General features: G+C 43.0%; 1 protein-coding gene across 1 annotated transcript; it reads right to left on the minus strand.

The window, feature by feature from the left end:
• Nucleotides 1-17262: 17262 nt before the first annotated feature.
• anos1 (anosmin 1) lies at nucleotides 17263-60204 on the minus strand. Its single transcript, XM_084083830.1, has 14 exons — nucleotides 59930-60204; nucleotides 52883-52930; nucleotides 36395-36457; nucleotides 35882-36104; nucleotides 31594-31778; nucleotides 30853-30982; nucleotides 26397-26602; nucleotides 24229-24373; nucleotides 23917-24063; nucleotides 21566-21654; nucleotides 20255-20426; nucleotides 19866-20080; nucleotides 19029-19170; nucleotides 17263-18488 (listed from the first exon to the last, which is right to left on the minus strand). Exons 1-14 carry the CDS (start codon nucleotides 60131-60133, stop codon nucleotides 18430-18432), a joined length of 2028 nt encoding a protein of 675 aa, XP_083939956.1. The 5' UTR covers nucleotides 60134-60204; the 3' UTR covers nucleotides 17263-18429.
• Nucleotides 60205-66213: the final 6009 nt, after the last annotated feature.

Below are 66213 nucleotides of genomic sequence, written 5' to 3' on the forward strand. Positions count from 1 at the left end.
GTCGCTATACCAGCCTGATTTACATTTACAGTACATCCCAAAATAGGCCATGCCCATTTCTGCCGTAACAGATTTTCCACAATTTAGCATTATCTGCAAAACACACTTTTTGCTACTCCACCTACAGATTTTCCAAAACTCACACTTGCTAAAAAAATAATCTATAGTAGAGTCATGTGATAAACATCATACAGATATTTGATATTCCATACCAGTTGGCTATATTGGCTTTGTGAGAGTGGCCTATTTTACAAAAATTGCATAAATCATGCGATCAACCTTAAATTTGAATAATTTATTGCGGGGCCTCTAAACAATGCAGAGCCAAAAGATTTCACTTAGACTGATAGGGGTTCCATAAATGCGACAAAGTTTGTTGCAGAAACATGCTTTTCTTTACCAATCTTCACGGAATTAGGCGCACATGATCTCAGGGGTTATGTGACAATGAGTGTTTTGATATTCCATAATGTTTGCCTGTACTTGTCTTCCAAAATTATTCAGAGAGGACAAGGCTTGCCACAGATCGAAAAATATTGCACATAAATAAAACTAATATACAAATTCCAATCTGGCTTCAGAACATCTCATTGCACTGACACCTGCCTTCTCTATTTTAGGTCATGTTGGCCCTCCAGAAGGCATTCGACACTGTAAATCCCTCTATACTGCTCGATATGTTGAAGGCAATCGGTTTTGATCCATGAACTGTATGAAATCCTATCTGGAGGGAAGAGAACAGGTGGTGTATGTGAACGGAACCCTGTCCTCCCCCCTCTCAGTGAGCTGCGGCGTTCCTCAAGGAAGCATACTAGGGCCTTTACTGTTACTAATTAATGTTAACGACATGACATCAGCATGTGACTGCAATTAGTTCTTGTTCGCGGATGACTCGGCTTTCCAGGTCTCGGACAAGAACAAATTGCAGGTTGAAAAAGCCCTTAGCCTCAAGCTCTGTAAAATCTGCACATGGATTGCTGATAAACTGTTATTACACCTAGGTAAAACTGAATCCATTCTTTTACCAAAATTAACCTCAGTAAGGCCACAGACTTTATGATCAGAGTGGGTGACAATGTTATCACAAGGAGAGATTACCTATTAGCTGGACACTAGCTGGAGCACTCATCCAATGTCATTTTGACTATGCATGTACCTCATGGTACTCTAGGACCTCAAAGGCACTAAAATCAAAACTACAGACCTCTCAAAACAAACTAATCAGACTACTACTAGACCCCACACCTAGGACTCACATAACCCCTGCTCGTTATGCTAGGGTGGGATGGCTCAGGGTAGAGGACAGAGTACAGCAACTTGCAATGGGCCTGGTTTTCAAGATACTCAAGGGACCAGTGCCCGTACCTACTTCAAAAGAGTGAGAAATGCCCACGGGCACAACACCAGAGGGAGCTCCACTAATCTCATTTCCCCCAGATTCGGCACAGACATGGGGATGAATTCATTCAACTATTATGCCACCCAAATGTGGAATGCCCTACCCCCAGCCATCAAAAAGTACGACTCCCTACCCTCCTTCAAAACCGCCATAAAAGAGTCCTGTTTGCAACTGGACCTAGAAGTCTTCTAGCTTGCCAAAATAAATTACCCCCACTGTTTTTCTGTAAGTGCTTTTACTGCTCCTAGTATTGATGATTTCTTGTATAGTATTGAATGTCTTTATATGTTTTTATGAATTGAATACATAGTACCACAATGGAAAGTAGGCAGTGAAGCACACCTTTACTCCGCCCACTCACTCAAATGAACGGGCGCTATTTATACACTGCCAGAACTACCCAGAAACCTCTATGCTTTTCTCTTCACGTACACACGCTAGCATGTACCTGTCATTCCACCACCCCTTTCACCTCCACAGTTTGCTCTTTTACCCCACTCCTCTCTCTCTCTCTCTCTCTCTCTCTGCCTCTCTCTCTCTGTCTCTCTCTCTCCCTACTTTTGATTTTCATCAAACTTACTTAAACTTTCTTAAAGGTGTGGTTCTTGATTTGTGAATTATACAACTGTAGCTCTGTACTTTTTGCAAACTGTTAATAAAGTATTCAATCAATCAATGAATCAAACAGTGTGTCCATGCAGAGAATCCATGAGCTGAAAAGGCTGTCCGGCATACAGTGTCGTGGTGGGCTTGGAGAGAGGAGATGCTGTAAGAACTCTGAAGAAGATCCTCTCTGCCCTGGTGTAGCTGTGTGATGGCCACATGTGATGGCCACACCAGCAGCCACACTAAGTTGTTAAAACATGGTGGACACTTGTCTTTTTTGGTTTATTAATTTAGTTTAATATTTGTTTTCAGCACTACATACTACATACATAAAGGACTACACACAACCGGTAACTGTTTATTGCAAGTTTGATGATAAAGTTACAGACTGGAGTGTACAGTACATCCATTGAGTTCTTTTGTTAGGGTCAAGTTGTTTTATCAGGAGTCATTTCATTTGTATTTAAGTTTATTCGTTTTTTTGTTGAGTTATCAGTTCGGATGAGTGCTGGAGTTTAGATGGCTGGCCAAAGAAAGGACCAGCTGTTTCACATGTGCTTATAAGGAGCTGATTGAGTAATTGGACTGCACCATGTCCCCTGTGCATATGGGAGGGGCAGGGGTTTATGAGTTTGAATTCATTAAGATTTTGAAGAACTGTATTTTGATATTTCAGTGTCATGGTATTTTCTTTAGTTAATATGAGTTAGTGCTGTAGTGGATTATGTTGTAGTTATTTGTGGTCTGTTTAAATGTTATTCTTTGTCTATTCCCTTTTGTGTCAACAATGGACTGATGACCCACTATATAATTTATGTTCCCCACATGTCCCATTTTGGTTAGGTCAGTCGTGCTGTCAAGTTCAGTTTTGTTTGTCCTAATTTGTTTGGGCCTAGTATGATTAATTGTCATGTTTTTATAAAAAAAAAAAAATGTAAAGAAACTTCACACGTGTCCTGGTGTCTCTCTTGCCGACCAACTCAATCCCTGACAAGCTGCTTTGGGCCAAGAGTGATCCACCAGACTCTGCATGTGATGCCTGGCTTGTGTAGCATAGATTTAGAATGTATTCTATGCATGGTTTTCGCCACACCTGTTTTCACTGAGACTGCCATAGCTTTTTCTACACACTAAAGAAAGGATCTTGATCTGCTCGTGTCATACACCATTGTGGAAGGGGCCATGGGAAGGGTGAAAGCAATGAGGAACTAGAAAAAGTGCTCCTCAGATCACAGGTCTCTGCCAGGTCAGGTAGGTTATTGTGGGCCAGCAATATTCGGAATTCAGTCATTTTAGAGGTGAGTGGAATCTGTAGAAGTTGAGGGATTAATGTTGATGAAGTTATTGCACAGATATGCAAACTTAGCCAATCTTAGCCAATAAGGATGGAATATCAACAATCGGACAGATCCGTCTTCACATTACTATAAAGATAATGTGTACCGATTTGCATGATGTTTGGACACAGTCTGTAAGAGTATAGCCAAAAATGTGTTTTGCTGGTGGCGCTATAACATGCCGATGTGAAACATTTGGGCAACTGGTTCTGCTCTGACCTCCAGGGAGTGTGCATGCACAGTTTCGCGCGGATCAGTCCAACGGTGCTGGAGATGAGCTGTTAACAAACGGACAGACGGACGGACGAACATGCGCATACACGCATGGACACACGGCCGAAAACATAGTCACTGATACTGATACAATGATACTGACCATGATACTGAAGGCACTGTGTGACAGGGATGCAGGCCATGGCAACATGACAGGGCCTGTGACAGGGCCATGACAGCCATGCCATTCAGTGCTGTGAGAGGGGCCTGATGTGACGGGGCCTAATCACAATCAAATGTTATATTTGGAAATCGAAGGAAAGTTTTCTAAATTATATTAGCAATGCAATACACCATCATAAAAATAAAACTTGCATTTTAATTGGGTGTGGGGGCGGTAAGGGACCTGGATATTGGATAGCTTGTAAGTTGTACTGTAGTTGTACCGTAACAAAGAGATTTGCCAAGAAATATTTTTTTTCTACATGCATATTAGGGCTGGCCTCAAACGTCTGATCATTATATTGGCATTAGGATCTCAATTTCAAGGTTCGAACATTAGTTTTGTTTCTTTTATTGCAAAATAGTTTACATTTAGTCACAATATCACTATATCATAGATAATGTCTGTTTGCAATTTATGACGATAGGTTAGATTGACCACATATTGTAAAGGGTAAAAAAAGCTCTCAGTAGCATACCTGCACCCAGCACATACAGAGGTCACACAGTGAGACACTAGAGAGGGACCAGAGAGGGACTGGAGGGAGTCATTTCACCAGCTAGGCCCTCTGTTTGACATCATGTTTTCTTAATGAAAGCCAGCTGTCCACAACATCACTATTCAACTTCATACCGGTAAAAAAAAAACATAAAAGTTAGTGCTTTAAACTTGTCCAGATTCCATTGTGCGCCACGGGCAGAACTTGCCTGCTCGTCAGCATTACAATCAATGGTGCCTGTGATCATCAGGGTGGAAATGAGCTCTTAGGACAGGAGTGCACCCCACACACACACACACACACACACACACACACACACACACACACACACTGTGAGATGAGACTACATACTGGACATTAATTTATAAACATTGTGGTTTGCTAGATCCATGTGTTTGCTTGGCCTGTAATGTATTTAGAATCAACTGTCTTAGTGCAATATAAAATACATCATATTACACTTGTGTCTTTTTTTTTTTACTAGTGGAGTCAATCGCCTGAATCCTGCTCTTTCCCATGTTTTCTGGGTTTAATAGTTTTTGCTTCTGTGGCCAATGTTTGGACATTTAAGCTGTTCTTTTACAGTGTAATCAATTTCATGCACCCTTTTCAACTCATGCCTGTGTTGGTTTACTCAATACAGCAAATGGCTTTAACAGAAGTAACACAAATCCTCAAAAAAAGAAAGAAAGAAAAAAAACTGGAAGAAAAAATACATGGCCCAATGGATGTTTTATGATTAATAATGACCCCCAATGCCATCTTATTACTCATAAACAAATAGCTACATTTATTAGTCTGGGTATAAACCAGATGTGAAGTGATCCCTTGCAGGCCTCCCATATGGAGAATACTGCAGACAGATGGATAAGCCATCTGATAGACAGATTTATGGATAGTGTATATATGTATGTGTATACAGTATATATATATATATACACGCACACGCGCACACACACACACACACACACACACACACACACACACACACACACACACACACACACACACACACACACACACACACACACACACACACACACACACACACACACACACACACACACACACACACACACACACACACAGTATACGCAAACATGCATGCATACATACATACATACAGTATAAACCAGCTACATATTGATGTAGTAATTTTGTACTGTAAAAGCAGGGAAATAGTGGATATATCATGTTCTTTAAGTAATCTTCCAAACATTGTTTTCCTTGCAACACTTTTTCAAAGAGGATGTTATTTGACATCTATCCTGCCGTGGAAGCATTGGTGCTGAAGCATACTGTTTACACATTAAATCATTCCTGCCATAATTCACTTGGATGACATAGTTTGGATGACATCTGTAGAACTTTATTAACACCCTCTAATTAGAATTTACGGTAGATCTGAGTTTTGGAGGCATTTCAGGTGGACATGGTAGGAAACTTTGTTCTCCCTTGACAGAAACTGGTTCAACATCCTCTGTGTGGATTCCGGCTGAACCCAACCCCTGACCTCTTCCTTGTCCCTGAGCCCAGGTCCTGCCCTCCCACTGTAGCCCATCCTCTTGGGTGCAGGCTGACCTTTGAACTTTGCCCCGCCTCTGAGGCTAAGCTACCGTCCGGCTCCCTGACCCCGCACACTGACTTCACAGGAGAAAAAAGAACACGAGACGTAAAGTTGCCCCTCGCCACTAGTCACGCCTGGGGATGTGTGGAATAGTTAAGAGGTGACACCAGTCAACAGTCCCAGAGGTGCACAGATGATGAAACGATTAGAAAAGTCAACTTTGTGTGATCTACCTATCAGGCGAAATCAATAGAAAACAGCCATGTCACAACCTTGGACTGACCACTCTGAATGGATGATGACATCATTCCAAGATCGTGGGTAGAAGACCTTCCTAACTTCATTAATTATGACTGGGTCACTTAGGTCAATATTTGTTTATTCTCAGGAAGGAGCATTAAGGGGATTAGCACTAATCAGAGAGGATTATAAGTGGCTATTATCCAGCTGGATGGTACTTCTTGGCACAATCTACTCACTTTGTACGCCTGTAGAGAAGGATGTTTGGTTAGGAAAGAGGGATGTGGATAATGATTTCTCAAGGGAGGCTTTCTTTGCAAACACAAACATAAACAGGGCTCTCGTGGACCTCGTGTTTACCTTTGACCCAACCTCAAGCGATGGCAGGTCCTCCTAACTGAGTGCCCAACAACTCAAAACCAGGCTGACCAAATGTATGGCAAATATTTCATTGGTAAATGGATGGTGAGGATTTGTACAATGAAAATAAAATGTAAATTTAACACATATAGTGTAAGAATGGCTCAGAGTTATATTAACAGTATTAGCAGTATAGGGTGGAAGTAAAGCCGTGAAAAAAAGATAGACCTTTCATTCCTGTAAACTCAGGTGTCATACGTATCAGCATCGAAGTAAGCATGAAACATGATAAATGTACAATCTAATACCAGTAATATCGGCCATGAGTGGGTATATAGTATGTACGGACTATCGACTATGGCTGTGATGTGAGGCTGATATATGGTATGTACAGTGTCAGCAAGCTACACAGTGGCAATATGGATAAATATGTACAGTCACTCTACAATGAATATAAATGGTGCTTGGCGAAAACTTTAAATACAATTTAGCTGATGCTCTTATCCAGAGCAAGTTACAAAGAGGTATCTTCAGGTTGTGTGCCTGAATTTTCCTCTTTGCAGGATTGTACATATTCAGCTGCTGCTATTCCCCACATGACGCAAGATGTCCTCTGTGTCAATCTAAATAGATGAAAACTAAACCTCTCCAATCAGGGAGAATAAAAAACAACATGCACATGCTGAGCCACAAAGGCCAATAGAACAACAGAAAAAAACAAAAGACAAAGAAAACAATATCACTTTATCGGTCTATCCTTGGACATGACAATATTTATACATCAGTGTCCATGCTGTGTTGCAGTCTATCATTTTTCTTTTAATCTCAGCACAAAAACACGCTTATCTACCTTTTCACTTATCCACCTTATGAAATTCTGTGGTACACTATCCTTCTCCAGCCGATGACTTGTAGCTCTAGTAGTTGTATAATGTGTAACATGCATGTTCTCAGGTCTATCCATGTGATCTGGTCTTCATTAGACTTTAGACTGAACATCCTTGCGGCCTGACAGAGAGAGCCTTTCATGTGTCCCTTGCCTGGTCCCACTCACCAGAGTCTAACCAGAAACACGCCACAGCCCAGGGCGAGGTCAGAGTTCTCACCACACCGCAGCATTAGAGCAACATTGCCTTTCCTAATGGAGAGGGAAACACTCGGGTTATTTCTCATCAATCTCACATACAATATATCCCATCTCATCATGTCTAAAGAGTACCAGCACAAATGGACTGGACCCAGGTGGTAGTGATCTACAGAGAATGCTTGGCTCAGCCTGCTGACCCGAAACTCACATGGGAGTAAAATTGAGAGTTTTCAAATTGTTCAGGTTACAATCTATGTCATAAGAACAGTAACGAGAAAGTTAAAGTCCATCTTTTTTTTTCTTCCACCATACATCAAAGATGAAGCAGGATTGTACCTATCATCAAAACCTAAACTCTGCTGATCCTTACTGGGGTAACGTTACAGTTGTTCTTTCAACTATGTGCAGGTTGACCCACAAAATATGGGGTTGCGAGATTTGATAAATAGTGAAGCATGCCTCATTGCAATGTTAATCTGCAGAACGGGTGAAAACGGGTCAGAGGAACTGTGTGGGAGAAACAGGCTATCTTTGTTGGTCTCCACTGAATAGAGCCAGTGTTTTATTCTCTATTGTAATAAAAACAAAATAAGACTAATGTCAACCAGCAGTAAGGGTAAATATTTAACTGACAGATATTATTCAAGGAGCCAAATGAATAATATTGTTTCCATAAATATCTGTTTGAATTTGAAAGCAATATCCCCCGACTTTCACAATGGGGATGTAATGACATGCAAAGTGAATAAGCCCTCTCTGGTTTTGTACCATCTGAGACAAAGCTTTTGTCCTGATGACCAGCCTTTTATTTAGTTGTTGCAGCTTTTTCTTCTTCCCTTTTATGTCCTCGGAGACTTGGGTTTCCTGCACCGTGCCTCGAAAGAAGGCTGGAGGCCTTTTGTTTGGAGGTTTTCACACTTGAGGGCCGTGGTATTTGGTGTGTGTAAAGAGGGACTGTGACAGCCTGAAAAGGGAGAGGGGTGGGGCTGGCACACACAGAAAGGAGCCTTGGCTAAACACTGGCCTGGCTCCTGGAAAAGAGAGGAGGATTAGCGTGCACAGAGTGAGAGGAACTAATCTTCTGTGACATAATAGAACTGTACATAAACAACAACCCTGAGAAGTGACTGACTGAGAGGGGCTGAGAGTGTGTGAGAAGCGGGGTCCAGAATAATCAAGCCTGATTTATACTTAGTTGTATCTGTTAGTTTTGTCGCGGGACACCGCTGTACCATGGAGTATAAATTAGCAGCCTGTTTGCCAGAGAAAACGTTGGTATTGTACGTTTCTGCAAAACACGTTGCATATCAATGTTTCTAGATGCAGCCCATGTTGCCAAGTCGGGTATTAAGACAAGTGCAATTGATTAACTGATTCCCCTCTCCCTCTGAATGCAACACGAACGGTGCTGAGTCGGCAGTGTGGCCATTGCACCGCGCGGTGTGGGCATTTGTTTGGCGTGGGCACTCACTTGATGCTCAGTGAGCTTCTTGCTCGGGCATGCCTCGGGGCTCAAGCTTGCTTCTGCCGCCGCACCTGCCTTAAAACGTTGAGATTCACCTTATTAACTTTAAAAAAAATATTTGATATGTGCATTGAGTAATGCCATATATCAGAAACTTTTAACAGGAACTTTTAGTTTTTTTTGGAAGTGAGCTGTTGAAATTCCAAATGCTGTTTAAACAGTTGTCAATTGCACTCTCCATCTTCTTTCTTATTTTGCAATTTCCATCTTGTTTACATTTTCAGTTTAGCTTTATTTACTCTTTCGCATCTTATTTGTTTTGCACTTTTCATCTTCTTGTGTAGGCTACATTTGCTGTCACATCTTGAACGCATAGAACTAGGAGTTCTCTACAAATGTTGGCAGTTAGAGTGTCCATGTTAAACTCATTGAAAACCCACATCCCTGGTACTGGTGACAGATATCATCCTTCTAATGAATGAGGAGACCATCATTTTTCGATTAGTTATTCCATGCATTGACTTCATGGATTCCATGACTTACAGGACTCCTTGATGCAACATTACATTACAGAAAAATATTAATATAATGAAATAACTAATGCATTAGAAGGACAACATCAGTCACCAGAAGCAGGGGCTTGTGATTTCAATTAGTTTTAAGTTGAATGGGCTTAATATAGGAGGGGGCGTGTTCGATCAAATGAATATAAAATATTTAAATATTGAATAAAACAACTTAAAAACTGTCTGAGGTGCACACAAAAGCATGAGTGTGTTAACGTGAAATTCCCTTTTAATGAAAGTGCTGGAAAACTCTGCACTGTTCTTTGAAGAGAATCTGCTAGGACACGTCATATCCATCTCCCTCTGAACAAATAATATACACACACACACACACACACACACACACACACACACACACACACACACACACACACACACACACACACACACACACACACACACACACACACACACACACACACACACACACACACACAATAAAAGTCTGATAATTGATGTAATGTAGGCATTGTTGAGGAAGTTACTTTCAAAATGTAATATATTACTTTGTTTTTCAATTAACTTTAACAAGTTTTGTTACATTATGTGCCAAGTAATACTGTGTTAATTAACTTTTGCATTCATTTCACAAAATAATGAAGTGCAAAAAGACTAAGCATAATATTAAATGGAAGAGGGGTGGCTAATGGAATGGAGAATGCCACAATACTGTTATTTGTATTAAAATGCAATTTTTGCCTAAGTCATGATGAAACACAAACCATTTTAGATGCAACACCTGCTTTCAGTGCAGGGTATATATCTTGACAAATTGAATAAATATCTGTATAGCGAATAGTCACACTGCATTGTCATTAGTGTGCATGATTTTGTCAGCGTAAAAGCTTCTTAAACAGTTATGTAACCTCTAACATTACTACATTAGACAAGAAAAACTGGCCTTAACCAGTGCTGTACCCATGTGGACAGAACGTTTGACATTTGGCAGCTTGGTATAGCTAATCGTCTGTCTGTTCATATTCAAGGCGAGCCAGGATTTCGGTCTGAAACAGGAGTATGTTGTTACAGCATTAGTCTTAACCAGGAGCCAACATCTCTTCGGTTGTCCAAAACTCCATGCCAGGACGTCCAGCACTAACACACTAAACCAGACCACCCACTGTTCCAGGCGGAAACATAACGGGGTATATCACATACAAATACATTACAATCAGAATATCACAATGCAGCGCACGGGTGGCGCAGTGGTAAAGTCCCTGCCCTCCACCACGGAGGTTGTGAACTTGTGAAACCACCGTGGTACATCCGGCTTTGTGGAGCGTCTCACCCGTGTTCGGGAGAGGGCAGCCGGGCAGGGAGGGTGAGTTGTCCCTGCTTATATATCTACGGGCTGGGGCAGCACCTGTCAGCAGGGAGTGTTGGGCGGGAGGAGTAGTACGAAGGCCCTACCTACGTCCTCCCGGTGGGGGCTCTCATCCTCAATGGCAGGTGAGTCAGTAGGATACATACATACTGCATTGTGATTTATTTATAAATGTTTTCTAAAATTTTGAACAGCCAATTATTTGTTACCCTTTTTCTCCTGCGCAAGTGCTGATTTTTTCTAGCCTGATTATCATACTGAAGCTGCGTGGAGCTTCAGTCTGACATTGGCTGCAGTGTAGGCGATTACAAGGGGGAGGGGATTCGAATTTCCCTAAACCAATCACAAGAGATCCACTGATTCCACCTACATCTGATGTCATCGCACAGCTTCTTTTAGCAGATATTCGCTGATTGGCGTGTTGTTAGACCCACCCCCACCTCCGACTCTCATTGGACGGTACTTTTAGTACCAAATAAATCCTAGGTTTTCTATTACAACACCAGACCAAGAGGGGCAGTTCCCTCAGAGACTGGGCGGGGTCTATGGTCTGGAACCAGGCTAATTTTGCCCCTGTCCGTCAGTCCGTGCGTGTGTCCGTCCGTCTGTGTACAGCGAATCTGAACTGTGGCTATTATAGCACCACCAGGAGGTCGATTTTTGCAAAAGTTTTTTTTTATATTAACCTACTCCTGCAGATTTTGTCCAAACATCACGCAAATTCACGGCTATGTGCAAATTCAGATCAATTGCTCCAGCCACTGAGGAGAACCGGGCAGAACAATTTTGGCCTCACCATGACACCATGACTACAGAGCATTGTCAAATTATAGGAGGATAGTAGAGATGGACAGGAAACAGGGAGAGAGAGACGGGGAGAGACGGGGAGAGATATTGGATAGTAGAGCAAAAATCGTCGGGAACGGGACTCGAACCTGCGATGCCCAGACTAAACTTATTTTTTGCTATTACCCCTACAGATTTTGTAACAACTGTAGATCCACATCAGTCTTCAAATGAACATTTGGAATTGATGTCTGTTATGTCAGAGCCAAAAAACTCACACACAAAACAATTGAAGTGACCAAGAAGAGTTATAGAACTCACTATCTTCATTCACATCAGTCTTCAAATCCATTTAATCCAGAGCCAGAAAAAGTCACTGACTGAAAATAGAGCAACAGCTTGAATTGCATTAGTACACAGAATACAACACAATATGACAACAATAGAACAACAGCTTGAATTGCATTTGTATACACAGCATACAACACAAGCTGCAGCTCAGCAAGAACTAAGAAGGTTCCCATCAAGAAAGAAAGAAAGAAAGGAATGAATGAATAATGGTCATGAGGAATAGGCCTACATAGGTTTTTTTTACCACCAAGCCATGTGAACCAATACAGCCACCACTGTCACAACTCACAACATTCAATATCAGCCACAACACAGACACACTGTACATCCACATCAGTCTTAAATTCCAAATGAACATTTGGAATCGATGGCTGTTATGTCAAAGCCCAGAACCTCTAGCTTGAACTTAATAGGAAATTGCAAACTCACACATAGGATAATTGAAGGGACCAAGAGCCACATACACATATACTGTTCCCTGTTACAACTCACTACCTTCTACCTTCAACGGCAGACACAACACAGCATTCAAAATGTCGATTCACATCAGCGTTCAATTCCAGAACCAGAAACAGCCACTGAACTTGTTTCATTGCCACCTAGTCATTGGGTCCCAAAATGACAGCAATAGTAGAACAGCTTCACATTAGTATACACACAGCATACAACACAAGCAGCAGCAAAGAAAAACAAAACGAAAAACAATGTTCCTACCTTGAGCTGTCTTCTACTTGAATCAGAATCAGCTTTATTGTCACATCACAGGTTTACAGAAGTAAAGTGGGTGAAATCTGTTTTCGTGCATAGTTCCCATCGTATTGTTATTTCCATAGAAGAAAGAAAGGGAAGAAGAAGGGGGGGGGCAAGGGGGGAGAGGAGATCAAACAAGAAAAAACAAAAAACAAATTATCTACATATTTCCACATGGTACCTGGGATAAGATAAAAAGGTGCGTGAGCATAGCAGCAGATGTATACTGTGCATACTGTGTATGGACATTAGTTAAGGTGCTTGAAAAAGAAAAACTTCATCAGTTGTGTAAGTGATGGCCAGGGTCAAACTTTGGAACCCATGGCTAAAGAGCTAGAGCCCCCCTCTCTAGTTCATCCCCTCCAGTGGTGTCTCCAGTCATCTCGGCAGGGGTCATCAATATGTCCGTACACTGACAAATATGTCCGTGGCAATACTTGTCCATGGCAAATTTTTTATTTTATTTTTACACACCATTTATAATGTTCTTATTTTGATCATAAAACCCAATTACTGAATGTCAATCTCCAGGTTCTCTTCAGAATATGTATGACACTGATTTACTATGCATATGGCACATTTGGAGTCCACTAGGACAGTGGTTCTCATACGCTTTATTTTCAAGGACACCCATAACTCCTGAGAGTTTACAAATGTAACCAAATGTACCCGTACATTTGTACACTCTCAGAGTTACAGACCTGTAATGGTCATTTAGGGCTAGCTCTTTATATGTTATGTACAGTCATTTTGTATGTCCATGGCAAAAACAGAATTTTGAATTTTGAAAATGTCCACTACAAGCCAGCATGGCAATGACGCCTGCAACAAATGCTTGTTGGTAACATGTTCATCCTGGTTGACATTTAGTATTGCCTTAGCATTCCGGTGTAACACAGTGGCCAGGGACTGCTGTAGGGCATGCTTCAGGGTCCAGCATTCACAGCTGTATAGGAGAACGGACTCTACAGGACTGAGAAGAAGCTTGATATGGTGGGGGGTTGGACTTCCACACACTGGCCATGCAATTCAGAACCCTCAAAGCAACCCCTGCAACACCCCTGCCAGGATGTCACTCACTGTTGGCTCTGGTACCTGTGTAAATGGCTCCTATGGTCCGAAGTAGGTTGGGATGGACACCAAATGCCTTGAGTGTCAGTCAGTCAGTCAGTCAGTCTGTACTGTGACAGTCACTGTTCTGACCCATGGCCTATCAATGGTGCACAATTGTTATGTTGTGTGGACAAACAGAAACATCAAAATATACTTCAAGGTTCTTTATTCAAACACTAACAAACAAATTATTCATCTCTCTCACCGTGGCTCTTCACTGGATACTAAAACAGTCAAGATGGTAGCCTAGCCTGGTTCCATACCATAGACCCCGCTCACTCTCTGAGTGGACTGTCTCTTGTCTGGAGTTGTAAATGTGAACTAGGCTAGCCTGGGCAGCGTTCCTTTTCGGGTATATGATCCGGTCGGGAGCGACCGGATCGCGACAAACCGGAAAGACGTCTCACCCCAAAATAGGTCCGTCCTAATAAAATCCTAATAAAACCTAATAAAAATATTTTTTAAATATAAATGTGAGTGTACTTTCCGGAGACTATTTAGCGTCTGTATTATCCATATTATCCCACGGGGAAATTCTATTCAATTTACATAGTGATTGGGGAACCAAAACAAAGCGGCAAAACCGGATCGCGACAATCCGGAAAGAGGATTCTTTTTTCTTTTTTTTTTTCCTAGACCGGATCATATGGGTCTTTAGTAACGCGGACCAGGCTTTCCTCCGAGGTGGAAAGACTGGTGACGCGAGGTTAATGTGAACCGAAGACTTCTCCGGCACAAAATGCGTTGTCCAATGAGAGGCGGAGGTGGGCGTGGGGATCCCTTAGGATTGGTTTAGGACATTTCTAATCCCTGACACTATGGAGACAATTTTAGACTGAAGCTCCACGCAGCTTCAGTCTGATAATCAGGCTATGAAGATTGGGTTCAATTCAATGTATAGGTTTGTCAGGTGACACACCTGCAACCACTGATCGGGCCAATTTGGGCCAAACCATTTTGTCTGAGGACAAGGCTTTGTATCTGTCTAGAGGTTTTCAATGTGTTAAAGAGGAACACTTGACATCACACTGGACATTGAAAAGCAAAGATCCACAAGCCTAAATGAAATGTACATAATGTATTTTGTCCGTTTATGCCTAGTGAACGGAAGTGACAGTATTATGAATACCCCCTAATTATTTGGTCTGTCTGGTGGGAGGGGCCATGTGGCTATATGGGGTGAGCTGTTCATTACTTGTCAGTTTGCTGTCAGAGTCTCAGGAGTTCTCCAGTCTCTATCATTTGCTGTATTTTATAATAATGCTTAGCTTTGGTTTACACTCGATCATTTGAGGTTATTTGGTTTTTGAATTTTTCATTTCTATTTACAGACATCTGGTCAGTCTCCTTTGTTTTTGCCATTGTTCTGACACTTGGGGGAAATAAAACTGTGTTAAAACTTGCCTATCTGCGTGCCTTGCCTTGACATGTAGATACATATATTGATATACATGACTTGTCAAGTGACACGGAAGGTATGTAACAATCATGCTTCTTCCAACTCAGAAGCATTGCTAAAATCAAGTCCTTCATTTTGTCATCATTTGCAGACCTTGAAAAAGTCGTTCATGCTTTCATCTCACCAAACAAATAAATAGTATAATAGTAAACAATAACATGTTTCTCTTCCCTGCAAATATTGATTTATGTTGTCCTCACCATCTGGTGGCATTACAATCAAACAGCTCAACACAACAATATATTCACTTCACATCACACAACAGTGCTTTATCCTGACTAGTTTTGGTTTTACTAAGTAAAATAATTATAGTAATTGTATGGAAATCTTAAAGGTAGGGTGAGTGATTTTCTTTGGTTATTTTCTTTTGGTACAAAGTATTAAATAGCTCTATATTCTGATAGTACTTATTGCTATAGAGTGTTTGTTTAGTAACAGGAGTCCCCATGTCTCTCCAGCTCTAAATTAAACAGAAAATGCATTTTCAGGTCGGGATACCAATTTTATCGGATCAGGATAGAGAACTCAGTCAGGATACATGATAAACAAGTGAAATTAGAAGTGATGACACAAAGCAATGAGCAGACACAATTGGAACTGGAACACTATAATAATGAAGCTGATAAATGGGTACTCACCTACCTGAAAATATGTTTTCTGTTTATTAAAGAGCTAGAGAGATTGGGGGGACCCCTGTTATTGAACAAACATTCTATGAGTACTATCAGAATATAGTGCTTTAACCTTTTAACAAAAAAACGGTTTGTTTTGACCAAAAAATGTTTTACCCTACCTTAATGCTAAGCAGCTAATTGGAAACAAAACTCCCAATGCAGTTTGTCATGAACTTCATGAAGATAATTAACTTACTCTTTCAACTGTCACACACGACTCAGCCGTTTTAACTCCCACTACACTGACAACTCTACTCTACTTCAATGAGGAGTGTTATAAGGTTGTTTATTGCACTTTGTTTACTTCTTAACATCATGGAGCTTTGTGAAACACGTCAGTCTGTCTGTTTGCACTGCAGCAGGTGTATTGAGAGGGGGTGGGGAAACCGAAGGATTTTAAAGGGACTGCTTAGGGAGTGTCTACCAATAACCTGCCGTCACAGAGTGGCAGGTGTGTCCGTGAGGAGCTAATCTCCGGCACCATTGAAGCTATCAGTGCGAAACTGCATGCACACTCCCTGGAAGCCAGAGCAGAACCTCTGGCCCAAAGTTTTCACATCGGCCTTTTATAGTGCCAATAGAATTACACGCATAAGTTTAATTTGATAAGTTTAATATAAAAAATAAAGTCTATAATGAATTGGTAACTTAATTACCATTATTAGATACTTGAGGACATTACATTGTTAGATTGAGCAAATAGTTTGCTTTTTACCCTTCTCATTGAATGCAACAAAAAGTCACATTACACTATGATACTCTCTCTACACAAACATTCAATGCCCCTCCCTGCAATAAGATGGTCTATTTAAGCTGTCAAATGTACTTGTTCATTACACTGCTCACTGCTGCTACAGGTATTGCTGCCACCCCAGCATCCACCTGTAGGCACTCACCTACTATCTCTTCAGTTTAGAGCCTAGATGTCAAAATAAATTCTGTATCATTCAATTTAAATAAATCTGTTTCACGCCTGGTCTTCTTGGCTAAAGGTTTGTGCAGCCGACCTTTGTTATGGTACGTTCACTCTTGCTTGTAAGTTAGATGGCCTGTTTATTTGGACTGGTGGAGTGTATGTCTCAGGCTCCGGGACCCATCAGTGAATATGCTGTGTTGGGAGTCTGGCATTCTGTTACTTAAGCCAAAATAAGCAACAGCATCTGCCAAGTAGTCCAATGCTGGGAAGAGAAGCATGTCTATTGACTGCTCACAGTACTCTCAATTAAACAACATTGCAAAGGGAATAGGTTAAGGATTATTTTATTACTTAGCAGTTTGTACAGTTTCTACCATGGAAAAATAACATGTAACATAAGACTGTATTTACAATTCCATTTTTACAAAATGTCTTTACAAGATTTTTTGCCAGTTCAAAAAATTCTAGACTAAAACACACAAAACATACACATTCACACACATCCAAATCAAACATTGTAATACACACATAAATAAATATAGACATTCACTGACTGTTCCACGACAAATATTTCTACAGCCAAGAACATATACAATTCATCTTTCCACACAAGTTATAATTTCATTAATAAACATTACATATTATTCCCCATATAGTTCTTTGTTAATCTGTTAATGAAATATTGGTAACATATTCAAAAGAGGTAACACAGACATTATTTCATGCCAACAGAACGCTAACGTTGTCATGCAAAACCATTACAAGCATTCAATTTGAAGCTAGTAATTCATTTACAGTTCAAAAATCAAATGTACTTCTACATGCAACATACTATGAGAAATATTCTGGGTGACTACAATTTTTTTAGTTACATTATTCAGTCAGTACATACTGTATGCCTAAGCGCCTTTTTAACAGATAAATCAAAAATAAATAGATGAATTTCGAAATTCCTTTTTTGATGAAAAAAAGAAGATTGTTTTACAATTCTATGGCATTTCCCTCCATTTATGTTCAAGTGTCTTCAATCAAGTTGCAAAAAAAAAAAAAAAAAAAAAAATCATGTCCTCAATCAATTGAAAAGCTGATGCATGTTGTGTTCAAATCCAACCGGAATTGCTAATGTCCTGTTGCCATGTAGACCATTGAATTGTTGTGGACCACAACAGTATATCGTGTTTGACCTGACAATTCAGAACTGTTGATGAATTGGTGAAGTACGTACAAAACTAGCACAGAAAATGAGTCCTACAGTTTGCATTTGACTATTCAAACCAGCAACCAATCTGATGACCTTGGTCAAGAGAAGGGCTAAGAAATAAAAGCATTATGTGCTCTGGAGACCGGAGAAGAAGGTCCCATATAGGGGGGGGGGGGGGGGGGGGGGTCAGTTCATGGTCTGTTGTGCAGTGTATTCCATTTATTTCCACACTGTATTCCTTCCCTGGTAGACAGGAGAAAGGAGCCATTGGCTGGGCTCCCCATGGGGTCTGCTCAGTGTCTCTCTACCGACGACTTCTGATGATGAGAGTGGTGCTGCCTGAGTCTAGGTCCTGCATCAAACACAAGAGCAAACAACAACCATTGAAACCATGTTAACACTACACAGATCCATCGTATTTAGCCATTTGATTGGTTCGGTGGCAATCACGTGGGCACAGCTTGCAGCTAGTTCAGGTTAGGTACTGTTATAGTTAAGATTAGGCATCGGTTTGGTGTAGTTTAATACATTTTTGTTAAGGTTAGGCACTGTTAATAATCGTAACGTTTAGACATGGGTTAATAAGGTTAGGTACTGTTAGAATGGTTACATTTAGGCATGGGTTTGGTTTTGATTGATACATTGAATACTTTCAAAAACAGTACAGCACTTACTATTATGCAAGCAATGCTAAAAGGATAACACAAAAAGCCTTGTTTCCATTAAGGTAAGGTTAATGTTGGATAGTGATTCCTTTACTAATTCGGTCCGACAACAGAATATCCACTAAGAATGAACCCAGTCAAGTGAAAACTATTGAGTACATTCCAAGAGATATGGACCGCAGTAACTGTGACGACAGCAGACAATGATGGCTTGGCTTGGTACTTACGATGCTGAAGTACAGGTAGGACGCTAGGAGTCTGGAAGGTCTTAACAGTTGCAGGACCCTCCCCTCCACTTGTTATGACCTGCACCTCCAGTCTATAGTAGGTGGCGGGCCGCAGGTTGGACACCACAAGCAAGTTATGATCCTAGAAGAGAACAGCAGGCAATCAGCAATCAGCACAAGACAATGTGATTCAGAATTTGACTGATTTTGAATGAGCCCTGCTACATAAACCTGGGGAGTGTGAGCTTACAAAGTTCTCTCTTTGCACAAACCATAGACAAAAACAAAGATTTTTTTTTTGGGTCTACTCTTTTTCTTTTTTGCTGCCAGTCTGGTAAAGTGTGCAGTGGGTGGTTTTATTTATAGATGAGCTCGGCAGGCTGGGAGGTGCAGACAGCCGGAACGTGTTGTTGATAGAGCAGATTATGTAGAATAGGGGGCTTATTTATTTTTTATTTTTTTGAGAGAGCTCGCTCAGGATGAAAGAGGAAGGAGGAGAGAGAGATTAAAAGGTAGAAGGAGGAGAACTTCTTTCGGGACACAACGCCCCTCCATCAGATCTATCTGTCTGTCTGTCCACGCGCCACTGCTTATCACAAGATTCATGTAAAGAGGCTACACCAGTAATACCCTCACCACTGACAGATCCTGCATAATGAAAGGCTTAAGATAGCACCTCTCTTCCTCCAGTACAGGGCAGCATTCACCTCTCAGTTCAAAAAGTGGAAGCCTAAGCTATTTCCACTGTACTACGTCCAAAAGCATACAAGCTGCAACATTCTGATATAGCCAATAGAGCACAGTGATTACAGAAATGGGAATTTAAACTAAACTTACTGGGGGCAGGATTTGGGACTGGGAGATTATGCTGTTGGGCAAGCTATTTTGCCGGCTCTCGGTGGTCACCTCAGCCCATGTAACCTGAAATCCTGTGATTCGCTGGTGGGGAGCCACCCTGGACACGCGCCATAGGAAGTTACCAGTGATGTTCCCCTCGCTGATGGAGAATGAAGCAGTCAGATTCTCTGGCTTGGCCAGCACCTTAGGAAGCCCTGAGGAGAAAGGTGTGCAGGGGAGAACTAATTCATCATTCATATACAACAGCATGGTGTGTGAAGGCATTGAAGGTCAAACGCAGTGAATACATTTATTTACCATCCCTATGTGAGCTCAGTCAAGGTGTTCGCTACGAGGCTAAGGTATGGTGACTGAATGCCAACACTCACCTCCCTCCCCTGGGCAGGGGATGTGTTTGTGAGTCTTGCTACGGATGGTAGCGCAGGACGGTGTGAGGAAGGTGGTGCTCTCGTCCTTGGAGCGTCTCTTGGACTTGAGCATGTGAACGGTGACTTTGTACTTGCAGGAAAACAGCAGGCCGGCGAGGTTGATGTAGTTCTCCTGAGCCAAGAAACACATTATTCAGCCCTGATGACTTTGACATGTCACCCAGGTCAGGTCCCATGGAGCTTCAGAGATAATTAAATACACAGAGCCAGGGAGGCTCACATTCCCTCTTAGGCCTAAGGAACATGCCCCACATTACAGGGCCACTTTGAACACCCACATGGTAGGGGTTAAGCCACTATTCTTCCATTCAAACTGCAATACAAATGATGATTTCTTTTTTATGGCTTCCAAATGTAGCACAAACACAAGAGGAACTTAATAAAGATGATGGAACCAAAGTGGATTCATGTGTAATAATTTTAAATGAGATTGCCATGGAAATCCATGTTAATGAATTCTGTGGAGCGTTCTAATACTCATTTCAGACTTTAATCATCTATTGATCTAAACAAAAATGCCTTTCTCATCTCTTTTCTAGGAAACAAAAAAAATCCTGCTGAGTGGTGGATTTAGATCTTGCATTTGTAATAAAGCGGTTCAAAATTAATGGGCCATCCCAAGAGAAGGGGTGTGTGTGTATATTCTCTGATATGAAACAGCTCTGATTAAAAGTGAATGAGGCGCCATGCTCTCACACAGGGGTCTACAAGCAAAGGGCTGGAATGCTTCCCAGTGATCTATAGAAAAAGGATGTATATTTCCTAGCAACCGGAGAGCTGGTCCCTTAAGAATGCATTGATTGCCAGGCCTCTGCCATCCTGTATCAGACTGAGCCCAACCAGCCAAACCTCCCCAACCCCCTGAACCTCTCCCAACCCCCAAACCTAAAAAAAGCCCCTGTGCAAGCAGCATGGCTGGGGCTGTTGGAGGTGAATGGTCGCCCATTCCCGGAAACATTGTTTAAGTAAATGCGTTTTATTGGCCAACACACCACATGTCTGACCACACGACTGAGTCATAATATCCAAAACAACAGCCAGCGATTTGCCCCGTGCAAAACCAACACGATGGGGATTCAGACTCACAACTGGACATGTTTTCTTTAGAGGAGCTGCTCTCTAAGCATTAGACAAAAGGTTAGGCACGTGCTTTGCATAGCACTAAGCTTGCACACCGAGCTTTGGGTCTCAGCACTGTGCTCTGTGAGGTGTCTCTCAACTGGACAGTCTGAAGCATTGTTAGGGACTAACCTGTGTGACAGATTTCTCAGGTCCCCGTGTCTCATTGTGGCTGCAGTACTCTGGCATCCATTGGACATGGTAGCGACTCACCAGGGGATCTGAGGCAAGGGGGGAGGAAGAGAGAAAAGAGAATGTCATTCAAAAGGAACCGCATGGCCGAAACATACTACAAAGCGCCCATTGAACATAAATCAGATATCATATAAAACTCTGCCTAGATGAAAAATGCATGATGGTATCTTGCGAATCACAACACCGCTCTGCGTGAGATCTGTTCATTTCATCGCTTTCATCGCAGATGATCCGGATAACTTATCTGCCTCCAAAAACATGACTGCATTTCCTTCTCGCAGTGGTTCTTCTTAATCCAAGCATTAGACTATCAGCTGCAGTATGACTTTCCTTTTCCCTAACGTTTTCTGTCTTTTATCAACTGAGGGGCCATTACACAGCCAAAACATTCCTCGCCACAACTGCTTAGGGCTTTCACAACCTCATCAGTGGAGCGCCCATGATAGCCTTGCCGGGATGCCAGGTTCAAGCCCTGGTCTGTAGCTGCAGCTTTCATTTCATTAGCGTACAGTAGCGCCTCATTGGCTAATCAGCTGTGTGTATATCCTCCCCTCACCCACATCTCATTCTACTGGATTTATTATTCATTCTCCTGTGTCACATGGATGTGCAACGCCTCTCCGATTAATAATTGAGTTATGCTGCGTTAGCCCCTTGGCGTGGGCCCGGGTTTGCGGTGGGGAGATAAAAGGGGTCCTTTGAAGGCTTAGACACAGATCTGGCACTCAGAGCCCCTGAGCTTTTTGGAAGCAGAAGAGAGGAATTACAGGGAAGCGGGAAATTGGAGAAAAATAAACAAGATATGCGTGGCTGGGTCTGACAGGGGGTGGGTGGGGGGGGGTGCTATGTAAAACAAGGATCGGTACATGGAAATCAGGTAGAGAACAGAGTCCCGGCAATGGTCGATAAATCATGACTGGGAGCTGGCTTTAGAAGTGCCGCCACTGCCGGACTGCTGTCTATTGTCTTGCGTGCAAGATAGACAGTGATATATCATCTATGTCAGTGTATAGTAAAGCTCTCCTACATCTGGCGCAGGCACTCAGACAAACCAGGTCCTGGTCCAGATCTGCTTGGAGCCACGCTGTTCTGATCAGTACCAAATAAGACAATGAGTAAAGGAATTTAAATGCGGCTTGGTTAAACGGTTCCTTTTCTACGCTGCAGAAACATGCAGGGATTTCTATATTCCACTCCATCTGTGTGTGTGTGTGTGTGTGTGTGTGTGTGTGTGTGTGTGTGTGTGTGTGTGTGTGTGTGTGTGTGTGTGTGTGTGTGTGTGTGTGTGTGTGTGCGTGTGCGCGCTAAAAGGCAGGGTCTTCCATCAGCCCAGCGAGAAGCAGCATCTATACCGCCCGTTGGGGGTCTACAAACAAGCCACAGCAAAAGGAGCTGGACCAGGATTAACTCCACTCTACAACTCCGCGGTTCTGCTTGACCCAGTCACCATCACTCAGCTCTCCGAGTCCTGGCCAGGTCTGCTCACGGTTCTCGGCCAACATACCGAAGTCTCACTCATACTCTTTCTCATTCACCTCCTTCTATTTCTCACTCCCTCTCTGTCTCTCTTTCTCTATATCTCTCTCTCCTTCGGTGTGATTCAGCAGTGGGTCTCTCCAGCTCCAGCACCAGGCCTCTCTCCTTTAGCCAGCCCTCTGCATTCTTGACTCTGGGATGTGGAGCTTGGCTTGGGCGATGACATATATTAGTAACATAACATAGACCAGTGAATGGAACTTGACAGGTTACCCTTGGAGCGCGCCTTTCAAGGTTTCCATATTTCCACTCTGGTATTAACGGAGAGGCTGGGGAATGGATGCTGCTGGGACAGACATTCCTATAGGCTTTAACCCCTCTTGGGCGCTACCCGTGACTGTTTCTGGGCTGGTGACGTCAGGTCTTGTAAAACAAAGTGGACTGTTTCAAACAGCAACGCGAGGGTGAGGATCTATTAAATACAGCTGTCAATAAATCCCATCACACGGCTGCTGGCTCCCTGTGTTTATTGTTCTTTACTAAACAAGAGGCTCGGCTCTAACAGCCCATGTGCAGGTTTACGCTCACTTGCCCAGCACTCACATTACCCAGTTCCCACAAAGACACATTGTTTCATTTAGGTCTTCTATGCCATCCAGTACCAGCTTCACAAAATCAACCTTTCACTGTTTAAGAAACTGAGAATCCCTCCTATCACAGAATTGATTAGGGCATTGAAGAGTCAAAGTGATTGATCGGCATAATTAGTTACTAATTGCAGTCTAATTAAACCCATACAGTACAATGCATACCTCCGCGGTTCTTCCAGTAGACGCGGACCTGCAGTTGGCCATCCTGGTAGAAGGGTGTGCCCACCTCAAGCGGTCCAGAGGGGCGTTTAGCCAAGGTGGAACTAATAGGATTAATCTCCTCCTTCTTTGACTTGCTCAGTGATTTGACTGCAAAAGAGAAAGGGGAGATGTTTACTGTTGTAGCTAGCATGTTAACAGAAGCACACAGTGATCTCTTTCTGTGTTAGAACTCATTCTCATTTCAGAAATGTGAATATTATAATATTGCAAAGTCAGAGACTGATGGATCAAACATTAACCGCCTGTCTTCACCTGAATCGTTACTTTGAGCCGTACTGAATTGGAGAGCAGCCTTGGAACTCTTCAGGCGCACCTGTCCCCAGTAGGCCACTGCCTGCAGCTCCACAGTGTACGTGCTGTTTGCTTGCAGCCCTTCCAGATCCACCCAGCTCTGAGCCTGAGGCAAGAAAAAACACACACGTCTTACACAATGACAGCGGGAACGGCGCACTGTCACGACCATCGCTCAGAGCCCAGTCGCTGTCCCGTTGGTAAGCCTAGTTCGACCCAGCCCGGCCCGCGCCGGGTCCGGGCCTGTGGGAAAGCCCGGTTATTGGAAACACATGTGGAGCTGAGGAAAGCATCATGGTGAGGAGATAGCCTTCAGGGCCTCCTCACTGTGTGTTTGACTTCTAGCATTCCTCCATCAGCATGAGCTTGATGAGTCCTACTTATTGACTGTGGTTGTTTTGACATTCCGCTGCCAGCGGGCTGCTTTCAAAGCCCCGAGGTGCCAAAGTGGAAACCAGTAGTACATGTGTCAATAGGTGTTTGGTGTCTCCCACCTCTATGTCCGCCGTGCCACATCTGCTACGGATTTCAATAAGCTAATTCAGAGAAGACTCTGTAGACTTTACCGTCTAGACAATAGACCTTTCTGCTCAGGTTTAATGAAATGCTCTTCACAGAGATACACAGAGGAGTCTGGTACCAGTTAGCACCTCTCTGCATGTAATTATAATCAGTCAGTATTTTCTCAAATTGAGGTATTTTGACACGTGCACTACTTTCATCAGCAACTACACTACTACAGTATGTTCCCAGTAATAGTGGGAAGACAGCATGTGTTTTATAGGATACATTAATTTTTGCTATGTGTGTGCCAGTTTCATTTAATGGGGAATCCTACTCAATTTGACCAATTTAAGCACCCAAATTGTATGTGTTTCCCCTATTGTGGGAGAATCCAATCAATATGCATCTGGGTAGGATTTTGTTGAAAGCCATCAGCCAGACCACTGAGACTTTAATTTATGGTACCATCAAAATGCAAACGCCGAGCGTTGCTACACTGGAAATCAAACAGAGATGAAAATGCTACTAAAATGTGGTCTTTTTTATGTGCTCTCTATGTGCCATCCCAGATACTGCAAATGAAGCATTATGCAACCTTGCAAAATAATCTCTAGGAAGGATATGAAAGTTTCTACTGTCAATCAATATCAGCAGCATCAATATTAGCATCATTCATGGCAATGGATTCGTGTGACAAAGAAATGAGAACAATAGAAATGTAGTTGCTCAACCGATTACCATTAGTGAAGTGGATTTAGGATTTTTTAAAGATGTGTTGCCTATATTCATCACTTTTTTGATGTTTAGTTGCTGAACACTGATCACTTCACACTGCTACTCAATATACTCCATAGCTCATGATAGAGCCATATAGTTAGTGTCTTTATCTGACACACTGAATATTCTTGTCCATCTATGGGAACACAACTTACAAACAGAATTTTCATGCTATTAGGGACTGGATTATATTTATGCATGAAGATACGGTATTCATGTTTCATGGGCATGAATAACGAGTACACTTTGAAGCTATTCAGATCTATGTCTAATATGCTTATGCCTTAATTAGAATATTCCAGCCTGGTCCCAGGAGACTTGTACCCCAGTTTGGGAATAGCCATATTACACAAGCAGAAACAGTGAGAAAGTCTCTGGAATACTTCCTAGCTGTTTGGCTAGCACGTATCTAAATAATACGAATTCTGACAATAAACTTTTAGATATCCAAATAACACAGGGCCATGATTAGATCTGTATCACTGTAAATGAGCCTCAAATTATGTTGTGTTTTCTTTCAAAGTTAACCATGCGCTACACTGGGATTTTAATCAGTTGTTTGAGGAAATACAGCAATGAATAGGGCATTGTGTGCTGTGGACCTTCACATGAGTGATAGCCCTATACGTTTATGTAATCAAATGCAACTGCCTTTCCATGTTTATGTTTTTTCTCATCGTGAGCCTGTGGTACTTATTTACTCTGATGTGTTGAAGTTGTGTGTAAGAGGGTGGGTGGTTGATGAGATGGGCTTGGACAAGCCCCAGTGTTCCTAGAGAGAGAGAGAGAGAGAGAGAGAGAAAGAGAGAAAGAAGCACATGGCTCAGGGCCACAGGGGAGAAGATCACCTCGTTGGTGGTCTTCCTCCTCTTCTTCTTGGACGGCACCATAGACTTGCCGGGCACCGTCCAGCTCCAGAACACTTTGTAGTGATGAATGGGGATGTCGGGCTCCCCCGGCAGTGTCCAGTTGAGACGGACCGTCACCAGGCCTTCGTCGCCCAGCGTCATGTTGGTGACACGTAGGCTGACAGGACTGGGCGGGGCCGACGGATCTGAGGACATAGCAACATGCAACAACAGTCAACACACAACACACTCGGTCATCATCACAGATTTGGAAACAGCTGTGGCCCTTTTGGGCGCTGTAAGCAGAACTGAAGGCATGGAGACAGGCTGTCTCTTGTGGCATGACAAATACTATTAGGACCCTGGCTGGATTTGCAAGTCAAATGTGAGTTTGAATGCATCAGAAGCCTGTGCAGTGTGCACCTTCCATTGCTTTGCACTGCAGCTGTATGTGTGTGACTCTCTCTCTCTGTGTGTGTGTGTGTGTGTGTGTGTGTGTGTGTGTGTGTGTGTGTGTGTGTGTGTGTGTGTGTGTGTGTGTGTGTGTGTGTGTGTGTGTGTGTGTGTGTGTGTGTGTGTGTGTGTGTGTGTGTGTGTGCGTGCGTGCGTGCGTGCGTGCGTGTGTTGGGAGGGGACTTATGATGATGGTGTGTAAAGTAATTAGTCCTCCATTGACAATGTGTCATGAGGTGTTATGACAGGTGTCATGTCACGTCTATGACAGCGTTTGGCAGCGCAGAGAGAACAGGTCAGAGGTTAACAAACACATGCTGCTCACTTCAGCTCCACATTCACATTCCATTACTCTCTAGTACTCATACTACTAACTTGTACAATGAGTGCGTGCGTGTGTATGTGCATATATGTGTGTGTGTGTGTGTGTGTGTGTGTGTGTGTGTGTGTGTGTGTGTGTGTGTGTGTGTGTGTGTGTGTGTGTGTGTGTGTGTGTGTGTGTGTGTGTGTGTGTGTGTGTGTGTGTGTGTGTGTGTGTGTGCGCGCGTGCATGTGTATAAAGTAGGTTGTGAACCCATCCAGATGGACTGTCACCCAGCCTGCAGCGGGCTGCCAGGTACAGTGCTGATGTCAGCCTGGTGTGTGAAGGGAGGCAGAGCCACATGCCAGACCCGGGGGAATAGACCCCCTAATGACAAAATTGCCTAATTTATACTCCTTCCTTCATATGATGGTGTCCTATAAAAAAACAGCAGATCTACAAGTACAAACCACCTAAGCCGCAGCCTAGTTAGCTGCTCTGTCTCTCGTGCCTTCTCCCACCTGTAACACATTTAATCTGGTCCAAAAACACAATTGGACGTGGTCGGTTCACCGTCCCAGCTGATGCTGGCAGCGCAAGATAAATAAGCGGACAATTTTTTTGTAAATTGCCCTGACAAAGTTCGGTGCTGGCGCAAAATTGCTATCAGATGATACGTCTGTGCTATGTAAATAACGATGGCATGGCTGACTGGTGACGAGCTCATCAAACCCGTGACAGCTCCCATCAATCTATCAACATTGTGCCACTGATTGGACTGATTGGGGATCGGTTTCACTCCCTGAAGCAGAATCCTTTTCCACCTGGTGTCTGGCGATGTCAGACAGCCCTCCAGAACACTCAGGGGAACACATGTAGGACTTCAGATTGACAGGGTAGGTCGCCGACGTGCACACCAAATGTGCAGATGCTTTTTTTAGGCTTCACATTTGGTACTTACTGGCATGTGCTACAAATATATCCGCTTTGTTGAATCTATCAAGACACTAACCCTGAGTGTTGATTTAATAACCTTAGAAATTGATCCAGAAGAGACTGAAGTAACAATCTGCCGTGGATTCTGCCGTGTGAACGTGCATTAAATGTTACAATACAAAGAAAACACACTGGAGTGTTGATACCAGAAGCAGCAACAATAAGAACTCCTTTCTTAAAAAAATGTACTATTGAAACTTTAGATGTATCTCTCTACTCCTATCTATAACTGACCTGACCTTTCCTATTGCGGTTCTGCTACGACAAATGAATGTCCCTCACGGGATCAATAAAGGTCTGTCTGTTTATCTATTTTTCTAACAATAAATGCGCAGAATTTCTCTGTGCGTGTCTGCGTGTGCAAGTCTCTGTGTGTGGCAGTTGTCAGAAATATCTATAAATCCATAAACTCTGTATCTGTCTGTCTGTCTATCTGCCTTTTATGCCCATATATGGAGATCCCTGATGTCATCAATATGGTATATCCTAGTACTGACGTAGACTGGCCACCAAGTAGTATGATAATGGTTACTGTCCCTCTTCCAACGGGTACTGCATACCGAGGGACATGCGTTCGCAACGGGCATCGGCCTAGTGCTTGTCTATCTAATCAGACAAACACCAAAAGCCTGATTTGTATTACCTTGTACCAAACTACAATCTCGAGGCGATGTGAGCGTTTGACACCGCTGTACGACCAAGTATATAAATGAAGCATACATTTAGGGAGGCATTGTTATGGCTAATTTATATTTATTTGCGCGAGCTCACAATGTGTCGCGCTGCGATGCGTTGTGAGCTTGTAGATCGTCTATTTTCGGTGCAAGACACGATGTGCAACCAAGTATAAATCAGGCTTGAGCCATTTCATCTCAATGCAAGTGAACTGGTAGGCACACGGCTCTGCCTCCACTTGTCAAACAAACACACATTATCTGATCTGGATCCGTCGGAAATCTAGACGCAATATTACATTCATAAACCTGTAATCCCTGGGAACCACACTGCAATCAGCCAGAGCTTTAACGAATGCCATCTGTGGCTAGCTGTGCTACGCAAGCTATTTAGTGTCATTCAACGTGGAACATGGAGGGCAGTCGAGGAGTTCGAGTAGCGACGCGCACTGCCATCAGAGCTCAGCTCGGTACCGCTAATCTGCGGCAAAGATCTGAAATAGGCTACGTTACCTCATTCCTGCTGGAAGCCAGACAAAACTTGCATTCATTTGAAACCTGCAATATCCTGACTAATTCAGACATATTACATTTTATATGACCGTAAAGAGGGGGGAAACCCCTCCTTTGAAGACATAAATGAAGATCTGGTTGCAAACACAGAAAAGCAATGTTCTGCGCACCCGGCTCTTTCTCATGATTCATGTTCAACTTGGGAACGGCATGAATTATAACTTCAATTTAGATCATTTGGGCAAGTTTGTAGAAACTGCTGGTGGTGGAGAAGTGCTTTAGGAGAATCCAAATGATACACTGTAAAATCCCAAGATGTTAACCACTTAAAACCTATATACAGTACTTTGTTAAACTGAGTCCTCTACGGGCCTGTACTGTGCCTACCATAGTATCAAGGGCAAGACCAAGAGGTTTCTGAACAGCTTCCACCTGGCTACCATCAGACTGTTGAACAAAGACTGACCACCTCCTGGCCGCCTGGCATCAGACTGGCCATGGACTTTTAGTTTTTTCTTGTGTTTCCACAATGTGGTTTTTTTTCCTGTGAAAGTTATCGCCTACAGTACGTGAACCTGGCAATGTGTTTTTTTTTGCACCTTAATGTCTAATCTCATGCACATACAGTACCTGCTGCTAATGTGGACCTACTGAAGTGTCACCACCCGCACCTTATGTCTAACATCATGAACATGCTGTACCTGCTGGTCAATAGAGCGTGCCAACGTGTCGTCACCACGGGGGGGCGTGGCATTGGGCGTGGCATTGGGCAGTGTTAAGTCAACCTGGTTTTTACCCCTCAAAGATGTCCGCCGCTACCCAAAAGACACTTGTTGACGCCCCCTTCAGGATTTTTGGCACGCTCTATACTATGTGCATATAGATATTTTGATTTCTTTGCCTCTCTTTGACATGTTTTTCTTTTACCGTTTGATTTTCTTTATCCTTGCACTCAGTGAGGGTAAAGTTCGTCTCACGTTGGGCGTGGACAGGACATACATGAACGCGCATTTGATTTACAAACAGGGATTCATCTCTGTGATCCGCACAAATCAAGGCTTTACGCAACCTTTCGTGAATCACACACCGCTCTGTACTTTAAGAAAATACACTAAAATACAGTTGGACATTTCCAAAGAGATTTATGAATGAGGCACAATAGATCTTTGTGTGCATGTACGAACAGTTCAAACCGACTAAATTAGGCATTACTGAACCAAATGCTCCACCTGTTCCAAGGTCTTAACTGTAACAAATGGAGGGCATAGGGTGTTAAACAGGAACTTACACTCAATGCAAGGCCACACACACACACACACACACACACACACACACACACACACACACACACACACACACACACACACACACACACACACACACACACACACACACACACACACACACACACACACACACACACACACACACACACACACACACACACAGACAGACAGACAGACAGACAGACAGACAAATGCACACATGCACACATGCACACATGCACACAGGAACAGACCTCTGGAGGAGCGGAAGTGTTTGCTGGGGGCGGTGAAGCCGCGGGTCCCATGGACGTTGACTGCAGCCACTCTGAACTGGTACCATCTGCTGGCTCTGATGTCAGCCAGTTGGACACGTTCCTCCGCGGTCTGAGGGACAGATGGGGAAAGAGCAAGCCACGGGGGTCAGGGTTGACGCAGGGTCACAGCCCCCATGTGATTTTTGCTGCCACATCAGTCATCTGTGTGTTTCTCTTCGCCAAAACTTTCAAAGACATTGCGACTGTGAGGAATGTGCAACCGTGTGCAACAATCTGTCATCGCTGTGCAGCACTTTGGCAGCTGTAGCATGTGGCATGCTGTCGCACGTGAAGCCAAGGTTTCCGATGATGACAGAGGCGGCCCAAAACAAAAATCTAAATGTCTGATGTTTGATATGTACACAGTAAAATCCTGAGTTAATTTGACCACTGTTAAATTGTTTTGGGCATGTCATTATAGGCCAAAAGTTCCCAAATCTCTTATATAGTTTGCCATATAACAAATAGTGAAAATTGCAGATCTACAAGCTCTCTTGAGCGTATTATTTATGATCTTCTAGATCGGCCATTTTCACTATTTGTTATATGGCAAACTATAAAGAACTTAAGTGATTGATTGAGAGTGTACAAAAAAACATAGCAAACACAGATTTTCCAATGTAGCGATGTGACATGTGTGTGTGTGTGTGTGTGTGTGTGTGTGTGTGTGCAGTGCTCTACCTGTGCCACATTTTGCCACTCGGTGGCGTCGTCCTCACTGGGATGGATGCCGTAGTTCCAGCGACGCTGCACCACATAGAGGACGGGCTCCACAGAAATATTGAACTTGGAGGACCAGCGAATCTCCAGCTGCCCCGAGGGCTGCTCCGAAAAGATCAGATCCTTCCTCGGCTTCAGAGGGACACCTAGAGACAGACAGGCAGGTAGGAATGATGACATGTGTTTGAGAGATTTGACATCACCACCAGTGGAAACATTTTATACGTCAACTCCCGCCTTTCTTCCCCCCGCCAAACGGACTCGGGAGATAAATAATACAACAACCACAGGCGTTAACAATGAGACATGACATCACTACATGTTGTGGGTCAGTAGCGTGGTCTTTCTGCTGTGACAGATTGAGATGTTCTCTGGCTACGGAGATGCTGTTTTAGCAGCTGTGTTTCCTAGTGATGATATAGATAGTTAGCATCTAGGTATGACAGATAGAGCTCAAAGCCTGTCTTCTGTTCTCTCTCTCTCTCTCTCTCTCTTTCTTTCTCTCTCTCTCTCTCTCTCTTTCCCTCCCTCTCTCTATCTATCTTGATCTCTCTTTTTCTCTCTATTTACTTCCTCTCACACACAGACAAACATTCAAAATGCACACGTGCATATGGAGAGGCGTACACATGCACATTTCATTTCATCATGCATCATTGTTCCTCGCACTCAACCCAGTTCAAACTCCCTCTATGAAGCCATGTGCAATAAATTAGAGATTTATTAAGTGCAGGAATGAACCAAGTGTGCAGCCAGGGCAGATTAAGTCTCTCTGCTGGATTTATTACAGTTGAGACGTAGTGAGTTGTTGATTGAGCGGCGGGCACAGTGATAATGAGATGGAGATTGGAAAAGCGACTTTAGAAGTACAGGAGAAGGCCAAATAAATCCCTTCACTTCTCAATAAATCACCTAGCACTTGAGTCCATTATGCGGGACCTCTGTCAGCATCGGAGCAGGCCAACGCTGCTCTGCATTCATAAACAGCATAAACATGGGATCAAGGCTACCTCTGCATGTCAGCGAGCAGCATAATCAGAAGTGTGTTTTGTATGCAGGGAGTTTGATCTGGTGGTCATATCTTAATTCCCGCTTTGTACGTGGAATGTAATAGTGATTGATTGATTGAAGCTCATAAACTCCTGGAAGACAGGGGAGGCGTCCATTTGCCACACGCATATGGAGTCAGTATTCTGTTTTGTCCCACAGATAACAGCTCTGTGCACATCAACAGCTGGGGGTCATTGTGCTGTGGTTTCACAGCTCCACTTTGTGAGCGTGTGTGTGAGCGTGTGTGTGAGCGTGTGTGTGTGTGTGTGTGTGTGTGTGTGTGTGTGTGTGTGTGTGTGTGTGTGTGTGTGTGTGTGTGTGTGTGTGTGTGTGTGTGTGTGTGTGTGTGAGTGAGCGAGCGAGCGAGCGTGCATGCAAGCATGCACACGTGTGACTGCGAGAGACAGAGAAAGAGAGAGTTACAGAGAGAGAGTGAGAGAGTGTGTGTGTGTGTGTGTGTGTGTGTGTGTGTGTGTGTGTGTGTGTGTGTGTGTGTGTGTGTGTGTGTGTGTGTGTGTGTGTGTGTCACATCTCCTGTGCAATGTGGAATGCTAACAACACCACAGCATTCCTATACTCCCTCTGGCTTTACTCATCTTCCCACAAAGACACCCAAGCACCCCTGCAAAGCACACACACTATACCACACACATGCACACTCTCTCCTTTCATCCACAGCATGCGTGCATGTGCATGCGTGTGCGTGCGTGAGGGTAACCCCACAGGTCCTCTGTCTGGCTGTTCCTTCCAAAGACAACTATTAGTCCAGGTTCCATCCAAGAATCATACAGCGTTAATTTTTTTCACTGGCCACATGCTCGCTCCACGCTCTCCAAGCCCTGATGTAACTCCGGCTGAATTATGATCAAGCGAGCAGCGTCCATTCATGTCTTACTCACCCCAACAATTAGACTCGAGATTATAATTCTCAATACTCACGCACATACTATTGTAATGACGGCTCTAATTACAGAGGTTTAGGGAAAAACACTCTCTAATCAATGTAGGAGGACGATTTCCCAACACCGCTCTCTCTCAAGGGATGAATGGAGCGCAACAGCTTCCTATAAACCAGCGATGGCTGACAGACTAACTAACTGATAGGCTTGTTCTGACAACATGAAGATCTTGAAACTCTCACTGTAACTGACAGCACATTTGTTTCATCCTGCCATCCACACATCTAACATACACGCACACCCCCACCCCCAACCGATATACAAACCCTGACTCCTTCCTGTCTGTCTCCACAGCACAGTAGGGTGCTTGCACAGGGCTTTTGATTACTGAGCAGGCATTGCAAGTGGGGATCCATCACACGCTCAGTGTTTGAGGGATGGAGGTTATATGACCGTTGTACGTGCAGAACACAGAGCAAGACAAATAACAAAAGGGAAGAGATACGCAGGACGAGAACGGAGAATGGACATGTTATTCTTGAGGGTCTTTCTTTCACTACACACACTGTAAACTGACTCTTGAAAATAAATAGGTATTCTATTGTGCAAACCCTAGAAAGTCTCTCGTCAATTCTTCACCACTGTGATGCAGCCATCTTTGATGTGCTTGTAGCATACTGTATTTGAGGCACATTGCTGCTGACATATCTTCGAAAAGAAGTTACAGAATAGTGATTGGTGTGTAATGGCACTTGGCTCTATTGATGTATTAAGGAGAAGATCCTCAGTACGTATAGAACAAAAGCCCAGTGGGGGGGCTTCTCTTCATCTCCCTGGGATCAAAAAACATAGAGAACACGAAGAGCTATTCCTGTACAGGGGACATGCACACACGCTGGGGACTTTCACCTGCACGCATGCATATGCACAGCCTTCCATGCGTGCGTACATACACAGGCACACACAAATACAAATGTGTGTGTGTGTGTGTGTGTGTGTGTGTGTGTGTGTGTGTGTGTGTGTGTGTGTGTGTGTGTGTGTGTGTGTGTGTGTGTGTGTGTGTGTGTGTGTGTGTGTGTGTGTGTGTGTGTGTGTGTGTGTGTGTGTGTGTGTGCACATCTGAGAGTGATCTCAGCAGGGGAAACGCTCCATTTCGCCCCACTCGTGTTGACTAATGGCTTCCAGCATTATGGATCATCATCCTGAAGACTAAATACACACTTGCACACACAGAAACAATTACACTCTCCAAACCATGAGCATGTAATTAGACCTTTAACACTGAAGACTAGGACAGACTCGCACTGGACTGCTAAATGGAATTATGTGTAAATCTAGTACCAACAGCGATCAATCATCAACTCAGAGTTTGGACTGACTCCGTGGTTTAACTGTTTGATCTGAAGGTCCCTCAGTAAGGTGAATGGTTTTCAATTGACCAGATCTCTGTATTGAACTTTTCAAGGCAATGCAGCCTTTCATCTTCCTCTGTCAATACACTGCTCATCTTCTGACCGTGACGTCGATGCAGAATGGCCTCCACATTTTCATCCAAAGCATATATAAATACTAATGCACTCTCTTGGGGGCGCTCATACACTCTCACATGCAAACATGCGCACATGTGCAGACGCGCAGTCGCACACACATATTCATACAGTGGAATGTCACTGCAGCATTTCAACACTGAATTCAGACTCTCATCTTCCACCAAATGCAGAGTTCCACTTCTTCGTCTGCTTTGTTATGGCCCAAGGCTAGCAGCAATTGTGTGGGGATATTATATACAGCAAAAGCTCCGACTTCCAACTCCAAGTGCAGAAGCTATAAGTCCTCTCTCACACAATGGCTCCGCGCCCTCAGAACATCAGGCTGCCTTGGGCACTGCTATTAAAACATTTTACAACAGCAAGAGGTTGCTGGGTACATCTGTGACTGTGAAACCCTCAAGCTTATCCAGCATAACATGACACCATGGATGTATGATAATTTACAGCAGACACAGCAAGTCGGCTCTTTGGGTGAGGGTAAAAATGGATGTTAAAGTAAAAGATGAGCGATAATAATCAATTGCATTTATATAGACACGCAAAAACAAAATGTGTAACTGACCATGTGGCTACATTTTCTACTTTGAACTGAAGGCTAAATCCTATTGCATTGTATCTGCAAATAATTCACATTTTATTACACATTAACAAAACGTTATCGTCAGCGTTGTGTTATGGCAATCATTTTCCAATGCATTTCAATCAATTAATCAAGCAGGGCTTAGCTAACCAACTAGGCTGCAGTGTTACCTTTGTAGAGGTTCTTTGGCAGCTGGCAGGTGTGACCGCAGCCGTTGGAGCAGCACTTTTTGACAGCCGAACACTCTGCATCCTCCTCGCAGCTCTCCACACAGGCTGCCGCAAAGCCGCTGGCCTTCTCCGGGGCGGGGCAATCGCCCTGCTTCACCCCCTCCACCGACTTCAGGAACTCACAGCTTGTTAGACACTCGTAGTGCTTCTTGGGAAATAGGGGCTGAGGGCAGTGAGGAGAGGAGGAGCACAGAGGAAAAATCTATGTCAGATTACTTTTAACATGCAGACTGCTGGGCCTCAGGAAGGCTGGTCTGTAAGCTAACAGGGATTGCCCTGTTTACATTTCAGCTTGTGACTCATTGGAGCAAGTTACACAGAATTTGATTGAACCTTACACAGTGCCATTATTGTACAGGAAAAAAAAAAGTTTCTCAAACTTTTTTTCTTACTTGAGAGCCTTTAACACTCTGAGGGTAAAGCCATGGCATTGGGGGGCGGTTTGTGACATACCTCGCATAAATCCTGGCACTGATTTTCCTTCAGGTCCCAGGATTCCTTGCAGGGCTCCAGGCACTGTGAAAAGGAGAAGGGTGTCAGTTCTTCAAAGAGCGCCACCACATCAAAGCGCTGCTGTCTAGAGATGGTGCTGCCTGACAGGCAGCTCACTCAGGCACTTCCCCTGCACCTTCACCACAATAACCCGTCGCACCTCTTTGTTACAGATGCCCCGCATACCTTAACGGAACATAAACAATCCCCTACATAAGCGGGCGCGGGCCAAAGGGGTTGTCCCTTATGGGCAGAGCAAAGCAAACCGTCAGCTTGACTCTGGAAGCCCATTTGATGCTGGGGTTTTGTCTCGCGCCGGCCTTGACGAATTCTTCCTTCAATGCCTCAACACTACTTACCCCTTGTAACCCCCCACCCCCATGCCCCCCCGCCTCATGTCTGGACTTGATACAGATTCCCCCCTCTCTGTACCAGGTTGAATAGAGAATGCTTAATAGATGATACACCCAGTTTAATGTTCTTGGGATTCCCTTTTGAAACACGTGGAACTTATTTACTGGATGTTTGGCACAGGCACAGGATGAAAGAAAAAGCCTCTCGCAGTGGTTGTATAGCTCAAAGTCATTTAGCCGAAGCTAACGGATGAGAAAATTGAAAACGAAAAATGAAAATATACCCAACACGGTCAAATTCCTCTCGCTGCAAACACAACAGCTCACCCTCAGCAAATCGAATTCAGTACAACTAAATGGAATTTAACATGAAAGTTCATGCATGTCCAAAAGAATCAGGCAAATGCCACCATCGTTAAGGGCATGTTCGCATGGGATTGAGAGGCCCGCGGGGCTTGAGCGCTGCTCCCACCGCTGGCCGCTGCGAGAGAGCCGGTGCAAAATGAGAGAGAAGGGAGCTCCCACACTGAAACCACCACTGGGCTGCTTCTGTGTAGAACTGGGACTGGCCCAAACCACACTAACCAGAAACCTGCCAAAGTCACTCATTCAACCCCATTCAATTTAGACCCCTGCACCAGATACAGTAGAGAGGCAGAGACTCAGCAGCAAGCTAACTTTCAACAAATTCCACCACGTTCCTCCTCGTCTGGGAAAGTCCAATATGTCGGTCAGCGATGGTGGTGGTGGGAGGGCTTTGTCATTGACGGAGTAGTAGATACGAGGTGCTAAGAGGAGTTAAGGGTTTTCTGAGGTGAGCTTTTGGCCCCAAAACCTTCAGCAAAGCCTCGTTTCAAAGGCAGCCCATCTTCTGAAAACTGGATATCAGAACAGTAATGTAATGTTATGTAAGGTGACCGCACAGTACAGTATGTACCCATATCTCGGAGGCTGAGTGAGCGCGGGCATGTAATAGAATGTATTAAATGCAACGTTGATGTAAGAAATGACACATCACAGTCATGGAGCCAAGTCTGCGTTTATGGGTCTTTAATTAGCTCATTAGTGCCGCTCTGTCGTTATTTTGCCATTGACAGTGAAAAGTTTATTTGCTTTTTATGGAGTGCGGAGGAGGGCCACATGACGAAGCGTAAACCTGGCTTCTGGAGGAGCGGAGTAGCAATCAGCACTCGACGCTTTTGCCTGCCAGTTCTCAATTACAAACTATGCCCCGTCTCTCCATTACCCATTGCGCTTGCCTGGTCTCGTCTAGGCTCCTGAAGGAGCGCTGTCTGGACGCTCAAGTGTTAAACAGCAGGCTCTACAGTTAAGAGTAGGCGTAGGGGCTGCAGGAGGAGAGCTATTTGTTTAATTACTTCATAGGGATATATATCTCTCCATTGATATGAAGCGGAGTGCCAGAGTGAACATTGGACACCTCGCAGGAAAAGCCACTGAATTATGACAGCTGAGTGTTCCAAAATAAACTACAGTGAGATCTACGGCAGAGATCAGGTAAAACCACTGTAATAGTTTCAAGAAAGTTAAGATGACATATGAGGACAACCGTAAGGTCCATAAAGTGCCTCACACTCCATGGGGTCTTTGCAATGACGTTTCGTCTGTTGAGAGTAATAACGTGACCTTATGATATCCTTATCTCTGGCCTCAGTTAAGTCCACACTCCACAGAGGCTACTACAGCCTGAGGCAGTCGCTAGGCAGCTGCAGCAGCACCCAGCCTCACGCAGGAACCGCGTGCTAGCTAGGACAATAAGGTGTTGAGGCAATGACTTGTGCTCCACCGGAGTGTCTGCAGGAAATTCAGCCAGCAGACTCACATGCTAAAGCCCCCCAAATCCCTTCTACAAATCACCGAACATGCACTCATAAGCCTGGGGATCAAGCCCATTTTCCCAATTGAAAGATCTTGTGTGCAGAGAATGAATGCATTCCATCGGTTAAAAAAATAGGCTTTTCTTTTAAGATAGCTTCTTTTCTGGTTCACCACAATCACAGCTATACAGCAAGTGAAAATAGAATGATGGTTACCTTGAGATGGTTAAGCTCGCATGCCAAACAGAATTTGTTAAGACAGCACACCATGTGCTATAGAGACTTCAATGCAACACAGATCACAACGTGTACTGTGGGTTTAGGGATGTCTATCCAACTCAATCAATGTTTGCATCTCTTTTGCACGAAGATTTCTGTCTTTTTCTTGAATGTTTTCTCATGTACTAAGAATATACGTGATATATACTGATAGGAAGATTCAAGGTGATAACTTAACCCATTTAGACCTGCTGCCACCTATACGTTGTTATACCTTTGAATCCGGGAGCCACCTCTGTGTCTCATTAGTTGTTGCTATACATATAGCAACATCATGTTGTATACATTTTTTTTGTAAGAATTTGAACATTTTCAGAAATCTTAGGTTAGGTTTTAGAAGGCGTTTTTAGAATCGGCCTCAGGTCTAAATGGGTTAAGGAATGTTTAATGTGTGAATTCTTTTTTTTGTGAAGGAATGAATATGTCATAAAAAGTCATCATAAAAAAAGATAAGCATTTGAGTCATGGCAATAGAGCTCTCTGCAGGTGTGCTGATAACTGACAATCTGTCAGCGATTCTCAATAGCCACACCCACAACCCGACATTTAAGTAGGAAAGGGGAGGGTTGACGACAGATGTCTTGCCAAAGCAAATAGGACGGCTGTATATAATTACAAAGGTGCTCTCATCAATCAAAAGGCCTGATTCTTATTTACACAGTTTTCTGCTGCTGAATCAAACAGAGAATATCAGCTGTTGCAGGTCCTCAGTCCAAACCATGTGTCTGATCAGGGGACATCAGCATGGGAAAAGACCACATGAAGCTGAAGTATAGAACATAATTGGGCTGGACATGGTGCATCTGTTTAGTTCGGGTGCCAGCGTATGGTTCTCCTTCAAGCAAACCTCTGAGGCTGGCAACCAAGCTACCATCTGTTTGAATAACAAGCGCGATGCATGTCATTATACTGTGAGCCGTTAACATATTTCCGTACAACAATTTCCACACAAAAAAAGAAGTCAAAAGCTCTTGCTCTCAGATTAAAACAACAGCAAAGGATACTTGTATGGACCTGAGCTGTTGGTTGCCTTCTAACAGAGGCATTTGTACTGCTGATTTTCCCTTTGTGACCTTATCTTTCTCTCCAAAAGTGACACATTCTGCATGGTTAAGTAGGACCATCCATAGGGGTCTTTCACTCCCCATTTCACGCTGTAATAAAACGCAGCAGTTGCAACACTGGGAGACCTTGAAAGGCATTCTGTGGGGCCGATGAGAGACTCGAGCTGAATGGCAGCCAATGCCACAGCCCGTCTCCACTTTGTCACAGCGAAGGAGAGAGCAGAGAGGCGGTAGGTGGTAGGAGGATGACAGACCAGATGGGGGGAGGAGAGGAAAGGGAGAGAGAACAGGATGGATGGAGGACGGTCATGCATCCTCATGGTCTCTTCTCCTCCCTGGCAGGGGCATGGTTATCGCTGTCCCATCTCCCATCGTGAAAAAAGAAACTGGCTTCCCCAAGGGAGCAGCTAGAAAAACATAAACGATGGAGAGAAAAAGTTGTATATTTAAAATGTCACGGACGTGTTTTACCTCGGTTAATGAACCACGAACTGCTACCAGTCAAGACCGCCGCAGGCTTAACAATACACAGTGCAGACATAATAAAAGATGGAACATAATTCATACTAATGTACACGATATTCTCCCATACTGCCTTCACTCAGTGTCTGTATTCGTATAATCGTGGGGAGAGATGTAGGTGTAGTGTTAGCTGAGCAATTACGACTGAAGTTGTAGTTTGTAACTGTTTACATTTGTTGTAAAAAGAAAAACAAGAAATATGTGCCACCAGCCCACCACTACTGCCCATGCTCGAGCTTTATTGTTTTTCTGTGTCAACAAATCCTTCTACCCAGAGGTCACCTGCACGAGTGCTGCATTCTCCCACCCTGCATAGTATAGTGTTTTTTCTATTATCCCATAAAATAAGAGATGAGCCCTGGGAGCTGAACCTATTGATCCTGGCCCTGAAGTTCAGTGTCAGGCGCTGGTCGGTGCCAGGGGATATTTATGAGCCGCATTTGTTGCCCCTGGGACAGAGCCAGGGCACCCTGCTCCGCTGGGAGAGTCGGATACCGGCGGTGGAATCTATGCTGTTGATCACACACAGTAAATCTCACGCCCATATCTCTTTGAGTTATGGCTATTTTCTGCTGCCCTGGTGCTTTTCGCGCTCCCGACCACCAGACTCAATTACTCCAGCAGCTTCTCATATTTATCGACCCATCGAATCGCTGGTCACCAATCCCCGCTTTCCCCCTTGCTTGCGACTTGTTCTTATTCCATCTGTCTCCTGTATTTACCTCTTGTTTGTCTCTCTACCTAACGTTCATCTCCATGTCTTATTTCTCTACTACCTCAGTCTATCCCCCTCTCTCTCTCTCTTTCTCTCTCTCTCTATCCCATTGCTCTCAAAGGAAGCCACTATGAGCACCATTAGTCTTGATGGTTTTCCTGTCTTCCGTGCGTTCTCCCTCATTCTCATTCATGGCACACAAGGCCACACTTCAAACTGCATTAGAGAACTCAAAGTCGGCTCCATTTCCTTCCAAATTCCATATTTAAGTGAAAGCCCTTTATTTAACCCATGTCCTTAAAACCTTACAAGAAAAAAAGAACGGAATTGCGTGACATGGCTGAAATTAAAAGAAATATCTGATCAGGAATTGCCTTTCCACTGAAGCACACAGGGACTATCATAGCAGATTGAATCCACAGTATCTAAAGTAGAAACATATTTCATTAGGTGTCGGGGCTATGATGTGAATAAGTATAAAATCATATGCCATTAATCCGTTCCAGTATGTCTCTGACTTGCTTAGCTGTCATGGGACTGTAAAAATCTACCAAGTAAATCAAGAAGATATCCTGTCCAGGGCTACTACAGTCTAGACACTATTTTCTCAGCTTTATGCTACCTGTGACTGAAGTACTTTTAGGGCGTGTCCATCTGATATCGTGTTTTTTGTTTCTTGACTTCCATAAACCAGCACAGGTGTGTGCAAAGACAGGATTAGGTAGATCAAAAACGTGGATTAACAACGATCTGAACGCTTGAAATTCTCACTCGCGCACGCACACACACACACACACACACACACACACACACACACACACACACACACACACACACACACACACACACACACACACACACACACACACACACACGTTGTCGTTCCAAAGAAAAGAAAATCCATCATTTATTGGTAGATTTTCTTACTTGTAATGCTTTTCTAGTCCTACAACCACTCAAAGCACTTCAGAATGTATACCTGACGTTCACACATTGATGTGTTGTCGGCGGAAGCAGCCATGCAAGGCACCAACCTGCTCGTAGGGAGCAGTTAGGGTTCAGTGTCTTCTGGCTCAAGGACACTTTGACGCAATGCCAGGAGGAGCAAGGGATTGAATGACCACTTTACCTCCTGGGCCACTGCTGCACCAATTCATTATCTTTGTTTATCCCATTCAATTTGGGAACACATCTGTGTCATTTTAGAATGACGATGACAATGATACAAAAGTCTTCTAAATCCAAACAGTTTTTTGAAAAAACTTATGTTGCTTTATCAGTGGTTCTCAAACGTTTTCATGTCAAGGTCCACCCAAAATGATATGTATTTGCCCTCCCCCAGAAGCAAAGATTTGAGTTACAAATGTTCCCTATAAAAATATATATATATTAAAAAATGTGCACACATTTTCACTATAAAAAAAGAAATAGCAGATCTACAAGCTCGTATGAGCTTGTATTGAATGGATTATCAACTCAAATGACAAAATAAGCAAGAGAAAGGATTTAACCACATGAACCCTAGCACCCCTATTGTGGGCGAACATTCGGCAATTCGGCAGCTCGCCACATGCGGTGAGCTTGTAGAGCTTGTAGGTTCTTTTCCCACGAAAAGATTTGTTGTAGAGGGGAAAAAGGAGGGGACCAAGTATCTCCCCCTGGTCCCTGGGGGACCCCGGTCAACAAAGTACAGTATATAGAGTTTAAAGTGGTTAAACAGAAATGGCAATATCCTAAATGTACATGGACAAGTTTTCCCATTCTGATAAGCTCTAGTATTTAATATTATATAATCATAGTCATAAGCATAACTACATTGCCCACCACGTTTATTTAAGTTCCCTAACAGGGAAATATCTTCCAAAAATTCCAAGCACTCTATAGTCTTGACAGGGTGCTCCGATGAGGTGGAATGTGTCCGGTTAAAGACTTCTATTTAGCTCCTCAAATACGGTGAGCAACTTAGCAGGTGCTATCACACACATTCTTTGAGTATCACTTTAATTATTAATTTAAATGCAGTTGAGGGCGCAGACAACAAAGAGACCACAAGGAATCACTTGGCAAAAAAAGGAGAAAGAGAAGGGGAGGAGCGGGGGGCATGAATTATACATATACTCCACAATCAGAGGTGCCTGCCTTATTTATGAGCAGAAAAAAAGAAAATACACACACACAGCTTAGCCAGAATTGGGCTAGCCTTTGTCTGCTGTGTGGAATGCAATAGCGGTCACTTAATACTTAATGACTCTGAAGTTTCATCCAGACGCCCACACACCAACGCCCGGTCTGTCCCCAAACGAGTCCATCATCTTGACAGACTGATGCAACAAACAATCGAAACTGCAAGGGGTTCCTACTCTAACCACTTAACCACGTTCACCCGGGCGTCCCTATTTTGGGCATGTCATTGTAGGAGAAAGATATCAAGACATTTCAAAGAAATTAAAAATAACTTCAGTTTCCAAAACATTTTCAAATTTTCAAAAACTACACGGACACCAGCCTACTCGGGAACGATGCAAGTGAAGTCAGGCACAATGCAAGTTGGAAATGCATGCCCTCCACCTAACTATGCAATACCCGTACTCGTCAGAGCACCCGTTGTACACATCTGTCTGTCTGTGTCCCTTTTATGCCCATATATGGAGTTCTGTGTCAGCCATGCCCAAATATGGAGTCTAGGCCAGTCTATGACATCATATTGATGACATCAGCGTACTCCATATATGGGGATTTCTTTGCACGTTTTCTTTATCTATATATTTGGTAGATTGACTGATCCAACTGACTTCCCACTTGATGCATCATGCCCTCGAGTCCTCTCCGATATGCAAGCCGAGTTTGAAGTCGGTCAATCTATCTGGGCATAGCAGTTGGACAACCGGATCTCCATATGTCCCCAAATGGGCACTGCAGTCCCTCGTGTCGTCGGCGACAGGCACACAGAGTTTGAAGTCGATCGTCGGACAATTCTCGGGAAGAGTCGGGATACATGAACTACTATTGAACTACTATGGCTATTTTAGGCTATTTGTCGTATTAAGAAACATGTTATGCCGTATTTTATACTTTGTCTTATGACGGTGTTCCGCTTTTTTTTTAGATCATGCTCACATCTCAACGCAACACGATGGGACCTTGTAGGTTTTTTCCCAGGTTATGGATGCCAGGTTGAAAGTGGTTAAAAGGTCTCACCACCCCCCAACATTTTGTGTTGGTACATTATGCGATGACAAGGTTCCAAATTACAGTGGCTGTAACGAGAACCTCAGTTATCACCTTCCTCTGGGCTCAGTTTACATTTCATGACAATTAGACTCAACAGGATGTCTCCGTCATGTGGGGTCAGATTGGTGATAAAGAGGCCAGTAGTCCTGTTTTCACTGTGACATGGCCTGGGAAAGCTAATCCCTCTCCCCCCTCAGTCCCATGTTACTCTGCAAAACATCTCTGATGATTTACTGTATTCTCCTCCGTGTGCTCTCTTACCATCACAGTGATGACATAAACCGCCACAATGTCATCGTGACAGACGCATGAAAGCAGAGCTGGAAAATGCGGGATCATACGATAACATGCTTTCCCAGCAGAAAAAGCCATTTATTTAAACTTCCGACACAGTAGATTTAGAGCTATGATAATCGGCTCACATTTTCCGTGGAGAAGACGAGAAAAGCATATTTGTTATGGGAATGTCCTCCCTTGAGCGTCGGGTGCATAGTAAACAAGGCTAAAAGGTTTTTAAGGCTCCGCTGGCGTCCTCCCGCTGTGACCACTCCAAGCATCGTGTGTCATCTAAAGTGAGACAGGTTATGATTTGAAACCTGATTCAGTCACAAATGTAGGTCAAAACATGTGGAACGTGACAAGTCTTTGAGGGCAGACTGACCTAATCCTGTGCTGCAGTCACATTCCGCCACTATCTCACCTTGTTTATATGAGGTTGAGAAAACACTTCAAATCCACTAATCCCAATCACTTGTGCCAACTCCCACTAACTGCCCTATTACAGCAAAGGTCATTTTGGCGACATTTGAACTGCAACACCTCCCGTAAAAAAAAAGAAGAGCCAAGGAACATAAGGGGAGAAATAACATTTGAATCATGTGGATCTCGGGATCCATGGGAACTAAATGTGGCCAGCCTATGACGTCAGTCATCTATGACATAATGTATGATCACAGCCCCATTGACTTCCATGATAAAATTTCAGTGAAATATTAAAGAAAGAATAAAGCATTATGTGAAAGAATCTATTGGCAGCGTGCCCAAGAAATGTGTCGCTATTCGGTCTAGGTTTTGCAAGATTAGCTCCGGACACACAGGCAGACACACAGATAGATACATAGACGCTCTTCTAAACGATCTAGATCCTGCAGAGCCACGCTGTAAAAAAACAAATCTGCTAGATCACAAAAGTCGGCTATATAAAGGGGTCATAGGGTACATCAAGGGCTAAGTGCTTTGTATTACGCCGCTGTGAGCTAGTTGGAGATCCAAACAGTTAAAGACCAAACAAATGAATAAAGGTTAGTGTGTTTTTTCCATTGCAGATAGATGGGTATTAAGTCGGTAAATCCTCCTGACTGTAAACTACTGCTGAAATACTGACCTCCAGGTCAAAAGGATGGGAGAGTTGAGTATCACTGAGTCTGTCTGACACACATTCATTGTTATCCATCCCTCCAACGCTGTCACAGTGAGGCAATCCATGGGATTTAACTGGACGATGCAGCAACCATTTGAATGCAATCTGAATGCAATGAGAAGCCACCATCACAGTAAACAATGTAAAATCCTGAGTGTTAGTATTTAACTCTAGGAGTTATATGTACATTTAAATTGTAAGTGTACATTTAAATTGAGAGTTAAATGTACACTCTGAGTTACAAACAGATGAATTAACATTGAGGATTTTTCTGTGTAACAATGGCTTTTGGACACTCTCTTTCTAATCTTCCCTTCCCCAACATGACTGCTAGCAAGATCACTTCTGTAACAAAGTAAAATAAAACAACAAACCAAATAAACAATTTCAATAAAAAAAAAATTATAGTGTGGCATGGAGACACGTGAGAATTGGGTTAGGTGGGGATGACAGTATCAACAGATGACTTCTTAAGCTATCTGCTAAGCGTGCCAACACATTCTGCCAATACAGCCCCAGAATGAGAATAAACACTTGAGGAGAACAGACTGCGTGTGACTGCCTGGACATTATTGGTTAGAGGATTTTACAGCAGCTTTGATTACAATAATCCTTCAAGAGAAACTGTGTGGAATTAAATTCCATCAGACAAGGAGAGGGTGTGAAGCTTTGATTATTTAAAACTGTGTAGGCAGTCTTCATGTTCTATGTGGGATCAATTAAAACACTACTTGATAAAACCTTTACTTGGTTCTTGGTTAAATGGTAAAATTCCCTGCTGTAAAATAAAAATATCAGATCAGCTCTGTGTTAATAATTATATTGCTTATTTGCTTCATGACAGAGCTGCACAGGAGAGAGAGAGAGAGAGAGAGCTGTGTTAGCTAGATATGAACTACCATCACTATAGAGAGTCAGTCAACACTTGGTTTAGTTCCATGGCCTTTCAGGCTTCTCTCCTCTGCCTGTGTCTTTGGTCCTGCTGTGGGGGGTTTCACCCTCTGCCACCCACCATGTGAATAATGAGCTCCACAGATAGCAGCCAATGAAGCAACCCCCTCCTCAGCCAATGAAACTTAACAGCCATGTCCAGATCAGGTCCTTCCTGCTGGGACTGACCAGAGCAACTTCATTCTCCTCTGCCACCCACACATTCACACAAACACACACACATTGCCTCAAAAAACCCCAAAAGACAACCTTTGTTGAACATATTAGTGATGTGTCTTTTGTTGATCTGTACTTACAGCAGAAATACCCCCCTCCCAAGCGATCTTTTAGTTATTATAGTAGGCATATTTATTTTGTGTACCGGTGTGACAACCCATTATGTCAAACTGGCTGTGCGCAGCCCTTTACTCTTTCACTTACTATAATGTAGCTGTAAAAGTGACAGAGAATCCAGACAGTGCCAACTCGACAGCCATTTCCACCACCACAGCGTGCTTTGAGGTGTTGCGCTGGTGGTGTGGTCTGTCATCTGTGAGGACGAAGCAGGGTGTTGAGACGGACGTCTGGCCTCAACATGACCAAAAGGTGCTTTGAAGTCTATCCAAGCGCACAACAATCCCAGCCATGCCCCCACCATAAACCTTCAACAACCGCCACCTACTTTATCAGATCTTTTCACTGCGCCCCAAAATATACTGCCCACCGCCAAAGAAAAGAAGGCCACACGAAGTCCTGAGTAAATTGCCATGACACACTCTTCAAGTTTGTAGCCAGCGAGGAATGTGATATTTTCCCTCTGCATATGCTGTTATTTTTCTTCTTAATAAAGATTAATGCATATTCAGACCAGAGCCAGTGCTACCAATTTAATTTTATTGGACTGATTGACCTAGAAAAACACTACCGCTGGAGAACTTGGACCGTTTCATTTTTGCCGTGAGAAAATGTGGGGGTTGGGAGCAGGGGTTGGGAGCAGGGCTTGACAGCGTTCTTTTGAAAGACACTTTTGAATGAAAGACATAGTAGCATTCCAACGATTGTCATTCAAGCAAACCCGCTCCAAAAGCTTCCTAAATGCAAAACTAAGACACATGTAATCCAAAAGTGTAAACACTCCTTTATTCTTATCCTGGAGTGTATAACTAGGGTGTGATGGGTCGGGACAAAAAGAGCGGAATGAAAAGAGGCACCTGGGAATTTGAGTGAGTTATATGAAAAACATGCACGACTCATTGCCAACAAATAGCATGTCTCCTGATAATGTTGCTTCCTAAGGGCAAATGTATACTTTGTTGTATGTCTGTGTTGCCCAGCGAAAATAATGGGTTTTCAACATGAATAATGTGTAGCAGCGTGACATTGGGTTTAACCGCTTGAACCCTAGCATCCTATTCTGGCTGAGGGTGAACAGTAGGTGAAAATAGCTCATCTACAAGACGTCGCAACAGATTGGCAATTGTGTTATCCTTTTAGCATAACCTTTGACTTTACTACCTGTACTGTTAATAATTGTGTTAATAAAGTATTCAATCAATCAATCCGGTTAATAACGTGAATTCAATCAATCAATCAATCCGGTTAATGACATATATAGGGTTTAAGTTGTTGAAGCTTTTCTCCTGGAGAAGCTGTCATCAGCTATACCATAGCAAAGATTCGTGATTTAATGTTTTCAGCTTAGTGATCACCATTCTCTAAGTGTCACTGTTGAAGAAGTGTACAATGAACAAACACTTTTGATTCTGTTTATTAGAAATACACTATGTGTTTTTTTTTCTCGAGGACTTCTAAATAATGAGCATGTGAGCATGTCCTAATGACTACGCAAGCCAAATCATGCAGGCATAATACACAGATTCGTTTTTCTTTTCCAGGCCTGGGTAATGAATTGCGTTGCTTATTTGCAGGCTGGCTTTTAGCTGCCTAAAGTCAATCCTAGCATTTGATTTGGAGTCTGGATCGCACCCTTGGGGGAAAGCAACCCTGTTAATATCAGCCATGCTCTGAATGTGGAAAGCTTCTTGGCCACTTCGGCACACTCTCTCTCATACACTTGCAGAAACTTTAATTCCCCCTTTTTTTTGCCCCAACAGGAACCGAGAACACCCTTGAGTCTTTAAACTTTTTAGGGAGCACATCGAGGCTCCTCGAGTGGGATGCCTTAACAGTAGAAAGATAAAACGACAATAGCTCATAGAAATGTCTGCTGCCTGTCCCCTTGGCGTCTCTCTGCTGAATGGAGCTGCTCTGCTGGACTAGTGTTATGGCATGATAATGACTCCCCAGGCCTCCAAACGCCACCTCTCTCTGCCCCAGAGAAAGGGCAAGCAGGTTAATTATCATGACAATAGGGACACTAGGAGTGGGGGCCAATTCTGGACACTGCATCTGAGATGGCCCGAGATGGCTTTCCCCTCTCAAATGGACGACGGGAGGCTTTGATATCCTGAAACGCAGACAGATGGACGGGGTCACAACATCTTTGTCTAAATAATTAAGCAGCCCTTCCACACATTATCTTCACCGGCGGGGAGCTCCCTGTGGCTCTTTAACAGAGCCCAGGGTGGACAGGCCTGTTGCCCTCACCGCACTCCCTGAGAGCCACTGCCTTTGTCTCTCTGTTTGACTGTGAGCTGTTCATGAAGTGAAGAGGCTAATCAGAGGGTGTAGAGCTATTCATTGGGAGCCACTGTACAGCATGTGCCCATTTGGTACGATTGTTAAGAGCTCCCACTATAGTTCTGTGTTTTCACACTCACACACGCACACACACACGCACACACGCGCACACACACGCACACACACACACACACACACACACACACACACACACACACACACACACACACACACACACACACACACACACACACACACACACACACACACACACACACACACACACACACACACACACACACACACACACAGCCCATAAAGTACAAAGATGGAGATGTGAAGTGTGGCTACAGTATGTGCACTCCTGAAGCCCTGAGACGTGGACCCAAATTAAACAGCGGTATATTGTCATGACCTAGTTAGTTGGATGGATCAAGAATAACTGAACCAAAAAATAATATATTTCCTTGGATATGAAACAGGAATAGAAATCTTGAGGGACCTTTTGAAACTATATGGATAGCCGAATAGCAGAGCACTGTAATACCGGCGCATTATTGGATTTTAAGATGTTTCATCAAATCCAGCTGCCGATAAATTATCCTCCTCCAAGTAGGGTAAAGAAGTGCAAAGTGACATGCTTGTTAGAGGAGAGAGAACAAGAAGTCCATTAAAGAATCTCTGACATTTGCAGAGTTTAAGCAATGTTGGATGATTATGAAAACAGTGTGCTGTGCTTGGACTTGCAGCCAGCGAAAGCCTTTTCAAACATAAAAATTCTGATGAATGACTGGGGAATGCCTGGTGCCAAGAACCAATGTTGGCTATCACTGTGGAAAGGAGAGAAACAAGCTTCACTGCATTATGCTGAAAACAAAGGATTGCCTTCTAAAGGAGCTACACCTCTACTTTAAAACCAAGAGTCAAACTTGATGACAAAAGAATCTCACATATATTTTGAGTCATTGAGCAGGCATTTCTTTCATAGATGTATTATGTTTTGCCTAGGGGTTTGAAGATTACCAGATGCTATTAGTAATCCTTTTAAAAGTATCTTACTGAATGGTTAATTTATAAGCACTAAGAAATTCACTGACAACAGTGAACATCCCTTGTAAATATTATATGCAAAGACTTTTTTTATTATATCAAATAAAATGTCAGATGAATGACCTAGCCTATACATTCCATTACCTATATACCTGTGTGTTAGTGCTAGGTAATAAATATTCCAACCTCTAATATTCATCGAATTTGGGGGGAAATTTGCATTTGATTGTAAAAAAGACCTATATGATTAGTGGGCGTGGCTACCGCGCAATGTTTTATAGTGTCAAATCTGTGTGCGCTTCTGTGTGTTCAGTGCTGGACAAAAGAGATCGAGGATTTAGTGGTAATGCCTCCACGAGTCTGAAACACTTCCAAATGATGGTGACATCATTGTCCAATCCTGTATTTTCATTCCAGCCTTTTCAACCAACTTGGACGCTACATGCTTGATTGAGCATCCTGTCACATAACAAGCTTTACTTACAACGCTTGCCTTGCGCTGCTGAAACACTAGCTGGAATAATGTACTTGTCTGGTAGGCTACACAAGTCATTATTTCATGTTTGACACCATTCAAGTAGAACTATCAGAACGTGTAACCCATGTCAAATAACGGGTCATTACAATACTTTTACAAACTAAGGCAGTTAAGTGAAAACATGAAATAAATATTAGTTAACGTTACCTAACCTTGTTCTTGGCAAGAATTGTGTCATGGTATCAGGCGCAAACAAATCAGTCAGCTCCATATATGGGCACAAAAGGGAGCATGCCCATATATGGGCACATACCGAAGACATCAGCGATCTCCATACATGAGCATATTGGTCGGAATGGCAGTGCGACGTAGGTGTGAGGGATGCCTAGCAGCCCGAACCTCTAGTATTCAAAATACGGCTATTTTAAGACCAAAATTCTAATGTAATTTCTGAGCTCAGGAAACAGCACTACTGTGTGTAAGTATAGAATTAAAAGGCAGGACAGTGCACAATAACTACATTGTTCTTAACATTGTCAACTAATTCAAATTGTCATGGTGGAAGTGATTTGAATTCCAACACAACGTAGAAATATTTTGACATCAAACAGATGTGAATAAAAGACATTGATTGTGATTAATCACAACAAAAACTGGGCCATGTTAAGTCAGCATAATGAATAAAGTCAGTCCACATTCCCTGTATTTCCAGTTAATCATCATTTGTAATCCCTTGATTGGCCAAAATGTTCAGCACACAAACCCCTAAGACCAGGCCATGCATTTCAAGGAGCATGATTTATGTTATGGTCATCAATAAAAAAATTAAAACATTTACATGAGAGTCTATTTGTTTTTACTGTGCCCCATGCAAAATTAATCAGTCATATACATAAGTTATGGTGCACAAAGACAAGGATTAAAACTAATTTGTACGCTTCCTGTAGGATATTCAGACATGTTTTCCTAATGCAAAGGAAACAGGGGAGAGAGGAACGTCAAACATAGACACGCTGCCATGAATGGTCAAATTGTGCATAAGTATTGATTACATCTTGCCCTGCACTGTTCATTTGATCCTGAGAGTTAAATGAACACTCGCGATTTTAATGTGTATTTTAACTCCTCATTAGCCGACAGCACTGAAAGCCTCGACAGGAACCGAGTGCATCATCTTAATTCTGTCTGAAACCTAGTGTAGCTTGCCCACAGGATGTGATTTCCGATGCAGGGTGTTGTTAAGCTGGTTCTCGTCTGCAAGCGAAACTGGCATGTGAGCCACTCTAGCTGTGTGCAATGCCAGCTATATGCCGTTCTGTGCCTACGGCTCAATATACTTGGCTGTGCACCGGTGTCGCACACCACAAATTGCAGATTTACAAGCTCACAACACCTTGCACGCCCAGCGACGAGTTGTGACCTTGTAGATCGGCTATTTTCTGTGTGTGACACTGTCTTGTGACGAAGTAGCTTTACAGTCTGCACAGCACACTCTGCGAGGGCCCTGTCAACAGCTCCACAAGGAGCAGAGAGAACATGTCAGCAGTATCTTCTCAGAGGAGCCGTCAACACCTGCTTTGTATCAACCTTCATCGGTAGGGTACAGGCCATGAAAACACAAACAAGCAGTTCGGGGAAGTGCTCCATGGCATAAGGCCTACTGAAAATTAACAACAGCGGAAATAATCATACATTACCTTCATAAATCAATAGGTGGGAGGCGCAGTTCATGTTTTCTCTCATTAAGTCTTACTTAAAAGTGCAAACGGATAGCAATGGAAAAGAAAAAGCAATCTAGGAAGCACCTATAAATCAAGAGTATCCTCACAGGGGGATTCTCCCCAGCCCTCTGTGGTTGAACTTGGAGCTATGATGATAAACTGAATATCGCTCTGTTGTATCTAAAAACAATAGGTTTGTTGGATTCATTACCTTTGAGCACTGTTTGTGATTCTGGCACCACACCAAAGATCCATTATTCTGTAAGAGAAGAAGAGAGAGAGAGGGGACAGGGGAAGGGGGGCATGAGTCATTATTTTGAGCTCTGTTGAAAACACAATTACAGTCATCAATTCATCCAATGAAAGTATTGTGAAATCCAAATCTCTTCCATCACCGTACATGTAATTACCAGTTTTTAATACCAGAGGCCACACACACGCACGCACGCACGCACGCACGCACGCACGCACGCACGCACGCACGCACACACACACACACACACACACACACACACACACACACACACACACACACACACACACACACACACACACACACACACACACACACACACACACACACACACACACACACATTTTACAGCGTGACTTTAGGTATGCTTTGTATGCTGACTGTGGCTGTGTGGGTAACATAAGCAGGGAAGTAGGGTCACATCGTCAGTGCCAGGGAGGACCTCTGGTCAGTTTCAGTGAAGCATGGTGACCTAAGCTCTTCTAAAGCGCTGTTTGATCTCTCAACAGACATCCCTGAGGTCATTGCGGCAGGAACTGATGTCAGCACTCCTGTGTAGACAGCAGATACCTCCAACCCCCCCCCCCCCCCCCCACAATAATTGCTGTGGAAGTGCCACTTTCTGCCTCCCAACAAGACAAACATAGGTCCTAATTGTCCTGATACCTCTCTGAGAGAATCGTAGGAGTCCTTGGGAGAGCGCGTAAATCACTTAAGCTTGTGGCTATTTTCTTCCAATAAAAATACATTATGTAATTTAATAACTTGTGGTGTCCCTATTTATGTAATTTCAATGCAAATATTTTCTGCCATAAAATAACAATTTAAAAAAAAAATCGAAATAGTTGATCAACAAGCTTGCAATGTGTTGCATGCATTGCGACACGTTGTGAGCTGGTACATCGGCTATATTTTCCACGTGACCCCATGATATGACAAAGTATCATTAAGTAAGTAAGTAAACAGGGCTTAAGTGGTTAACATCTTTTTGATTGAACATAAAAGGCAACCAGAGGCTACAAGAGGTTCAAGCACTGTGGTGGAGAGCTTTGTCTTCAGGGTAGAAAGCTTGTGTGCTGGCTTCATGTCTTATTGACTCATTGATTATGCAATTTCTTTTAATAATCAATGAACAAGAGGAAAGCTTAAACACAAAATGAAATGGCACATTCTTAGAAAAGGTATTGTGTTAGAGCTCCCATTAACAAAGGTATAAATAAGCAATGAGTGGGTATTGCACCACTATAATATGGCACTGAGGTAGTTAAGACAGACAGGGCCTAACTTTAAAGGTCTGCAGGCAAAAAGTCTGCTTAAGTTCAATGTCAAGTTCAAAGCCTTCTTCAACAATGTAATCCAGAGGAAATTTCCCATGAGACCTCAGGAGAGAACTTATCATTAAAGGGTTTAATTTGCTAACCAGTACCAGTAAGTGCTGTGCTTTTGGTGTCAAGGATAACGGTCAGGGAGCTTCAAAGGAATTCATGATTGTATGGTCAAGTCCAGAACAGCACATTTATTCCACCAAAGGTGCCGATAATGATACAAAAAAGAAGAAGAAAAACAGAAAGTCTGAAAGCTTAGCACGTTAGCAAATCGAGAGACTAGTTTCTATATTTTGCACGTGTGGATACAATAACGTCTTTCAACGTGATTGAAACTTTGAAACAGAAAGATACCTTAGGTGTTCACAGAATACAATCTCTTTACTTTGGCAGAATGTGGATCACAATAATGTGTATATTCAAGGAGATATAGAACTGTACATATGATTGAAATCCTTGTTGAGTGTAGAAATGTAAGAAAAGTGATCCATCAGTGTTGGACAAATTCCCCATTGGTGACACCCAGTAAATAAAACCTTGACATTTACACTGGCAGCCAATCCCTCAAGATAATTTATACAAGTTGTCACAACTCTAGACCGTGTCCTAAATCACCAGTCCTGTTTCTGACACCTCCCCTTTGCCCATCCGTCAGTGACGACAGGTCTAGATCCATGGAGCAGCTAATTTTGCAGTGTGACACTATCCCTCGTTGCATAGTAGCTCAGTGGGATGTTGCCCCAGCTGTCCGGGTCTGACCCCACCATGTCAGGGACCAATGGGGAATAATTATAGGTCAGGACTTCATCCCTGTGACTCACCCATGGCATTCCTCAGTCTGAACATTATGCAGTCCCGACGCCTGTCAAGGACTCCCAACTAGGCTGAAATGTTCTGCAGATATCCTCTATATAGGAAGACACAAGCCCAGAAGGTTTGTTCTATGTGTGTGGCTGAGGTGAGCTTGCAGCCTTTTCGGTGTTGTCGGAGTCATGTACAGGGAATTCATCCCAGAGAGATATGGCTCGTGTCAGCTGAGAAGTCAGAGCAGGTGGCCAGGGGGATCGCTGATTCGCTGTATTGTCTAGACATCTGAGAGGAACATGGACAAAAACCTGCTTTACCTTTGAGGTCAGCATTCCTCCTTTTGAAAGTGGAAATCTTTTGTTTCTTATCGGCCTCTTTGATTTGGAGTAAACCAATCTGTCCCGCTCAGGCCACCTGCTTCTCGAGCGCCAATGAATGAGTAACATAGACCCATTCTAAGTGACTATGATGACTCCTTGAACTATTCTGGACAGGTTTTGAGTCAGAGAGCACAGACTAGTGTCCCCGAGTGTCCTTCAACAGCCCAGGGGTTCTCAGCTGACACCCAAATAGCTAACCCTTCAGGGCACATGTTGAGAGCAAAAATAAAAGGGTCTCAAGATTTAGAGAGAGAGAGAGAGAGAGAGAGAGAGAGAGAGAGAGAGAGAGAGAGAGAGAAGAGATGTGTGCATCAGTGTGTGTGTGTGTGTGTGTGTGTGTGTGTGTGTGTGTGTGTGTGTGTGTGTGTGTGTGTGTGTGTGTGTGTGTGTGTGTGTGTGTGTGTGTGTGTGTGTGTGTGTGTGTGTGTGTGTGTGTGTGTGTGTGTGTGTGTGTGTGTGTGGTGGGTGTTCATTCATAAATTATTCACTTTGTATGAATTATTTGATAGGGGTTGTGAAAGTGAGCTAATGTGCTCTCTGTCCACATCCAAGGTTAATAAGAAAGTATGGGTGATCAATTTCAACTAATGATGGTCTGAAGTTGTCTCCAGTTAGGAATGCGGGCTGTTTGTCAGAGGAGGTAACTAGAAGGGTGTAGCAGCAATGGGGATGAGGGGGAGGTAGACTTACAGACAGGACTGTCATGGTTTAACAGCATTTACAGTGAGGTGAGGCCAAGCTACATAGACCCCTATTCATCCGCTGTCTTCGCTAATGAAAAACTCCACACATGAGAGGAGCTCTGGCTGTGGTTTTATTCCACCACGAGCTATTTAATATCAAAGGCAAAAACAAGGGGACACGGAAAAACTACTTTCCAATGTTTTTTCTTCCCTGCGCTAAAAAACACAAATCTCACACAAGTGCAACACTTAAACTTCACTACGCTGCACGTTGGAAATGAATCGCTGAATTTAAGATGTTCTACTTTTATGACTTTGAATGTAATAACAAGACCTTATAGACACACCTTGTTTTTGGCTTTACAGGTCCTCACATAAATAATCCACTACAGGCCCGATGCTTTCAGAATGCATTAGTGAACAGAGGCCCCAGTTCGCTCTTAATATTTTAAAGTGTCCAAGGCTAATATTTATGGCTGGGTGTTCCCCTCTGTCTATTGTACTGGGGTGACATGTTCCCCATAAGTGGAGTAAAATGTCAATAAATACATCTGTATTTGGAAATAGTATGACATTAATAAATCTATCGAAGCTATAAATCTGACAACCAATGACCTACCCATGAGTTTCCCAACTCTGTAACACCACGGTCTGTTTCCACTTCACTAATTCATAATTTGTGACAATTAAAACGGCATCTGATTTGCACCCTGATTCAGCCATATAAAAGAACAGACTTGGGTACGAGTCCACAGCAGCTGCAAGCGCTAAATTCTTTTGTCAGCTTCACACCAGTATTCGGAGAGTGTACAAATTGATTAGAAAAGCTAATTATGAAAAACAGATTTTCTAAATTCCAGATGTAAAAATGTGTTGGAACAAATTGGCTCTTGTACCATCTAAATGAGTCCAAATCCAAATGAGAAGCAATCCCTCCAGAGTATGTTATACTTGTAAAAAATATAAAAAGTAAATCACCAACAGTGGGCTAACGTGGCCCTCTTTGACATACTGCTGAAACATTTCATTTCCATTAGAACAGAAAGCATTGTGTGTCTTGGTTTCCTTATCGAGTATTAAATGACCCCTAAAGGATGAATGCTTTCCGAGTTGAATTAAGGGGTCTGCCGTCTCAATCATTTGAGTGGAGCGCTGAAGCGCCCGTCGGCCCATTGCTGTAATAAGATCTGCCAGAGGAAGCAGATCCACCTGTAGGTTGGGCTGACTGAGCATGCGCCGGCGTCGAGGCAACACTACATGAGAGCTTATCACATTTAGCCCAAGTGGGCCCCTGCATTTAGCAGGAAGGTGACCTCAAATGGAGCAGCATCATACCTAATATATGCTCCGCCGCACAACAGTGCCTCGCACCGAAAATAGATGATCTACATAGCTCGCACACCAAGTTGCAGATGTGATGTGCTGTGAGCTTGTAGATCAGCTATTTTTGGTGTGCAGGTCTGTTATGTGACGAAGTATTTACATCAGATTTCAGAAGCTCAGTGTGTATATCCTCTTCAAGCCTACGAGGTGTGATGCTGGCATTTGGTGGCAGGGCCATGGGCCGGGGGGAGGAGAACCATGTGTTTTTGCAGCTGACTAGACACCCCCCTATACGTGCACACAGTCTGCACACACACACACACACACACACACACACACACACACACACACACACACACACACACACACACACACACACACACACACACACACACACACAGTCCATATCCACATGAAAGGCCTGTTGAGAACACAGTACATAAAACAGTCCTCCTCACTGAGTATCAGCAACAATTGCCATCTATTCTTAGACCCGCAAGGTTGCTCATGCAGACACCATTATCAACTCCCCAAAAACTACTCTTCAGACAAGTATTTCCTTCTCATTTTCTCCCTCAGTGAATACACCCACCTGATGTTAGCCACATCGGAGACCGAAGCTCTGCAGTCAATTATCAAGACTATTAGCTCTTCATTTAGAGGTGGAACCTCATCAATTACCTTTCAATCTCTTTTGACTTCTGTTCTCAGTGGGCTGGTGGCTGATTTCATGCCTCAACTGTGACACATTTGCAGTCCCCATAGCAAACCCCTGCAAGGACAATAGCCTACCAGAATTCTTGCCCAGTTGTTCCATAGGAAATCATAAGATTAATGAATGCTCTCAAACAGCAAGATAAGACAAGACTTGAGAGAGGGAGACAATGCACTGAGAGTTGATTCATCGCTGCTAATTACAGTTTAACATCACTTTACAATGCATCCTCCTGACAATTAGAGAGCCATTAATGCACCTAGTGCTTATAGAGAACGAAAAGCCTTGCAAATGCAAATGAGGCAAGTAAAAAAGACAGGCAGTGGATAGAGATAGATGGTGAAAAGGAGCAGAGGGTAGAAGGATCATTGGCCAAGTCCTTGTTCTGGAGTCCTGGCAGAGAACAGTGTGTCCAGTGGAGGATGAAAAACAACTTCTGACACCACATACCAATTCACCCAGAGGACAAAAGCTAATTCCTTAGCAAATAACTTCAAACATAAACTGAATCACAACAGCTCTGTGGGAATGCTGGTCTTAAAAGGTCGTCATTAATTTGAGAGGCAGTAGCTGCACTTGCGTGAGGGCAAGTTAAGTTACCCATAAAATAAATTGGTTACAGAAGAGCCCACCAATATGACGTCTTAGTGAAGTCCCTCACATGTAAATGCATAATGAATGTTACATGTTAGGCTACGTTAATCACACACAACAGAAGGAACTGGCTTCATTGAAGCAACGTATAAAGCATAAACCGGTATCCAAATAATACTGCAGTAGCCTATGTTGTTTATCCATAACTCATTTTGTATAGTAATGAAATGTGTGCTATTATAGCCTTGGATCAAAACTACCATAGATATATTTTTAATGACATCTATGATAGTCTTGATCCAAGGCTAGTGCTATTACTAAAGTAAACTTCATTGTCATATCGCATACCTGTGCGGAGATCTGTGGCCAGCAAAGGACACTTTCCATTGGGAAAGATCCCTCATTTTCCTGCCAGTAATAATAATATTATAACACAGAGAGGCAACAAAACTGTAGGAAAAAGTATGTCAGCACCATTATAGTGACCTGCTGCTCAGTGCTCATATCACAGTGTCGGGAAGCAGTTTTAATGAGGTTTGTCTAAAACAGGGGTCTTCAATGCTGAGAGAGAGAGATGAAGCAGGGACCCCCACTACATATTGTATAAGATTATGTTGCAGATTAAACCTTTTCATAGATTTCATAGATAGCTTCATAGACTTGTTTGACAGCACTGTCACCGGTGTTGGATTCATGTTAATGAATATTTTAAGACAGTTAACCACTTAAACCCTCAATACTTAGAAAACTTACTTGATCTGCTCTTTTTTCCCCCCCAAACCAACACCAAACCTCTTAGCCGAAAATAGCCGATCTACAAGCTTACCCTAGAGCTTGTAGATCTGCTATTTTTGGCTAATGTTCCTCTCAGAAAACTAATTATAGGGTTAATGTGGTTCATGTAAAAAAAAAAAAAAAAAAAAGGTTCCTATCACACAAACATTTGGTCCCCCCCCCGCCTGGCCTGTAGTAGCTCTGAGTACCCCCCCCTAAGGGTCCCGGACCCCCTGTTGAAGATCCCTGGACTTTAAATTTAAGAATGATTCACTGACGAGATAATACAACACTTGGCTTATTTCGTGTAGCCTATTAAATAGAATCCAGATAGAATAGATCAGTGAAAAGTTTTTTTGGGGGACAACTAAAGCCTATCTCTGACCACCACCACATGCTCCTACCTGAGAGTGCTTGAAGAACGCCGAGATGCGAGTGATGTGCAGGCTGAGGCATCTCGACGCGCATCTCGCTCGGTAAATACTGGCAGTGAAGAAAGTGTCGTCCTGCTGCTGCTTCCTCGCATGCACGCTTCCCGGGGCTATTAACACTATAATCCATAGACACAGGGTCGCACACTGCACGTTTATTACGTTCCTGGGAAACATGATGGTCCGACTGTTGTGTGTATTTAATCCCTCTCCACAGATCGGACTACACTGCTGTGTGTGTGTATGTGTGTGTGCTGTAGTGTGGACTCTCCGCTGGAGAAACTAAAGAAACTTCAATTATACACCAGGGAGGAGTCAAGGGGTTGATGCGCTCTGCTATTGGACGATCTCCTGGTGATTGACATGCACGGTGGGTGTCTAGCAGGTATACCAAATGTGCAGGCCAATCAAAGATGTGAACATGGTTATTCGATGTGTTAGACTTGATGATGGTCAGTGGTGGAAAAAGTACTACACTTTTTTACTTGATATTATTACTAGATATACTCTGTTACAAGTAGAAATCACGTATTCAAAATGTACCTTGAGTAAAAGTGCAAAAGTATCGGCATCAAAATATACCTAAAGTACCAAAAGTAAAATACACAAGTTTTCAAATGTCTAAAATGTAAAACTCTTTTAAAAATGGCAAATCTACAAGGTTGTGAGTGCAACATGTTACATTATTAAATCTATGTTACTGAAATTCAGTGAGTGTTTTCCCAGTGTTTAATTCAAGATAATAAAAATAAATGTTGTGATGACAATCAACAGGCACTGTATTTGCAAGTGTATTGTTGACATATAGTAACAGGACAGTAGCCAAACCTAGTTATCAGTGATTGAAAATGTGTACAACTGACTTCGGACAGGAAAATTGTCTGTTGGCTTGATTGTACAATGTTACAATAAATACAATTTAATCACCACCACCTACAGAGAACTTGACAGTATTGGTCATCTCTAGTGGCTGTGGTAGACAGACCTACTGCCATCTACTGATGGTACAACTGTAACATGTAAACCAGACAGGTTGTCTGAATCAAGCCCTCACATATGGCCCCGGTGAAGCATGCCAACATCCCAGGGAAGCCCTTTCCGTTTAACAGTAGCTTGGAAAAACTATTGTACATGGAAAACAATTAAAACCATCCTAAACTAAATTCCTCAAGATGGACTCCCAACTTTTGGCAAACATCTCATAGCCCGAGGTATGGAGAAAATATGACATGTAGGAAAAGCTTGAGTTCTCTGCCATTTATTAGAGTAAAAGAGTGAGTATTTAATTGGAAAGTTCCCTAGAGGGTTTACAAGAGAGTCTTGCTCTGCCTTTCTCAGCTTATGGAGTACTTCCCTGCACACCATTACAGCAGCAGCTTAATGAACTTTTATGGGTGTTGCTCTTAAACTGTATACAGAATGGGACAGAAACGGAGACTTTTACAAAACATCATTAGATTTGGCTCAAGTAGCCACCTTGCCCGGGGAGGGGGGCAATGATGCACTGTGCCAAATGATTTAGCCCTTGCCTCTAATGAAATGTTATTGTGCCCGTACAAGTACATCCTGGAAAGAGACGGGGTTCGCCTCTCAAAACTTCCATCTCCACCAGACTCCATTGCTGTATAGACTTTATAGAAACTCAACATTGTACCTGGTCAGAATAGAGGGTTTCTGCAGGAAGAGTCATCATGAAAACCATCCCTGGAGGTACGATGGCAGGGTGGATTTGGTGTCCATTTCCCTGGTGGTCTGAGACACACAGTGTAACTTGCGGTGAGAGATCCCTTGCCACTCTTAAAATATTTAAACACGGATGTCTGTGTACCTTAAAAACGGTGTAATGGCTTAATTTGTTGGCTTATTACAGCCATGTGTGGTAGGGGATTTTATGGTGTGTGGTGAAGGAAACACACTGCCTGTGTGCGGTCCTAATGTCTCCTGCAGCCTGTGGGACACACATCCCTACGACGCCATGCTTTCATTGACTGGGAAAAGCCTCTGCCAATAGTGAACTCAGGCTATAAAGCAATATTGAGAGGAGCTATTTGTCTGGGCATAGGAGGGACTTCATTTTTGCTGCAACCTATGTCACTGCCTTTGATTCATACCAAATATTACAACTATTATCCATTAACAACTTGTGTTTATCTCCATGAATAGTGTTCATAAATAACAGAATTGGTAGGAAACCATATAATGCACAAAACAAGGAACGTTATTCCTTGTAGTGCCAACAAGCCAACAAGCTTTTCAAACACTTCCACAGGCAGCAATGAAATTTGTTTTTTGTTCATTACGCTTCTTCTATTTTATGCTCTGACCAATTGGGAAAATGTTTTCCCCCCACAGTTCTTTTATGTGGATACCTTAATAAATAGCCCAACATTCAGATTTTTGGGCTCACTATTCAACATGTGTGCCTCCTGCATCAGACACAATTACACAATTACCATTGTGTTATGTTCTGTTGAGTTTACCACATCATGGTATTGTTCCAATGGCTACTGTCAAGGATTTGGAATCCCCATCATGTTATGTTGAGGGCTGTGAGACTCCAAAGCTTCCTTTTAGAATCTCTTAATCCCCCATCACCTCAGTATGCCCTCTGACCCCTGCAGCCCTAACAGCCCCTTCTACGCAAAACCTTTCTCTGATTCTTCAACCTCTTCCATCGACCTCATTCTGACCCTGTTGAAGAAGGGCCACATAAACACCAATGTTATTTATGTGATGTGAGATTCAAAGATTGACCGAAGTTACTTATTCTGTCATGTATTGATGTTGGAGTTTCATTATATACTTGGATTGAATGTCCATAATGATGCCTCTTACTTCAGCTGAGTTTGTGTACAAACTCCTTTGTTGCACTGCTCTATAAGCTCTTTCTTTAAATAGTACCTCCTCTAGGATCAATTGATAAGGCTATGGTGCAGTGGCAAAGGCACCCACTGCAGTCCCTAGGTGGTTACTAAACTGTGGGCTTGTGTCACACGATACGACACAAGAGTCTAAAAAGATAACAAGCCAGCATCAGTTTTCAGACAGTGTGCAGTTTAGAAAGCAGATACATGGCAATCAAACGCCCTGGTATCTTTGATCCTTAAAAGCGCAGGTGGACTCATTGTTGTTCACTCCTGTGATGAGAGGCCACATGGATCAGAGGAGACAATCAGCTTTGTTATGAGTACTGGCTAACAAAACAAAAGATGGCTAAAGTATTAAGGCAAAAATCCTGCCCCAATAGCTGTAAGTAATTATAACTTGGTATAGTGTGATAATAATATAGACATTAGACCATGTCCGTGTAAATTGTGACCTGCGCGTGTTTCCATGCACCACTATGATTGTATCATAAATTAAACATTGAATCCAGGGGCATTGGTGTAGTGAGGCTTGTTGATTTCCTTGTGAATTTGTTTAATTATTGAGAATAGTTTTTATTGAAGATGCTGATCTTTGAACCAGAAAGCTTACAACTACAACCATCAAAAGAACATAATCTCTGGAGGAAAAAAGTAAAATAAAATGTTTAAAGGATATGCTGTGGTTCAGCTTATACTCCTTTATGTGCACATAGATGTGTGTGCATCTTATGGGCACAGGCATTTGGATATCAGTATCACTATCAACACAATACAAACTGTCAAAATGTTATTATGGCCCTTAACTTAAACCTGTAAAACAAGAAGAGACTGAAAATGCAAAGCCCTGTCACACTGGTAAAGTGCATGAATGGACTTGCATTCATGGCTTCCATTTCAACTGGAATTATCACTGCTTAATCGCAAGGTGCCCATAAAGGTACTGAAATAGATACTTGAAACAAAACCATAGCAAAAACAACAACAAACATTGTATCTGTCTCTAAGAGCAAGCACCTGTGATGACATCATCACAACAGATATAATCTATCAAGACGAAGCAGGCAACGGTGAAACTGTACCTTTGATAAACACTGACATGGCTGCAAATTAAAAGCAGAAAGTTGTTGCATCATTTACTGAGCCCCAGACAAAGCTATCATGATCAGTGGAATGGCCGCATTACTGTCTGTCTACCACCAGGGGGGATGGTCTGTAAGAACATGTTGTTGGCTCCAAATTCACTTTGGCTGTGAATAATTCTTACACATGAAAGAGGAGTTGATATCAATCCATAATTGGGTCTATTATTCATGATCTGTATTTGAATGTGTGATCCATACCCAGTTTGTTCAGTCTACGACGCCTTTAATTGCTATTTCACATTTACATTTATCACTGAATGATTACAACTTAAAAAAATGAGTAGGCTATATAAGTATGTTGTATCCAACTGTTTACTTTACATACATTACATTTGTATACAAGTGTTGATGATGTCTTGATTATTATTGTGTATTATTGTATGTCTTTAAATGTCTCGATGAATTGAATACACAGGACCACAATGGAAACAATTGAGCCCTTATAAGGGCTCAATTGTTTCAAATTGTTTATTTTTGTGTGATTCTTACCACTGTACTATTTGCAAACTGTTAATAAAGTATTCAATCAATCAATGTGTGAGAAATGTCTTTCTGTTTCTAAATAGTCACTTTCTATCTGATATGAATTCTCAACCATACAGTCATTCTTTTGTTTAGGCAATTCTTGATTACATTTCAACTCTGTTCAATTCTTGCGTGTTCTCCAGAGTTTCCAACATGTGCTGTGAAAATATTTATCCTACTGTATATATGCGGGTGGAAAAATAAATCACTTTGTGTGGTAGAGCTTTAAATAGATGCCCATGGAATATGTTCCTCCTTTCAGCACCTCCTAAAACAATTCAGCACTGTGTCATATTGGAGGAATGGAAACCAATTATAAGTTGTAGTTCTTCTTATACAACTCCCGTTTCAGTCCTGAATAGTTATATTTTGTTCTCAGTGGAGTTTTGCCATGGTAGATTAATGTTCGAATGTCCCTTGGTGGTAGTAATCAAAGTAGACAGTGATGTCTATGTCTTTGGGTGGCCTGATGTGTATTTTCAGATTGTACACATTGATCAGATGCCATATCAAGAGGATAAGAGGAGGGCATTGTGCAAACCCCTATTATGCAGTTTAACTTAAATGCCCACATTATATAGATTACAATTAAGATATGGCAAATCTTATCTGAAAAGGGGGTCCCATCAATTAAGCCACATCTCTCTTGTATACCACTAGATGGCAATGTTGCCATGCATACGTTTTAGGCACCAGCTGCCTCCCAGCATTTTGCACCTCTCTCTCTCTCTCTCTCTCTCTCTCTCTCTCTCTCTCTCTCTCTCTCTCTCTCTCTCTCTCTCTCTCTCTCTCTCTCGCTCTCTCTCTCTCTCTCTCGCTCTCTCTCTCTCTCTCTCTCTCTCTCTCTCTCTCTCTCTCTCGCTCTCCGACAGAATATTTTCCAGGAGATGATCCAGCATTAATACCCAACAATGGTGAATTTGCCAAGGGGATTTTGTTCCCTCGTCTGAGGCAAACAATTATCAGATATGATGGAAAAGAGAACACATTTAGACATTTCATATAATGTTCCTCTCGCTATCTATCTATCTATCTCTATCTATCTATCTATCTATCTATCTCTCTCTCTCTCTCTCTCTCTCTCTCTCTCTCTCTCTCTCTCTCTCTCTCTCTCGCACGCACGCACGCGCATGCACACGTACGTACGCACACACACGCACGCACACGCGCGCGCGCACACACACACACACACACACACACACACACACACACACACACACACACACACACACACACACACACACACACACACTGCCCCCCCCCCCCCCCCCACACACACACACACACACACACACACACACACACACACACACACACACACACACACACACACACACACATGCGTGTGTGCACCTACATGCACTCATATTGCAGACACACAATATAATATGCAATATATGTTTTTTGTTATTATTGGAAAAGTAGACACATGGTGGACAGCCACTCATGAGTCATGATCAACTCATCTTAAACATCAGACCACAAAGGACTTCCATCGTGATGAATCTCCATTCACATTTACACAGTTTGTCTTTTCCACTGCCTTAGCCTGAATCGATTCACACTCAGTTGTAAGACAAAGTATAAATCAGGCTACACATGACCCTATCCGTCTTTGGCTATATATGTAACTTTCAAATCTCACTGGCCTTTCCTTGCACATGTCATCATCAACAGTATATTGTTTACAATGAACAAAGAGACAGCCAAATGAATTGATTAT

Source organism: Gymnoscopelus microlampas (assembly GCF_963454915.1).
Source record: "Gymnoscopelus microlampas genome assembly, chromosome: 17".
NCBI classification, from domain to species: Eukaryota; Metazoa; Chordata; class Actinopteri; order Myctophiformes; family Myctophidae; genus Gymnoscopelus; species Gymnoscopelus microlampas.

What these genes read in the sequence shown, in the direction of transcription:
- anos1 (XM_084083830.1), bottom strand. Translation starts at nt 60,133, where the DNA reads ATGTTTCCCAGGAACGTAATAAACGTGCAGTGTGCGACCCTGTGTCTA. An exon ending in ATCACAAACAGTGCTCAAAG is followed by an intron (nt 36,458 to 52,882) that starts GTAATGAATCCA and finishes TCCTTTTCACAG; the next exon opens with TGCCTGGAGCCCTGCAAGGA. An exon ending in AGTGGCAAAATGTGGCACAG is followed by an intron (nt 30,983 to 31,593) that starts GTAGAGCACTGC and finishes TCTGTCCCTCAG; the next exon opens with ACCGCGGAGGAACGTGTCCA.